At 43.4% G+C, this 72089-nt stretch overlaps 2 protein-coding genes and 1 non-coding gene across 3 annotated transcripts; 1 reads left to right on the plus strand and 2 right to left on the minus strand.

Moving 5' to 3' along the window:
- Positions 1-10648: 10648 nt before the first annotated feature.
- cct5 (chaperonin containing TCP1, subunit 5 (epsilon)) lies at positions 10649-15715 on the minus strand. Its single transcript, NM_001173839.1, is given in 11 exon segments — positions 10649-11057; positions 11243-11423; positions 11568-11705; positions 11894-12079; positions 12198-12317; positions 12569-12718; positions 13170-13362; positions 13630-13828; positions 14213-14377; positions 14809-14869; positions 15504-15715. Coding segments are annotated over 11 exon segments (1626 nt in total). The 5' UTR covers positions 15609-15715; the 3' UTR covers positions 10649-10929.
- Positions 12842-12975, minus strand: LOC123729062 (small nucleolar RNA SNORA49). The gene has a single exon (XR_006760845.1). It is a non-coding gene; the product is annotated as a small nucleolar RNA SNORA49 (small nucleolar RNA).
- Positions 15716-18502: 2787 nt separating the features above from the next.
- mtrr (5-methyltetrahydrofolate-homocysteine methyltransferase reductase) lies at positions 18503-59030 on the plus strand. Its single transcript, XM_014157213.3, has 15 exons — positions 18503-18551; positions 18938-19082; positions 19289-19442; positions 19945-20062; positions 20433-20970; positions 21079-21192; positions 21847-22000; positions 26986-27074; positions 27545-27725; positions 34594-34636; positions 36229-36409; positions 36482-36600; positions 49416-49508; positions 58237-58422; positions 58549-59030. Exons 2-15 carry the CDS (start codon positions 18939-18941, stop codon positions 58691-58693), a joined length of 2259 nt encoding a protein of 752 aa, XP_014012688.3. The 5' UTR covers positions 18503-18551; position 18938; the 3' UTR covers positions 58694-59030.
- Positions 59031-72089: the final 13059 nt, after the last annotated feature.

A 72089-nucleotide genomic window follows, 5' to 3' on the forward strand; every position in this document is an offset into this window, starting at 1 on the left:
AATGGCAAGCGTCATGTCTGGAGGAAACCTGGCACCATCCCTACGGTGAAGCATGGTGGTGGGAACATCATGCTGTAGGGATGTTTTTTAGCGGCAGGGACTGGGAGACTAGTCAGGATTGCAAAGATGAACGTAGCGAAGTATAGAGAGATCCTTGATGAAAACCTGCTCCAGAGCGCTCAGGACTTCAGACTGGGTGAAGGTTCACCTTCCAACAGGACAACAACTCTAAGCACACAGCCAAGACAACGCAGCAGTGGCTTTGGGACAAGTCTATGAATGTCCTTGAGTGGCCCAGCCAGAGCCCAGACTTGAACCCAATCGAATATCTCTGGAGAGACATGAAAATATCTGTGCAGCAACGCTCCCCATCCAACCTGACAGAGCTTGAGAGGATCTGCAGAGAAGAATGGGACAAACTCCTCAAATACAGGTGTGTCAAGCTTGTTGCGTCATACCCAAGTAGACTCGATGGTGCAATCGCTGCCAAAGGTGCTTCAACAAAGTACTGAGTAAAGGGTCTAAATACTAATGTAATTATTTATAAATTAGCAAAATTGTCTAAAACCCTGTTTTGGATTTGTCATTATGGGGTTTTGTTTGTAGATTGATGAGGGATAAAAAACAATTTAATCAATTTTAGAATAAGACAGTAACGTAACAAAAAAAGTCAAGGGGTCTGAATACTTTCCGAAGGCACTGTATAGACAGACATTCAGTCCAATATCTCCAATAAGTTGCAGTGACAATGTTGATCTCTCCCTGCTTCTCCTCTGATGCAGGTATTTTCACAGCACCAGTGAGAGGAGTCTACTACCACAGATAAAATACAGTGGATTGGCACAGCTATAATACAGGTGCAGTCCTTTTCCACAGTTATCAGAGGGTCATGGTAATATATGAACATCCTGACAATGGAAAACATGAGTCCTTGTCCAGTTTATTGTCTCTAGAGCTGGAGGAGGGGGATGTCATCTCTATTCAGGGTGTGGGCTCTAAGGTGACATAAATAACTACACCACCTTCATTGGTTTTCTACTCTTCCCTGTGTGATGGAGAATGCTGTATTGAGCTCAGGAGGTTAGGTGAAGAGTCAGTAGGTTAGGTGAAGTCCAGAGGTTAGGTGTAGAGTCAGGAGGTTAGGGCTTCCTAGACACCCAACTGTTCTTCTCGTAACCTTTAACAACCTCCTTATAAAGGATGTATAATTTAATTCCTACTCTTTGCTCTGCACACACTTACATACAGATAACCATATTTATTTGCACATACATATCTCCTCTAAAGGAAATACATGCTATATTACCTTGCTATATTACCATGTATGTCAGTGGGTGTATGTTTCAATGTGTTCCTGCTTTACTTTGGCTGACTAACCAATGAAGGCTGTCACTTTCACCAAACAACAACACAGACCAGAGCAGGAGGGGAGAGGCCTTCAACCAAAGAACAGGTTCACTTCTCCCACGGTCTTAAAGAACATCAGATATAAGAGACCTGCAATTACATCTTCTTTGGCAATTTTTTCAGAAACATTTGCACAATTCTTATGAAGCAGCACTGAGTATACAAAACATTAGGAACACCTGCTCTTTCCATGACATAGACTGACCAGGTGAATCCAGGTGAAAGCTATGATCCCTTGCTGATGTCACTTGTTAAATCCACTTCAATCAGTGTAGATGAAGGGGAGGAGACAGGTTAAAGAAGGAATTTCAAGCCTTAAGACAATTTAGACATGTATTGTGTACCATTCAGAGGGTGAATGGGCAAGACAAAATATTTAATTGCATTTGAATGGAGTATGGTAGTAGGTGCCAGGCACACCGGTTTGAGTGTGACAAGAATTGCAACGCTGCTGGGTTTTTCACGCTCAACAGTTTCCTGTGTGTATCAAGAATGGAACACCACCCAAAGGACATCCAGCCAACTTGACACTACTGTGGGAAGCATTGGAGTCAACATGGGCCAGCATCCCTGTGGAACTCTTTCGACACCTTGTAGAGTCCATGCTCTGATGAACTGAGGCTGTTCTGAGAGCAAAAGGGGGTACAACTCAGTATTAGGAAGGTGTTTCTAATGTTTTGTACAGTCTGTGTATATAAATAAGGGGACAGAGCCTCATAGACTATGTAATTTCTGAAGAGGTGCCATTTCAGAATCAGGGGTGCTTTAGCTCTGCTGGTGTTGCTGGTCTGTCTGTCTGGGGCATGGGCTCAGGGAGAGAGTGGAGGGGTCAGACAGGATGACATCACTCAACAGGGTCAGGGAAGGGAGGGAGAGCAGGGTGAGAGAGGTTCAGATCGAGAGCCAAATGACTGAAGCTACAGAGATGACTGACAAACAGACGACCGGACAGACCACCACCACCCTTGACATAAAGAAGAAATGTACATCTTCCCATTATTTCAGGGTAAACAGCTGAACTGTCAGCTATGAGGACCAGACGGAATCAGTCAGAGTGAGAAGGCAAGTAATGACCTGAAACTGAACAAGGTAACTCATTAAATGTGAATGTATTACAAAATAAAATGTTCTATTTGTTTAGGAAGATCAACAGTAATTTTGTCTCCATCTTTGTTTCCACGAAAACAAATTTGTTTTATGAGCCCTGCATATATTTTCTATGTGCAGTAGCCTATCTTCTCTTCAAAAAGAAATCCGTTGATTAATCAGCCAGCTGACTGCCCTGTGTTCACAGACAGGCCAAATGTGACCTCTGCAGGTTTGACTGATTCAGAAACTGTAGGACCTTTCAATACTGACACCACACTGGTCTACAGTAGAGTCATCACCAACACTGGTCTACAGTAGAGTCATCACCAACACTGGTCTACAGTTGAGTCATCACCAACACTGGTCTACAGTAGAGTCATCACCAACACTGGCAGGGCCTACAACCCAAAGGCTATTAAATATTAAATGTCATCTTCACAGCACCAGGCAACACTAATCAACACACACTGAACAGTTTACTGTAACATAGAGAAGTGGGCAGTGCTGGCCCCCTTGCTTCTCTGATGCAGGTATCTTCACAGCACCAGTGAGAGGAGTCTACTACCTCACATTCACTACTATAGAATATCTTGGACATAACATGGGTGTAAAGCTATATCACAATGACCTCAGAGTTATGTTTAATGAGAATATCAATATCGATTCACATGGCTAGAATGTGCATATTTCAAATGCATTCTCTAGAGCTGTAGGAGGGGGATGATAGTAATAACTCCAACACCTTCAGTGGTTTCCTGCTCACTCTTGTGTGACGGGGAAATGTTTCTATCTCAAGTGAAGTTAGATGAGGGCTTCTAATTACCACACATAACTGTTCTTCTCATTAGCATGAATAAACAGATAAAGGCTTTATGTCTCTCCTTGTACCTATGACTTCTTACTATTCTATACTGTGTTAGGGTTGAACTGGCTATTTGTATGCATAACTTATATAATATACTGGGGACGCTATGCTACAATATTAAGTATATGAACTACGGATAAATCAACTGTTGAAGACAAGAAGAACTACAACCGGCGACAGGAAGTGCGTCAATAGGCTGAGACCAGCCTGCACGCCAACGATAGGAGGAGCAAGTTTAAACCACGCTCCTCCTCCCTCTGACAGGCCAGTATTGAGCAGGAACTATCTCTGTCAGAGTATAAAAGCGAGAACAATAGGATGTGTCGCTCTCTTCTCTGTTTTACCCTGCGAGGCAAAACAGCGAGACCGTATATATACGAACCACACATATACCACGCACGTGTTTGCATTAATTAAAGTACAGCTAAATCAGAAGTTACTATGTGCTGACTATTTTGTTCTGTTACCAGAAACGAACTGTCGCAACATTAACAACTGTAAAACAAAGTAGTGAATAGATGAGGTGACCTGGGACAGTGAAACATTGTTTTGTACATAGTGCAGTGTTGGTTATTATTGAGGCTGTGCTCAACATCATCAATGAGAGGCTTCATCATTTCTTATGTCATGTGCTCAGAACCCGCAGTTCCAAACCACTAGAGGATAATCTTGTTCTGTATTCAGACTGGCTCTGAGTATTCTCTCCAGACATAGGTGTAGGCTAGAGGTGCATTGTGTACACATAGGGGGTTACTTTGGGACAAAGCACAGGTTCATTTCTCCCACAGTCTTAAAAAACATCAGATACAAGAGACATGCTATAACATCATCTTTGGCAAGGGTTTCTGTCCAATCAGCGAGTCAGAAACATGTTAAATTGTCATGCAGCGGCTCACTACGTTGTGAGTGTACATAAACAAGGGGACAGAGCCTCATAGACTACATCATTTCTGAAGAGGTGCCATTTCAGAATTAGGGGTGCTGTTCTCTGCTGGTATTGCTGTTCTGTCTGTCTTGGGCATGGAGTCAGGGAGAGAGTGGAGGGGTCAGAGAGAAAGACATCACTTAACAGGGTTAAACACAGTCTACCAGCCTTGCCGCTCAAAATGAGTGGAGCTGAGGAACATGGAGGCCAGACAGGGACAGTGAGGGGGAGAATGCAGGTAATTAGCTGATTTATAGGGCATTATGAGGTCATATCAGTGAAAGATTAACCATTTTTGAGAACTGATTGTCAAAATGACATAATTTCAGCACAAGCAGCTGAACTGCGAGCCATGTGGGCCAGAGTGACAGCCAGTGAAAATGAGGCGACGGCTCTCAGAGAGGAGCAGAGTGTCGCCAAGACTGAACTGCGGCTCCAGAAGAACAAGGTGGAGGAGCTGGAGAAACAGAATGCAGGTAAATGTCACAGAGATGTCATCAGTTAGAAATGATACATTTACTGTATTTGAGTATTGTTTGATATTATGGTTTAACTTTGTTCAGTAATCATATTTTCTTTCATGTTATGTCAGCCCTGGTGGCCAGTGACAGCCAGTGAGAGTGAAAACACAAGTGTAACAGTGTAGGTTCCGTCCCTCTCTTCGCCCCAACCTGGGCTCGAACCAGGGACCCTTGCACACATCAACAACTGACACCCACGAAGCATCGTTACCCATCGCGCCACAAAAGCCGCAGCTCTTGCAACGCAAGGGGAACAACCACTTCAGGTCTCAGAGCGAGTGACGTCACTGATTGAAACGCTATTAGCGCGCACCACCACTAACTAACTAGCCATTTCACATCGGTTACACAAGTACTAGGAGGACTTTAACATAATGAAACCATCACCTTAAAAATGGTCAGGATAACTAAATTCAAGTTCGCTTTTGCATATGTTTTCTGTTAAACCACAGCCTTGGATGCCAGAGTACCAGTGAGAGGGAGGTGGACGAGCTGAAGAGACAGAACGCAGGTAACAGATGCAGACAACCCTTTCCTCATGTTTATTCATTCACATTTGGATTTTAAAGTTATAGTTTGCTTTAGGATTTGGATAAAATGCATAAAAGACAACCAGAAAAAAACATAATTTATATTTAACTTTGATTACACTTAAGTAAATTATAATGTAAATGTATTTTTTTCACTCTCCTGTGTTTACAGACAGACCAAAGCTGGCCGTCTCTGTTGATTTAGGTGATGGACTGTTGGGACCCTTCAGTACTGAAATCCCGCTCATCTACAGTAGAGTCATCATTAACATCGGCACAGCCTACAACTCAGTTACTGGTATAGTAGTGCATACTACTACTACTTCAAAAAGTATTAGTTGTGCCATCAGATTGTAAAGAACAAGTATAGGTATACACACAGAAAACAAGAACAATGACTTGTGACCTCTCTGTATAGGAGTCAGTCGCGATTTTAGCATGTAAATCTTCGTGGGGCAAACTCAACAATAACAAACATTATGCATGCCAGCAAAGCTATTACAAAACACAACCCTCAACAATGCATGAATTGCACTATAACGGTGACAAACGGTGCCCACAAACTGTTAGGGCCTACATAAAGCTGTCCCAACAGCAGAGCTTTCTTTTCAGCATCATGGAGTGAATCCTTACCACTGTTACACATGGCTATCAGCGGAGCCTTGTCTGGCAGTGAAACAGTTCATTCAGCCTCATTTACTGCCTTTAATATGGCTGACTTGCATAAACAAATGTGGTTTCCTACTGACAATTGAGATGAACAAACTATGGCATAAGGAGATGAAGAGCGGATAAGAGGCAATTCGTAATTTCGAGCTAGTACGGATGTAGTCAATATAACTATTTGTTTAGCACTTTTGAAATGTACAGTGACAGAATTCAGAACAGTATTCTCCATGTACACCAAGTCAGAACCGTAGGATAAATAAAGGGGGCATATAAACAGACAATGAAAGGTCTTACAATATTTGATGATTACATTTCTCTAAAACAGGCTATAGGCTACATGTGCACCACCAAGTCAGAACAGTAGACAGTAAGTTATGAGGGGGAAAGGGACCAAATTATTAGGGTGAGGCACATGGGCTACTAACAGCTTACTACACAACATACACTTAGTATTACTTTCTTAGCCATGGTATACATATCTTCCTGGCATATTACATAAGTTATGCAGCAGCATACAATACATTTTTGGACATACCTTGTTGTGCTGTGCTCACTTGAACAGGAAGGTGGTGCGGCGCTCCTTGTGGCCAAATTTTGTCATCAAACTTTGTCATAAAAGTCTGGTATTCTCTGGATTTAGGGTACTTTAAAGACAACTGGGAACTCTGAAAAAAACAAGGTTGAATCATGACGTCAGTGATCTTCAGGTTGGAGCTCTACAAAGGTCAAGTCATGCGTCCTCCAAAACATGACCCACTAAACCACGCTTCTTAATACGGCCGTACCAATGTGTTGGAGGAAACAACGTTCACCTGACGGCCGAGGTCAGCCTGCAGGCACCCGGACCGCCACAAGGAGTCGCTAGAGAGCAATGAGCCAAGTAAAGCCCCCCTGCCAAACCCTCCCCTAACCCAGACAATGCTGGGCCAATTGTGCACCGCCCTATGGGACTCCCGATCATGGCTGGTTGTGATACAGCCCAGGTTCGAACCTGGGTCTATAGTGACCCCTCTAACACTGTGATGCAGTGCCTTAGACCGCTGCGCCACTCGGGGAGCCCGAAAGTTTATTCTTTTAAGCTTGGAAAAGAGACCCTTAAACCCAGACTTGGACCACACACCCACTCCACTGAATAGCAGACTAGTGATTACTTTGCAGCACTTGCAGTTAGCCACTGATTCCTTCCAAACCACTCATTGTTGAATTTGCAATTTCCAACTTGTTGTGTAATGTTTATGTCCAATGGCCGATGAGCACCGATACGTTTTATCCATAATTTCTCTTCATATGACAAGGATTGAAAAGGATTTACCAGTAGATTGTCGACGTGATTCATGAGTGCTTGTCTAGCTTGCTAGCTAAGATTTTGAAAGTATGATGTTGACATGATCAGTCCAAACAAAGCTACAGTAGATATAATGTGATTTGACGTCATTTTATCTGTGGCCAATGACCTTGAGCCTTCTTGGATGGGCACTTCAAATGTAACTCTATGGCAGCACCCAAGGAGCTTGAATTTTCGAATTCTCCCTGTAGATTTTGCGGTGACGTAAAAAAGCTCAGAAAGCACTAAGCTAGGCTGAAACATCTGCATTTTGGAGCTGCCTTACACAAGAAAGCAAAAAAAAGATCATGTTTGTATGCGGCTTTATTAACACGACTCTCTCTTTTTTTTTTTTACATTGTTTGCCAACTGATGTGACACGTATTAATGCCAAATAACATGCAAAACAAGCCCCACCAGTCCTGAATGATGGGTCGCCAATGATAGGAGTAAACAACCTCTACTGAGAGGTTCAAGCTTTAAAGTCATGATCGGCTGCTCTCTCTCATATTCATAGACAGAGTATGAATGCAATGACTAACAGTCCTGCAGTGTCTATCAGAAATGGACAATGTTGATGTCTCCCTGCTTCTCCTCTGATGCAGGTATCTTCACTGCACCAGTGAGAGGAGTCTACTACTTCAGATTCACTGCCATGGATCACCGTCATTTAGGAACCATGTGTGTGAAACTTCTAAGAACAGCCAGAGTATTATGTTTCCTCATGAGTACAATCATTATGAGGGCGATGAGTATACAGTTGAAGTCGGAAGTTTACATACACCTTAGCCAAATACATTTAAACTCAGATTTTCACATTTCCTGACATTTAATCCTGGTAAAAATTCCCTGTCTTAGGTCAGTTAGGATCACCACTTTATTTTAAGAATGTGAAATGTCAGAATAATATTAGAGAGAATGACTTATTTCAGCTTTTATTTCTTTCATCACATTCCCAGTGGGTCAGAAGTTTACATACACTCAATTAGTATTTGATAGCATTGCCTTTAAATTGTTTAACTTGGGTCAAACCTTTCGGAAACCTTCCACAAGCTTCCCACAATAAGTTGGGTGAATTTTGGCCCATTCCTCCTGACAGAGCTGGTGTAACTGAGTCAGGTTTGTAGGCCTTCTGGCTCGCACACACTTTTTCAGTTCTGCCCACACATTCTTATGGGATTGAGGTCAGGGCTTTGTGATGGCCACTCCAATACCTTGACTTCGTTGTCCTTAAGCCATTTTGTCACAACTTTGGAAGTATGCTTGGGGTCATTGTCCATTTGGAAGACCCATTTGCGACCAAGCTTTAACTTCCTGACTGATGTCTTGAGATGTTGCTTCAATATATCCACATAATCTTCTCCCTCATGATGCCATCTATTTTGTGAAGTGCACCAGTCCCTCCTGCAGCAAAGCACCCCCACAACATGATGCAGCCACCCCCGTGCTTCACGGTTGGGATGGTGTTCTTCGGCTTGCAAGACTCCCCCTCTTTCCTGCAAACATGACGATAGTCATTATGGCCAAACAGTTCAATTTTTGTTTCATCAGACCAGAGGACATTTCTCCAAAAGTACGATCTTTGTCCCCATGTGCAGTTGCAAACAGTAGTCTGGCTTTTTTATGGCAGGTTTGGAGCAGTGGCTTTTTCCTTGCTGAGTGGCCTTTCAGGTTGTGTCGATATAGGACTCGTTTTACTGTGGATATAGATACGTTTGTACCTGTTTCCTCCAGCATCTTCACAAGGTCCTTTGCTGTTGTTCTGGGATTGATTTGCAGTTTTCGCACCAAAGTACGTTCATCTCTAGGAGACAGAACGCGTCTCCTTCCTGAGCGATATGACGGCTGCATGGTCCCATGGTGTTTATACTTGCGTACTATTGTTTGTACAGATGAACGTGGTACCTTCAGGCGTTTGGAAATTGCTCCCAAGGATGAACCAGACCTGTGGAGGTCTACAATTGTTTTTCTGAGGTCTTGGCTGATTTCTTTTGATTTTCCCATGATGTCAAGCAAAGAGGCACTGAGTTTGAAGGTAGGCCTTGAAATACATACATCCACAGGTACACCTCAAATTATGTCAATTAGCTTATCGAAAGCTTCTAAAGCCATGCTATCGTTTTCTGGAATTTCCCAAGCTGTTTAAAGGCACAGTCAATTTAGTGTATGTAAACTTCTGACCCACTGGAATTGTGATACAGTGAATTATAAGTGAAATACTCTGTAAACAACTGTTGGAAAAATGACTTGTGTCATGCACAAAGTAGATGTCCTAACCGACTTGCCAAAACTATAGTTTGTTAACAAGAAATTTGTGGTGGTTGAAAAACGAGTTTTAATGACTCCAACCTAAGTGTATGTAAACTTCTAACTTCAACTGTACATCTAATGCATTGTCTCTAGAGCTGGAAGAGGGGGAGGTGGTCTACATGCGTCTCCCCAAAGAGCATGTGCTGGCTGGTTCTTCTTGGTTGTGCAACACCTTCAGTGGCTTCCTGCTCTTCCCTGTGTGGGAAATGTTATATTGAGCTCAACTGAGGAGTCAGGAGGCAACTGGCTGCTCCACTTTTGTGTTTAGAATAGATTAGCTTGAAAACTGCAACATTTTCTCTACGCCCAATGGCAAAATGTTTAGAATTGCAGGAAATTTAGTCTAAAACTGCTCTCCACTGTCTCGAGGGGGGCGCCAAAATGTTTAGGTCACAAGGTGGCAGGGGATCCCCCATCAGAATGTTGCTTAGGACCCCCAAAAGATTAGGGGCTCTGACTGCATGTGTAGGTATGGATGTGAGCGTAAGCAGACCCACAGCACCCAAGGTAACCCTCATGGTGAATTCAGAATGTTTGTGGCCCCCACCCCATCCAAGATCAAATGTTCTCATAACCATGAATAAAAGCATTAAGTATTTTTCCCCTCACCATTGACTTCAACTTAATTTGCTAGTGGGCTGGCCCACCTGTGGTGAACTGTAGGGAAAATACCACAGCTTTAAGGAAAATTGCTTTTAAACTAGGGATTGTGGCTAATTGAGGTAAGACAGTAATTACTTATTATGCATGTATGAACTACACGGACACATACAGCCCAAAGTGAGAGGTGTAAAATATTCAATAGTCAACATCAAATGTACCAGAGCATGTCTTTGAGAGCAAAGCTTCAATGTGCCTACCATCTCATATGAATTAAATGCGTTTGACACAGTGCATATAATTATTACCTACAAAGCAATAGTGACAAGTGTACTCAAATGAAACAATGAACAGTATTGCACAAGCATATTTGTATCATATTGGGTGAAAACCCACACAGAAGAGAAATTTCACAGACCAACATTTTATTGATGACTTCAGCTTGAAGGAGGGGGGGCGGCAGTTCAGTATCAAATGATAAATAACAGTACGCAGGGTTGGACACTGTGCTGGACAAGTGCCTAACCTAGGACACTTAACATTCTAGAACTTTGCAGAGTAGAGTTCTAGAACATTCTAAAGCGGTAATTCTAGAACACCTCCATTCCAGAATATTCTAGATTAGAAGTCTGCTGAGTCCTAGAAGACTGTAACGCGCTCAGTGGGGGTAGGTGGCTAGGTGGGGGTCCTTAGTCTTCAGACTCTCCCGGGCTTCTGATGTCATCGATCTTCAGGATCATCTTGACCACCTGGGTGGCCAGAGAGATCTGCTGCTTCTTCCCATGCAGTGTCTCAATTACATGCTGTTGCTTCATGTCTAGGACAGAGAAAATAATCCACATCAATAACAGCTATATTAAAGATATAACGCTTCACATTAAGTGTTTACCTGTAGCCCCTAGACAGGTGAATGAAAACATTTAACATTGTTAATATTGGATATACAAAAGATGGGTATAAACACAAAAATGTACAGCTGACAAGTTGTGAGTCTGTCATTACCATTGGTGTTGAGGTGCAGACAGTCGATGCCCAGGGCTGGGTTGTTCTCAGTGACCTGCCTGGCACGGACCTCTGTCATGGTCTGGATGGAGTTAAGCCCACTGTTCTCTGCCAGGGCCATGGGGATCACCTCCAGGGCATCAGCAAATGCACGCATGGCATACTGCTCCAGGGACGGGCACTGCAGAGAGAGATGGAGGTATGAGCACATTGCTTTGTTTCAGAATCATCATCAGGCTATTAGTGTTACTCCGAGGCACACTCTTGATGCCAGTCAAATACAAGGTTTTAATCTTTCACCTGATACTGTGTGTGTACACACTACCTTGTCAGCAGCCTGGTTGACAGCGAGGGCACAGGAAATCTCAGAGGCTCCGCCACCATACACAATGCGGTTGTCTCTGACCAGGTTACGGATGACACACAGTGCATCATGCAGCGCACGCTTAGCCTCCTCAATGATCTGACAGGGAAATGAAACAGTTAGTTCTGGGCTGCAATGAAAGCCTGTACACTTAGGTACAGGAAGTGCCCATCCGTGACCGAAAGATACAGCTGATGAGGAATCACAGCTGTCTACATTAACTGATTATCAGTTGCCTCAGCATAATCTCTTAACAGTCAACATTAGCAGACTACCAGTCCACCCACCATCTTGTTTCCTCCACGGATGAAGATGGTGACTGCCCTGGAGTTCTTGCACTCCTCGATGACCAGCATGCGGTCCTTGGTTGTGCCAAAGCAGATCTCCTTAACGACGCCGGCTGAGCCCAGCTTCTCAGCGGTCAGCTCAGAGAACCGAGGCACGATGCGGCCCCCTGTCGCTATGGCAATCAGCTGAGGGAGGAGAAAACAGTGAGGTTAGCGATGCAGAAATACTTTGGTGAACCCCCTCCCCCCCCCCGATAACTTTTTGTAGGTAGATGTAGTTTGTGTGTGACGGTGCGCGTATCACCTCGATCTCAGGCCCTCCGACCCAGCGGATGGCAGGCAGCTCATTCTGCAGCAGCAGGTGGTTGGCCTCGTCATCAAAGCCCCACTGGCAGATGGCCAGGTTAGCACCAGTATCCTTGATCTGAAAATATATATAAATAAAAAGTTAAAATATTACATATTTCACACCTTCATGTTATTTCACCAAATTACATTCAGGTAACTCCACTATCTGGTTTAAGATTTTTTAGTTTAGATCATATTCAATTAGATTCAAGGAGATAGGGGAACTTCATATACACATGTTTAAGTTGTCCAGACTGAATGGCTGGAATTAAAAGTATGCAGCTGTGCTATAGAGAAATATGAAGTCCTAAAGTTTCTGTGACTGACCTGTTTGATCATCTCCAGAAACTTGTCCTTCTCATACTTCTGCAGGGCCTTGTATTCCTCCACACAAGTCACGTCCAGCTTGTGCTTGGTCTTGGGCTTAGGGGGCTCAAACGGGCAGGTCAGGATGGCCATCTTTGTGTCTTTCAGGAGCTGAGGGGAAAAGAATACAGGCAATTACTGTACAAGATCATTTATCTGGCTAAATACAATTAAAAAAAGGGAGTGCTTCGGACTTGGATGGACAAAAAAAAGTACACCTCTAAATCTACAGAAATTGTCAGCTCTCTCACAAGCCTAATTTAAGGTGAATGTCTTAAATGAGAGAGGCGAGATAGCCGTGGTGCTCTATCCCATCAATGCCAGACCACTCCACTGGGGACAGAGTGACTGGAGTAAGGGAGGGGAAGAAGAGTTACTGATCCAGTCGGTCCTAGTTTACACTGGGTTGGATCTGAGGTGTGCTAACATGACCCACGTTTATATCAACTGTATGACTGGGTTTGTACCTTGGATAAGGTACCACTACCGTTGATGAAGGTCATGCTAGCCTAAATGTCAACGCTATTACATTAAACTATCCTGAGCTGTGTGTGGTGTGTACCTTGGGCATCTGAGGGTGGCTGAACTCCTTGTCTATGATGACTCCCTTGATGAGCTGGGTGTCCTCCAGCTTGCCTCCCACCTTGCCCTCCATCTTGATCAGCTCAAAGTCCACGTCCTTACGGTTCATGTCCGCCACCGTCAGGACGGCGTTCACTGCAATCTCCGCCATCTGTCTGTGGCAGCGGTTGATCCTGAGAAAGGGAAGATGGGGGAGAGAAATCTGTATGAGACCTTATGAAACCAATGACCAGGTTCGCAAATAATAACTTAATCCTACTTTCCATACGGGCCAAATCAATTTGTGTATCATTCATATTTGTGCAAAGACTGCATGGTTCCATTAAAATACAAGTAGACATGCAAACAATAAAAAGGCAACCGCTAGCTGGACCATTAATGAAATTCTTGAAAGTTGCCATGACGACCACAAAAAAACACTAACTGCCAGTGAGACTCACACTTTGGATCCCAGTGTGGTCATGGCGGTCTGGATGAGTGGCTCCGTGTTGCTGGGGTCGTATGGGTAGGTCTCGCTGATCTTGTCCAACTGCGCGATGGCGATCTTGGCGGCCTGGTCGTAACCGTCAGAGATACGGATGGGGTGGATGCCCCTGTCCAGCAGCTGTTCTGCCTCCTCCAGGAGAGCACCAGCCAGCACTGGAGAGGGGAGATGAGTAAGTTAGGATGAGTGTACCAATATGATTCTGCATTGAAGAACAATCTTATCATAGAAAGAATTGAGCATGGCTTTTAGAAATGATCAGCTGTCTCATAAGCCCCATGTAAGATTAAGTTCCTAGATGAGAGAAGTGAGAAAGCCATGCTGCTCTATCCCCGCCAATGCCAGAACCCTCACTGGGGACAGTGACTGGAGTAAGGGAGGGGAGGAGCAGCGTCGAGCAACATTAATCCAATGTCCAGATTAGCGCCAAAAAAAGGAACCAGGAGAAGAGTACAATCCAATTTTCATAATAATTTGTTTATCTTGTAAGCTAATGAGTCAGACCAATCACAGGGACTCAAATCTGTAGGGTCCCGTACCAACGACTCCGGTGGTCCCGTCTCCGATCTCGTCGTCCTGAGACTTGGAGAGCTCCACCATGAGCTTGGCGATCTGGTGGTCCACATCCATCATGCTGAGGATGGTGGCTCCGTCATTGGTGACGGTCACCTCTCCATCCCGGTCAACCATCATCTTGTCCAGACCTGTAGGAAGAGGAAAAATTAAGGGTGTGGGGGGGAAATCAAATGTACTACACGATGAATGTGTAGCTTTAGGTAGCCATTACTGTGTTGAGTAATCAGAGGGATTGGGCACACACCAATACTAGAAGTTCCTTTATAGCTCTGTTTACAAATGTGGCTCCCGAGTGGCACAGTCCTTTATAGCTCTGTTTACAAATGTGGCTCCCGAGTGGCACAGTAGTCTAAGGCACTGCATCTCAGTGCTAGAGGCGTCACTACAGACCCTGGTTCGATTCCAGGCTGTTTCACAACCGACCACGATTGGGAGTCCCATAGGGCAGCGAACAATTGGCCCAGTGTCGTTAGGGTTTGGCCGTCATTGTAAATATGGATGTTTTTAACTGACTTGCCTAGTTAAATAAAATCTAATAAATAAGCTTCAGTGGGCTTACCGTTTGGTCCTAGAGAGGTCCTCAGCGTCGAGGCAACTGCCTTTGCTGCCATGATGTGAGACTGCACAACACAAAAGGACATTAGTGAATTTCTTCACTGAGGCTGGGATTCTGCAGGAGTCAAACTATAACCAAATAAAATCAAGATATCTCTGGGACCCACTGACTAGATGGCCATGTCCGTGAAAATGAAATTGACGATCAAGCTTCCTCGTTAATCGCCAAAAAGCAACTGCCAAATCTTGTCAGTTGAGTTAGGCTATCCAACTAACTGTGTCGCTAAACTACTTTACCTAACTACGTCATGACTGCATGTGGCATGTTCCAAAAAATAACTAATGGACTTTATTCATCATAAGTGATAAACACAGAACTGTTGGTGGCATGTTATCTAGCGAATTCCATTGTTTATTTGACAACCAGCCGCGCCTCACTGTGGCGTCTTCAGAAAATAAGCACATGGGCAGACTAGCATGCAGTTGCTAGCTAGCCATAAAAATAACTTTCTAGTTAGCTAGCAAACTTTAACATGAACTAAACATATGCATTGGCCCGTAATGTTATAATGCAACTAGCTAGCCAACTGTCTAGCTAAGCAAGTGGGTGTGAAGTTGCAAGTGTTCTGCATTTGCCTTGACAAGATACTGACGCATGAATGAAGTGGCATGCTAGCTGACTTGCTAAATCCATTGTACCTTCAGTGCGTCAAGGCCCGATAAGCGAGTCTTCTTATCCTGATCTTTGATGATGATGAACGGCCGTCCATACTCATCGAATGCGAGTTGCCCCATAGCGGACATATTGCCCGAAAGACGGCGACACTTTAGAAGTGTCCACGGATGAAATTCAGACTATCACCGGTGAAAAAGTGGAGTGTTGGTAGGCACTTGGTCACACTGGTCTGCTGGCGACTTCTAGAAGGATCGCGGGGCGGGGAGGGCGAGACCAAGACCAAGTAGGAAAAGGGGGAAGTTGATAAATCATTCAATGATTCGATTTTTTAAAAACGATATTGTGAAGATATATTTCGTTTGCCTTTCATACAATGAACGTTTTGAGACAGATGATGTGAATAAACGGATTGAATTCATGAAATGTTTTAGAAATCACCAAAATTCCTCTCATCACGTCTTCCAGTCTCGCGATCTCACTCTTTTTACTCTTGTCTTGTTTTCTCGCGCTTTAGATACATCGTTTGGTGCTGAAGTTAAGAAACTAGGGGTGATGAAAATACTCAGCTAAAGAGATTTTAAAACTTCAATGTATTAGCTTGATAATGTGCGTTGGGGTGAATACATTCATTTGAGTGAACTGGTATTGTTTGGCTCATTGCATTGGCCATCCAGCCCAAATCGTCCAGAAAAGTGTTTAACATTTGACTTGTGAGTTAGCTAATGCCATTGTGTCAGCTCCACCAAATGTTATGGATATACTGGCAAGACACATGTCTCCCCGACCTAACAATTGTCTACAAAGTGGAATTGCAATGGCGGGTGTCTAGCTCCCGCTTATATATTTTTTGGATTGGTGGATACATCTCATTATTGTAATTTATTTTAATATTCAATGAGGGTTGTTGACGTCAAACGCCTGCATTCAATGGGAGAGATGCTATCAGTGGAGGCTCCTCAGAGAAGGAAGGGGAGGACCATCCTCCTCAGTGAATTTAATTTAAAAAAATAAAAAGGAAAACATTTTAAAAGTGATACTTTTTAGATAAAAAATATACTACATATATTCACATGTCACCAAATAATGAATTAAAATACACTGTTTTGCAATGAAGGTCTAAAGTAGCCTCAACAGCACTCTGTAGGGTAGCATCATGGTGTAGCCGGTGGACTGCTAGCTTCCATCCTCTGGGTATATTGACTTCAATACAAAACCTAGGAGGCTCATGTTCTCACTCTGTTCCATAGATTTACACAGTAATTATGACAACTTCCGGAGGATGTCCTCCAACCTATCAGCATGAACTGACATGTTGTCCACCCAATCAAATGATCAGAGAATGAATCTAGTAATGAAAGCATAAACAGCTAGCAAGCACCGCAGTGCATAAAATGAGGTGAGAAGTTGTCTCAAAGCGAGAGAAAGACAATAGTTGAACAGTTTTGAACAAATTAATTTCTTCCAAAAAAGAAGGAGAAGCGAGATAGAGATTTTGTCATTTTTTTCTTCACTTTCAGTTTAATTGACTTAGCTAGCAAATGCAGCTAGCTAGTTTAGCCTACTCAAACAGATGGATTCTATGTTAGCTAGAGTGCTATGACTATCCAACACAATACTGGAACTCTTCGAAGTCAAGGTAAGCTTTTGGTTTTACAAACGTATTGCCACCGGGGCCCACTGGTGTAAGCACTAAACTACTTACTGACTGTACACTGTAACATTACTGCATGATTGTGGCAGGTTTACTAACAGGTTAGTTCTATTAGCTATGTTGACTATAATGTTACTTTAGCCAATATGGTGACAATAATGTAGGCTGTGTGTAGCAGCTATGATATGGTTTGGCTTGGAAAGGTTTTTTCGGCTGGTCACATAGGGCTGATGTGTTGTTCATTGAAGTTCATAAGCGAAGGGATGAGGTGAGAGGAGGAGAGCACATAGATGCGAGAAGGAATACAACGTGGCTGCTATGAAAATGTACTGCGTTTACATGTGATCAGGGGTTTATTCATTCTGCCGATTCTGTTGAAAAACGTTTCTTAAACGGAAGCAAACGCAACTAAAGAGGGATAAGCATACCTGAATTTGTGCAATAGAAACTATTGTTTGCAACTGTTGGACTAATGATTAAATCCTAGACCAGCTAGATCCAGGAAAGAGTGTGCAAGGCAGTATTGAATGTGTCTGTCCATGTGTCACTGTCTCTCATCTCACATTTTTATCTCGACCTGTGTGCACCTACGTTGTTAACTTTAATTCATAGCCTAGGTTGTAGAAACCCCATGATGGATATAGGGAAAATCAGAGTATCGTGTAGTAGCCTAAACCTATTGTTATTACTGAGTGAATGGAATATGAATGACCAAAAAAAATTGTCCTCCCTCATCTTAAACGGCACCGACCGCCACTGGACGCTATACTACTAGCCTCATCATGTCATGAATAGGCCTATCCATAGCCATCTCAACAACTCTGATATAAAGTGTTTTTTCTCAAAGATGCCGGGATGTCACGTGTCCTACATATATCAGTACACTCGTAACAACTTAAGCATTACGAAACTTATTCGATTAAATAAACCTCACGTAGCAAACAAGCCATTAATTTTAGTTGTTGACCTTACAAAAAACTCATTGCTTGGCGGGCAAAACAACGAAAAAACGCCACCTGCTGGAGGGAGACAGATTTTCTGCAGAGTTGGGCCCTTCTCTCTTCCTCTCTGGCTCCACTTAATAAACGATCTCTAGCTCCGCTACTGAGTTTAGTTTCTGGCCACTGTCTAGTGCTGGAAGACTAGCACTCGGGAGTTTTACTAGCAGACCAGTTGGATGATAAGCGAATCTCATTGAGTTACAGAGAGCTGTTCCCCAAAAGCATTTTCATATCAGAGAGAATAAATTCGTGTTATGTTATAAGTTTGATAAATACATGGGCACAAATCCAAGTACATACACATAGTTCTGTATATTCACGCATAGGGACAGGTTGTTCCTTGCTGGGGCGACAACGTGCCGTGCGTCAAACGTGACGTAACTTCCGGGTAAGTTTTGTAAGGCGTTGAACGTGTTCAGGTATGTATTTTCTACAACGTTAGAAAATGAGTTGCACGGGGATCTGCAACTAACTTTTCAAATTTCCGATTGTGTATGTACGATAATGACATGCAGTCAGTCGTGGACCTTTAGAGAATGATGATATTTTCTGAATTCACAGTTTTATTTGGTTGGTGTGTAGTCTGTTGAGATGGAAGGATCAGTGTCATGGATGATGTTTCTCAGTTTTCAATCCAGCATGTCGATGTCTGCAGAATGTTTTGTTGTTGATAGCGGTGACAATGTTGCCACAACAGTTATATATATATATATATATATATATATATATATATGATACACTCTCTGTAACAGCTTGCTGTAACGTGAAGTTACACTGACTTATTGTATTTCCACTTGTCCAGCAGAATGCCTTGTGAGGTGAAGCCCCGGTTCCTGGTTCTGTACGGGTCTCAGAAAGGCCAGGCACAGTCCATAGCCGAGGGGATAGCTGACGAGGCTGAGGAGAGGGGACTGGTTGCTGACATCTACTGCTTGAGTGAAGGAGGGAAGGTAAAGTTGACAAAATAGTGTTAACCTGCCCTGGCTTGTATTCCAATGCGGGCACAACACTGATTATTACAACACTGGCAAACTACTATCAAGCTGCTAAGGAACAAAACTAAGTCCGTATCATTGCATTTGTGGCAGAGTTGTTGTTACCACTGGTCTTTTCTGCTCTGGTATGAATACTGAGCCTGTTTTGTGTCTCCCCTCAGTTTAACTTGGAGAAGGAGAGTGCACCTGTGGTGTTTGTTGTGTCTACCACTGGGGATGGGGACCCACCAGACACGGCCCTGAAGTTTGTGAAGAACATAAAAAAAAAGACCCTGCCCAGCGACCACTATTCACACCTCTGCTATGCTCTTATAGGTAAGGAAGGAGTGTGTGCCTAATCTTGGTTAACCCAGAACTAAATTCTTGCGTAATTGGTCAGGTGCTCGATTAAGTTCCAGGTCCATACATGTTGAGAAAATAGATAAAGAGATGCTAGAATGTGGAGCAGAACTGGAACGCGGAGCTCCACCCTCTCTCTTTGCAAGTTAGGGGCAAGTGTATGGGACAAATGTCCTGTCCCCTTTTGAAATTCGAAAGATGCCAACACCTTTGAAATTGCGATTTGTCCAAAAAACCAGTGATGAAAAACCCTGCTCGTTCTCAATTGGTGCAGCCATAGTATAAAGACAGTTCTACTGTACCATTTGTGTTTAAATAGTCTGTCCACAGCAGATTAGGGTGTGCCTAAGACTAAATGCCTAGTGCTGAGATTAATTGCTACTACCTTCATCTTTATCTTATTTGATGGCTTTAAAATAACATATTCATTGATCCATTATGTGTGATGATCAATATCTTGTTTTTGTCTGTGCTCCAGCTCTGGGTGATACAAACTATGAAAATTTCTGCAACTGTGGGAAGACTATTGATGGCCGTCTACAGGAACTTGGTGCTAAACATTTCTACGCAACAGGACATGCAGATGATGGTGTAGGGTAAGGCCCAAGGTCTTTTAATAGGGAAAATAATACTTCTTTTTTTTACATGTTGATGTATGAGAAACACTCATCAAGTCCTGGCACTCACCTAAGGAGCTTTAAAGTAGGGGAACAATGTCTTCTTGAATCAGTAGCAGTAAAAGTGGTAACAATACAGACACACTTTGAATGTACTTTCCCCATTTACCTCGTGTCACCTCATTTGTGGTATGTGGCACATTACCTTTTGGATCCTTCACACTGCTTATCTCTGAGTCTGAGTGGACTTTGCTTTCTGTCCAGGCTTCAGTTGGTGGTGGTCTCTTAGTGGGTTTCCCATGTTAATACTTTAACTCTTAATCCAAACTGTGTGTGTGTGTGTGTCTAGGCTTGAGTTGGTGTTGGACCCCTGGCTTGAAGGACTGTGGGAGGCCATCAGAGGAGCGTTATCCAAGATGGCCACCCTTCAGCCTGAGAGCGATGGCCATGTAAGGGACCTGAGAGCATCGTTGAACGAAACACCCGAATCGTCAGCGACAGATGTCAAACTCCACCTCATGAGTCTTAACGAATCAGAACCTCAGAGCTCTGACTCACTCAGAACAGCAGCAGAGTCAGAGAGTACTAGGACTGAGCCCAAATCAGCTTCTCTAAATGTTACAGAAGCAGCCTCTGAGACAGGGAGTGCAGTTACTGATGTTAGACCAGTGTCATTGACCAGCAACAATAGGACTGCTCCTAAACTAGATGGTGTTGTCACTGATCCCAAGTCAGTGTCAGAGACACAGAGTGGAGCACCCTCTGCTGTTGTAGAGGCCTCTCTGACACGCTGCTTGCCCCCGCTGTCTGAGTCCGTCCTCAATGTCCCTGCTTTGCCTCCACCCTACCTGGATGTCACGCTCCAGGAAGCCACCATAGAAGAAGAGGTGGGTTGTGGTAATACTGGGTTCTTTTGGCCCAATGACATTGTTTACATCTCATTCATATTTGTTTGAATTCTAACATCACCAGCCACACTTTCCATACCCCCCCAGACCAGTGCTCCGGTCAGTAAGGAAACCCTACACGAGGTTCCGATCTCCAGGGCAGTCCAGCTGACCAGAGATGACTCGGATAAAACAGCCCTTCTGATAGAGCTGGACATCTCAGTGAGTGGCAGGCCTTTCTTACTATATACACTGAGTGTACAAAACATTAAGGACACCTTCCTAATATTGAGTTGCACCCCCCACTTTTTCCCAAAGCAGTCTCAATTTGTCAGGGCATGGACAGGGCGTTGAAAGCGTTCCACAGGGACGCTGGTCTATGTTGACTCCAATGCTTCCCACAGTTGTGTCAAGTTGGTTGGATGCCCTTTTTGGGTGGTGGACCATTCTTGATACACGGAAAACTGAGAGTGGAAAACCCAGCAGCATTGCAGTTCTTGACACAAACTGGTGCGCCTGTCACTTACTACCATACCCTGTTCAAAGCCACTTAAATCTTTTATCTTTCCCATTGACTCTCTGAATGGCACACATACACAATCCATATCTCAATTATCTCAAGGCTTAAAATCCTTCTCTAAGCTGTCTCCTCCCCTTCATCTATAGAGATTGAAGTGGATTTAACAAGTGACATCAATAAGGGATCATAGCTTTTACCTGGATTTACCTGGTCAGTCTATGTCATGGAAAGAGCAGGTGTCCTTAATATTTTGTACACTTAGTGTAGTTTCATGCAGAGACCAAATATATTGGTCAGTAGTTCAAAATTATGGTTAAACTAGTTTCTTTACTCAGTCCTTTCCTCTGTGTACCTAGGCCCATCCGATGGCCTACCAGCCTGGGGACTCGCTTGACGTGCTCTGCCCAAACAGAGCCTCCGAGGTGGGGGAGCTTCTCCAGAGACTGTGCCTGCAGGACCAGAGGAGCCACCGTGTCCAGCTCTCATTGCGCAAAGACACCAAGAAGAAAGGTATGCTGTTCTCTCTTGTCATACACATGACAGGGACATCGTGTGTTTATAGTCTCGCATTCAGTACCAGTCAAAAGTTTGGACACCTAACTTTTTCTTTATTTTTACTATTTTCTACATTGTAGAATAATAGTGAAGACATAAAAACTACATATGTAATCATGTAGTAACCAAAAAAGTGTTAAACAAATGAAAATGGATTTTAGATTCTTCAAAGTAGCCACCCTTTGCCTTGATGACAGCTTTGCACACTCTTGGTATTCTCTCAACCAGCTTCACCTGGAATGCTTTTCCAACAGTCTTGAGGGAGCACATATGCTAAGTACTTGTTGGCTGCTTTTCCTTCACTCTGGGGTCCAACTCGGGTTTGGGATGAGGTGAGGTCGGGTGATTGTGGAGGCAAGGTCATCTGATGCAGCATTCCATCACTCTCCTTCTTGGTCAAATAGCCCTTACACAGCCTGGAGGTATGTTGGGTCATTGTCCTGTTGAAAAACAAATGATAGTCCCACTAAGCGCAAACCAGATGGGATGGCGTATCGCTGCAGAATGCTGTGGTAGCCATGCTGGTTAAGTGTGCCTTGAATTTTAAATACATCACAGACAGTTTCACCAGCAAAGCACCCCAACGCCATCACACCACCACCTCCATGCTTCACGGTGGGAACCACACATGTGGAGATCATCCTTTCACCTACTCTGTGTCTCACAAAGACTTGGCGGTTGAACCAAAAATCTCAAATTTGGACTCATCAGACCAAAGGACAGATTTCCACCGGTCTAATGTCCATTGCTCGTGTTTCTTGGCCCAAGCAAGTCTCTTCTTCTTATTGGTGTTCTTTAGTAGTGGTTTCTGTGCAGCAATTCGACCATGAAGGCCAGATTCACGCAGTCTCCTCTGAACAGTTGATGTTGAGATGTGTCTGTTACTTGAACTCTGTGAAGCATTTATATGGGCTGTAATTTCTGAGGCTGGTAACTCAATGAACTTATCCTCTGCAGCCGAGGTACCTCTGGGCCTTCCTTTCTTGTGGCGGTCCTCATGAGAGCCAGTTTCATCATAGCGCTTGATGGTTTTTGCGACTGCACTTGAAGAAACGTTCTTGAAATGTTCCGCATTGACTGACCTTCATGTCTTAAAGTAATGATAGACTGTCATTTCTCTTTGCTTATTTGAGCTGTTCTTGCCATTAATATAGACTTGGTCTTTTACCAAATAGGGCTATCTTCTGTATAACACCCTTACCTTGTCACAACACAACTGATTGGCTCAAACGCATTAAGAAGGAAAGAAATTCCACAAATTAACTTTTTAACAAGGCACACCTGTTAATTGAAATGCATTCCAGGTGACTACCTCATGAGGCTGGTTGAGTGAATACCAAGTGTGCAAAGCTGTCATCAAGGTATTTGAAAAATCTCAAATATATGTTTGATTTGTTTAACAATTGTTTTTGGTTACTACATGATTCTATATGTGTCATTTCATAGTTTTGATGTCTTCACTATTATTCTACAGTGTAGAAAATAGTAAAATAAAGGAAAAACCCTGGAATGAGTAGGTGTGTCCAAACTTTTGACTGGTAATGTTTGTGTGTGTGTACAGTCGTGGCAAAAAGTTTTGAGAATGACACAAATATAAATTTTCACAAAGTCTGCTGCCTCAGTGTCTTTAGATATTTTTGTCAGATGTTCTATGGAATACTGAAGTATAATTACAAGCATTTCATAAGTGTCAAAGGCTTTAATTCACAATTACATGAAGTTGATGCAAAGAGTCAATATTTGTGGTGTTGACCCTTCTTTTTCAAGACCTCTGCAATTCGCCCTGGCATGCTGTCAATTAACTTCTGGGCCACATCCTGACTGATGGCAGCCCATTCTTGCATAATCAATGCTTGGAGTTTGTCAGAATTTGTGGGTTTCTGTTTGTCCAACCGCCTCTTGAGGATTGGCCACAAGTTGTCAATGGGATTAAGGTCTGGGGAGTTTCCTGGCCATGGACCCAAAATATCGATGTTTTGTTCCCCGAGCCACTTAGTTATCACTTTTCCCTTATGGCAAGGTGCTCCATCATGCTGGAAAAGGCATTGTTCATCACCAAACTGTTCCTGGATGGTTGGGAGAAGTTGCTCTCGGAGGATGTGTTGGTACCATTCTTTATTCATGGATGTTTTCTTAGGCAAAATTGTGAGTGAGCCCACTCTCTTGGCTGAGAAGCAACCCCACACAAGAATGGGCTCAGGATGCTTTACTGTTGGCATGACACAGGACTGATGGTAGCGCTCACCTTGTCTTCTCCGGACAAGCTTTTTTCCGGATGGCCCAAACAATCGGAAAGGAGATTCACCAGAGAAAATGACTTTACCCCAGTCCTCAGCAGTCCAATCCGTGTACCTTTTAAAGAATATCAGTCTGTCCCTGATGTTTTTTCTGTAGAGAAGTGGCTTCTTTGCTGCCGTTCTTGACACCAGGCCATCCTCCAAAAGTCTTCGCCTCACTGTGCATGCAGATGCACTCACACCTGCCTGCCGCCATTCCTGAGCAAGCTCTGTACTGGTGGTGCTACGATCCCGCAGCTGAATCAACTTTAGGAGACGGTCCTGGCGCTTGCTGGACTTTCTTGGGCACCCTGAAGCCTTCTTCACAACAATTGAACCGCTCTCCTTGAAGTTCTTGGTGATCCGATAAATGGTTCATTTAGGTGCAATCTTACTGGCAGCAATATCCTTGCATGTGAAGCCCTTTTTGTGCAAAGCAATGATGACGGTACGTGTTTCCTTGCAGGTAACCGTGGTTGACAACACAAAGGAAGAACAATGATTCCAAGCACCACCCTCCTTTCGATGCTTCCAGTCTGTTATTCGAACTCAATCAGCATGACAGAGTGATCTCCAGCCTTGTCCTCGTCAACACTCATACCTGTGTTAACGAGAGAATCACTGACATGTCAGCTGGTCCTTTTGTGGCAGGGCTGAAATGCAGTCGGAGTGTTTTTTTGGGGGATTCAATTCATTTGCATGGCAATGAGGGACTTGCAATTAATTGCAATTCATCTGATCACTCTTCATAATATTCTGGAGTATATACAATTCGCCATCATACAAACTGAGGCAGCAGACTTTGTGAACATTAATATTTGTGTCATTCTCAAAACTTTTGGCCATGACATGTATGTACATACATACATGCATACATACATGTGTATGTAGGTCGGTACGTACAGTTGAAGTTGGAAGTTTACATACACCTTAGGTAAATACATTTAAACTCAGTTTTTCACAATTCCTGACCTTTAATCCTAGTAAGAATTCCCTGTCTTAGGCCAGTTAGGATCTCCACTTTAATTTAAGAATGTGAAATGTCAGAATAATAGTAGAGAGAATTATTTCTTTCAGCTTTTATTTCTTTCATCACATTCCCAGTGGGTCAGACGTTTACATACACTCAATTAGTATTTTGTAGCATTGCCTTAAAATTGTTTAACTTGGGTCAAACGTTTCAGGTAGCCTTCCACAAGCTTCCCACAATAAGTTGGGTGAATTTTGGCCCATTCCTCCTGACAGAGCTGGTGTAAGTGAGTCAGGTTTGTAGGCCTCCTTGCTCGCACACGCCTTTTCAGTTCTGCCCACACATTTTCTATAGGATTGGGGTCAGGGCTTTGTGTTGGCCACTCCAATACCTTGACTTTGTTGTCCTTAAGCCATTTTGTCACAACTTTGGAAGTATACTTGGGGTCATTGTCCATTTGGAAGACCCATTTGCGACCAAGCTTTAACTTCCTGACTGATGTCTTGAGATTTTGCTTCAATATATCCACGTAATTTTCCATTGTCATGATGCCATCTATTTTGTGAAGTGCACCAGTCCCTCCTGCAGCAAAGTACCCCCACAACATGATGCTGCCACCCCCGTGCTTCACGGTTGGGATGATGTTCTTCGGCTTGCAAGCCTCTCCCTTTTTTCCTCCAAACATAACGATGGTCATTATGGCCAAACAGTTCCATTTTTGTTTCATCAGACCAGAGGACATTTCTCCAAAAGTAGGATCTTTGTCCCCATGTGCAGTTGCAAACAGTAGTCTGGCTTTTTTTATGGAGGTTTTGGAGCAGGGGCTTCTTCCTTGCTGAGAGGCCTTTCAGGTTATGTCAATATAGGACTCGTTTTACTGTGGATTTAGATACTTTTGTACCTGTTTCCTCCAGCATCTTCACAAGGTCCTTTGCTGTTGTTCTGGGATTGATTTGCACTTTTCGCACCAAAGTACGTTCATCTCTAGGAGACAGAACGCGTCTCCTTCCTGAGCGGTATGATGGCTGCATGGTCCCATGGTGTTTATACTTGCGTACTATTGTTTGTACAGATGAACGTGGTACCTTCAGGCATTTGGAAATTGCTCCCAAGGATGAACCAGACTTGTGGAGGTCTACAATGTTTTTTCTGAGGTCTTGGCTGATTTCTTTTGATTTTCCCATGATGTCAAGCAAAGTGGCACTGAGTTTGAAGGTAGGCCTTGAAATACATCCACAGGTACACTTCCAATTGACTCAAATGATGTCAATTAGCCTATCAGAAACTTCTAAAGACGTCATTTTCTGAACATTTCCAAGCTGTTTAAAGGCACAGTCAACTTAGTGTATGTAAACTTCTGACCCACTGGAATTTTGATACAATGAATTATAAGTGAAATAATCTGTTTGTGAACGATTGGAAAAATTACTTGTGTCATGCACAAAGTAGATATCCTAACCGACTTGCCAAAACTATAGTTTGTTAACAAGAAATTTGTGGAGTGGTTGAAAAACGAGTTTTAATGACTCCAACCTAAGTGTATGTAAACTTCCGACTTCAACTGTGTGTGTGTGTGTGTGTGTATATATGTATGTTATTGCGATTTTTGTCATGACATTTAAACTCTATAAAACGGCATGTAACTACTCACATCTGTAATGGATGTAAAGTTGATTGTGTTGTTTCCCCTCCAGCTGCTCATCTCCCCTCCTACATCCCAGAGAACAGCACTCTAACCTACATGCTCACCTGGAGTCTGGAGCTCAGGACTGTCCCTAAGAAGGTCCCTTCTGCTTTCACGCTCTATACCTGAACTTCCCAGTTGAGAACCCAAACCTGACTGTGAAAGGTTACTGCACTGCAGTAGGACAAAGACTCTCTTTAGTCTAGCTTCTACTGAGCATGTTTGGCAGACACCTAAGGTAGCAGGGTTGGCAGGTACAGTAGGATGCAGGAATGTAGCCTGGGTGCCAGCCTGCCTCTGCCAACTTTTCATTGTCTTGTTTGGCAAGGTGACATTGTTGAATGCAGAAACAACCTGACTAGTAGGCCAGATGTAACTGTGTGAAATCTCTGTTTTGTATTGTGTGTAAGGAGCGCTTTTCCGGACACAGATTAAGCGAAATCCTGGACTGAAAAGCATTTTTTTTAAAAAGTATATTATTTTTAGTCTAGAATTAGGCTTAATCTATCTGATACTATTCTTTTATTTCTTTCTTTCATTCTTTCTTTCTTTCTTTCATCCCCCTCCAGGCATTTCTTCGTTCCCTGGTAGAGTGTACAGAAGACAGTGGCGAGAGGAGGAGACTACAGGAGCTGTGTAGTAAACAGGGATCAGTCGACTACAACCTCTATGTCAGAGACCCCAGCCTCGGACTATTGGATCTGCTCAGGGCTTTTCCTGCCTGCCAACCCCCTCTCAGTCTTCTCATAGGTCAGAACTCACTCCCTCTCCTGTCAGTCATAATGTTTGAGCTAATCAGAGTGCGTTGATTTACATGTCACAAAACATGGCTCTAGTTTCTAATGATCACCAATACAGGCAGGTACTGCTATTTCTCTATCCAGCAGAGGGCAGTATAGCCTCAGTAAATGCAGGTTCAGTCAAATTGTACATAGTGTTTTCCCCTACTTCACTCTCTTTTCCTTCTTTGAATTTTTTTTTTTTTTTACTCCACTTGGGTTTTTCATACATTTTACTGAATCCCAAATTACCAAACCAATGTTCCTGCATTGCTTCAATCAAGTTGTTATCTGTGACTTCAAAAAGGACATTTTTAAATGGAATATTCTTATTCTTGTGACCCACCAGTGCTTCTTGACTCACAATTTGGTCGCCCCTGACATGGAGAACTGTTGGTTGCAGACAGTCTGGCATTATAGTCTCTCATGGCATAAGGCCTAGAATTTCTCTGATGATGACTTGTGTAGATTTAGTTTTATGCTATGGGAAAGGGCATTTATATCAGATGAATACATACAAGTAATCTAAGCAATCTAATATTCATAAAAAATGCTTTGACTGGAACTGTTATTTGTCCTATTTGCACTTGTACTTTGCAGTGTCCTCCCTCAAAAGAGCTGTGTCACAGCTTAATATCCAATGTCAAAGTTATTTTGGGCCCTTTTGCTAACTGCAGCACCTTTCCAGTAGTGGAACCGAGCAATGCAGAAATCTGGCCATTTGTTAATGGGGACATTAGTACGGCTGGTGAAGAATGTGCTGGTGGAAGCGTTTTGGGGCCACCAGCTGTTGCTGGGGTCCTGTCATTGACTGTCCTACATTTGACAGGGACAGCGCTGTGGAGGGCAGGGCAGGCCAGGGGTTAACGATTACTACTGCTCTGACAGTGTCTCTGTGTTAACACATTTACTGGCCACTCCCCATTTAGCTTCACTGAGTGAGTTTAAAAGCTCTGCGCCTAATCATTCGCTAGCTACAGATGCTGTGGAATGTAAAGGTTGGATAAATAGGTGATTTGTAATAGTTATCCACTTTGGGGTTATGCTTTCTCATCATGACTCCTGTGCAATGGCCAAAAACCTGAAGGAACAGATTTTTTTATTTTTTTACAACAAAAAATGAGCTGTCACTCATGGCGTGAAAAATCTCACACTACCACAAAATATGAAAGGAATATCTTGTGATATGCATGAGATTCCTTCTCCCAGTGATGTATAAATTGTCCCCCAGTTGTGACATGTTGTCATAGTCAGTGATCGAAAGTCAGCTGTCAACTCTGAGGTATGGCTGAGCTGTAGACAAACGGAAAGGGAACGAGACTGTGAATGGGCATGTTAAACCTGTCACTGAGGAAATGGGATGGCAGGGAGTGATATAATTCCAGCGGTGCCTGGGGGTGCTGGGTACCACATTTCTCAGTGATACACCCGGAGTTGTTTACTGTAGAAGAGAGAAGGGCTTAGTTAGTCCAGCTGTTTTGATTCTTTCTCTCTCTGCGTCTCTCTGACACTGTCTCTCTTGCACACTCTACAGGCTGTAGTATACAATTTAACTCAAACTATTTTCCTGCACTATATTCCTCAGAGGCCTCATGGCCAGACACCAAATTACCCCAAAAGAGGGCACCTTTACAGCTGACATTGAAATAAGGTGGACATTAACTAGCTCCATCCCACAGGCACCAGATCTGCACTCTAGGGATCTCACAAGTGTATAACTTTTAGATTTAATGAATACAGAAGTATGCCCTAAAATAAACCTGTGTGTGTGCTGAGAAAATAGGACTTAGTAGCTTCCTCCTCCCATTCCTCCATTCTTAGTGATCTAGATGGAAACATCAGACAGGGATAGTGATATACACTACCGGTCAAAAGTTTTAGAACACCTACTCATTCAACGGTTTTTCTTTATTTTTACTATTTTCTAGGTTGTAGAATAGTAGTAAAGACATCACAACTATGAAATAACACGTATGCAATCATGTAGTAACCAAAAAAGTGTTAAACAAATCAAAATATATTTTATATTTGAGATTCTTCAAATAGTCACCCTTTGCCATTGACAGCTTTGCACACTCTTGGCAGTCTCTCAACCAGCTTCATGAGTTAGTCACCTGGAATGCATTTCAATTAACAGGTGTGCCTTGTTAATTTGTGGAATTTCTTTCTTAGTGCATTTGAGCCAATCAGTTGTTTTGTGACAAGGTAGGGGGGTTTACAGAAGATAGCCCTATTTGGTAAAATACCAAGTCCATATTATGGCAAGAACAGCTCAAATAAGCAAAGTGTAAGATGGCGCCAGAGAAGAAGGCAGACATTTTACGTGCCCCCAGCCGATTGTTTTTTTTTGTTTGTTTATTTGCATTGTTTGTAACTTATTTTTTTACTTATTTTGTACATAATGTTTCCGCTACCGTCTCTTATGACCGAAAAGATCTTCTAGACATCAAGACTGAGATTACTCACCACGGACAGGCAGAATCTGGTTTTTCCTTTCACAACTCTGACGAGCCCGACGTGAAGGATATACTGCTTCCTCGGGAACCGGCCCCGATCCCTGTGATCTGCGTGAATAGGAGTCGGAGAAAGAGGGGCCGAAGGGCGGGCTGCCTTCTGAGAATTCGTAGGCCATCGAATAAACCCCCACTTCCCTCCATTCTGCTAGCAAACGTGCAATCTTTGGAGAATAAAATCGCCGAGTTACGAGGAAGATTAAACTACCAATGGGACATTAAAACTATAACATCTTATGCTTCACGGAGTCGTGGCTGAACGATGACAGTATCAACATACAGTTGGCTGGTTATATGATGTACCGGCAGGATAGAACAGCGGCGACTGGTAAGGCAAGGGGCGGCGGACTATGTATTTTTGTACACAACAGCTGGTCTTCGATATCTAAGGAAGTCTCAAACTATTGTTCACCTGAGGTTGTGTGGTCTACAGCTTATCATGAGTTTTCATTTTTATTTTTCGTAGCTGTTTACATATCACCACAGTCAGAGGCTGGCACTAAACAGCACTGAATGAGCTGTATTCCGCCATAAGCAAACAGGAAAATGCTCACCCAGAGGCGACACTCCTAGTAGCCAGGGACTTTAATGCAGGGTAACTTAAAGAAATTTAGTAAAACGGATATCAGCATGTTACATGTGCAACCGACAATGACGAGACAGCCTATCGGGAGGAGGTCAGAGACCTGGCTGTGGGGTGCCAGGACAACAACCTCTCCCTCAACGTGATCAAGACAAAGGAGATGATTGTGGACTACAAGAAAAGGAGGACCGAGAACGCTCCCATTCTTATCAATGGGGCTGCAGTGGAGCAGGTTGCGAGCTTCAAGTTCCTTGGTGTCCACATCACCAACAAACTAACATGGTCCAAGCAAACCAAGACAGTCGTGAAGAGGGTACGACAAAACCTATTCCCCCTCAGGAGACCGAAAAGATTTGGCATGGGTCCTCAGATCCTCAAAAGGTTCTACAGCTGCACCATCGAGAGCATCCTGACTGATTGCATCACTGCCTGGTATGGCAACTGCTCGGCCTCCGACCGCAAGGCACTACAGAGGGTAGTGTGTACAGCCCAGTACATCACTGGGGCCAAGCTTCCTGCCATCCAGGACCTCTATACCAGGCGGTGTCAGAGGAAGGCCCTAAAAATTGTCAAAGACTCCAGCTACCCTAGTCATAGACTGTTCTCTCTGCTACCGCACAGCAAGCAGTACCGGAGCGCCAAGTCTAGGTCCAAGAGGCTTCTAACCCCAAGCCATAAGACACCTGAACATCTAGTCAAATGGCTACCCAGACTATTTGCATAGTCTGCACCACGCACCTGTTGTCATCTATGCATAGTCACTTTAATAACTCTACCTACATGTACATACTACCTCAACTCACCGTTGCCTCTGTATCATTGACTCTGTATCAGTACACCCCTGTATATAGTCTCGCTATTGTTATTTGACTGCTACTCTTTAATTACTTGTTACTTTTGTCTCTTATTCTTTCCAAATTTTTTTGAAACTGCATTGTTGGTTAAGGTCTCGTAAGTAAGCATTTCACTGTAATATTCACTGTTGTATTCGGCGCATGTGACTAATAAAATTTGATTTGAAACGACAGTCTATCATTACTTTAAGACATGAAGGTCAGTCAATATGGAAGATTTCAAAAACGTTGAAAGTTTCAAGTGCAGTCGCAAAACCCATCAAGCGCTATGATGAAACTGGCTCTCATGAGGACCGCCACAGGAAAGGAAGACCCAGAGTTACCTCTGCTGCAGAAGATAAGTTCATTAGAGTTACCAGCCTCAGAAATTGCAGCCCAAATAAATACTTCATAGAGTTCAAGTAACAGACACATCTCAACATCATCTGTTCAGGGGAAACTGTGTGAATCAGGCCTTCATGGTCGAATTGCTGCAAAGAAACCACTACTAAAGGACAACAATAAGAAGAAGAGACTTTCTTGGGCCAAGAAACATGAGCAATGGACATTAGACCGGTGGAAATATGTCCTTTGATCTGGAGTCCAAATTGGAAATGTTTGGTTCAACCGCTATGTCTTTGTGAGATGCAGTGTGGGTGAACGGATGATCTCTGCATGTGTTTTTCCCACCGTAAAGTATGGAGGAGGAGGTGTTATGGTGTGGGGGTGCTTTGCTGATGACACTGTCTGTGATTTATTTAGAATTCAAGGCACACTTAAACAACATGGCAACCACAGCATTCTGCAGCGATAAGCCATCCCATCTGGTTTGTGCTTAGTAGGACTGTCATTTGTTTTTCAACAGGACAACGACCCAACACACCTCCAAGCTGTGTAAGGGCTATTTGACCAAGAAGGAGAGTGATGGAGTGCTGCGTCAGATGACCTGGCCTCCACCAAATTGAGATGGTTTGGGATGAGTTGGACCGCAGAGAGAAGGAAAAGCAGCCAACAAGTGCTCAGCTTATGTGGGAACTACTTTTGGAAAAACATTCCAGGTGAAGATGGTTGAGAGAATTCCACGAGTGTGCAAAGCTATCATCAAGGCAAAGGGTGGCAATTTGAAGAATCTCAAATATAACATATATTATATAATACGTTTTTGTTAGTTACTACATGATTCCATATGTGTTATTTCAGAATTTTGATGTCTTCACTATTATTCTACAATGTAGAAAATAGTAAAAATAAAGAAATCATAGAATGAGTAGGTGTTCTAAAACTTTTGACCTTTAGTGTAGATAGAAACATCCAACAGGGTTAGTGATCTAGATGGAAACATCAGACAGGGATAGTGATATGAAGGAAACAACAGACAGGGATAGTGATATGAAGGAAACATCAGACAGGGGATAGGGATATAGATGGAAACATCAGACAGGGATAGTGATATGAAGGAAACATCAGACAGGGTAGTGCAGTGGCATCGCGGGTAGGATGGAAACATCGCGGGGGGAGGCACAGCGGGATAGTGATATGAAGGAAACATCAGACAGGGATAGTGATGGCCGCGGGGGATGAAGGAAACATCAGACAGGGGATAGGGTGGGCATCGCGGGGGATGAAGGAAACATCAGACAGGGGGACTAGGGCATCGCGGGATAGGATAGGGAAACATCAGACAGGGGGATGAGGCTCGCGGGATAGTGAAGGGAAACATCAGACAGGGGATAGGGATATAGATGGAAACATCAGACAGGGATAGTGATATGAAGGAAACATCAGACAGGGATAGTGATATGAAGGAAACATCAGACAGGGGATAGGGATATAGATGGAAACATCAGACAGGGATAGTGATATGAAGGAAACATCAGACAGGGATAGTGATATGAAGGAAACATCAGACAGGGATAGTGATATGAAGGAAACATCAGACAGGGATAGTGATATGAAGGAAACATCAGACAGGGATAGGATATATCAGACAGGGATAGTGATATGAAGGAAACATCAGACAGGGGATAGGGATATAGATGGAAACATCAGACAGGGATAGTGATATGAAGGAAACATCAGACAGGGATAGTGATATGAAGGAAACATCAGACAGGGGATAGGGATATAGATGGAAACATCAGACAGGGATAGTGATATGAAGGAAACATCAGACAGGGATAGTGATATGAAGGAAACATCAGACAGGGATAGTGATATGAAGGAAACATCAGACAGGGATAGTGATATGAAGGAAACATCAGACAGGGGATAGGGATATAGATGGAAACATCAGACAGGGATAGTGATATGAAGGAAACATCAGACAGGGATAGTGATATGAAGGAAACATCAGACAGGGATAGTGATATGAAGGAAACATCAGACAGGGATAGTGATATGAAGGAAACATCAGACAGGGATAGTGATATGAAGGAAACATCAGACAGGGGATAGGGATATAGATGGAAACATCAGACAGGGATAGTGATATGAAGGAAACATCAGACAGGGATAGTGATATGAAGGAAACATCAGACAGGGATAGTGATATGAAGGAAACATCAGACAGGGATAGTGATATGAAGGAAACATCAGACAGGGATAGTGATATGAAGGAAACATCAGACAGGGATAGTGATATGAAGGAAACATCAGACAGGGGATAGGGATATAGATGGAAACATCAGACAGGGATAGTGATATGAAGGAAACATCAGACAGGGGATAGGGATATAGATGGAAACATCAGACAGGGATAGTGATATGAAGGAAACATCAGACAGGGATAGTGATATGAAGGAAACATCAGACAGGGATAGTGATATGAAGGAAACATCAGACAGGGATAGTGATATGAAGGAAACATCAGAGGGAATATGCTTCCACCAATTGTTTTCCTTTTTCTTTCAGAACATTTGCCTAAACTGCAACCAAGACCGTACTCAGCGGCAAGGTAAGCTTGTCTCCTAGTTCCGACAGTGTTTCATAGTTTTCCTAATGTTTAACCCAGGCACATACTTTGCTTCTTCATTTTGTGACCCAAATCAAAAAACCTAAAATGGGTGAATGCACACTGACTGTAGTCATGTGGATGTTGGTCTGTTGTGAAGGCAAACCAATGTTCACAGTAGAGGTTCAGGTCAATAGCAGAATGTTTATCCTATGACCGCGACGATGCCCGTATTGCAATATAAAAACACGAAGTAGACTCTTTGGTCTTTTACAAACCTGCTATATGTAAAATATGATGTGCTATAGCTTGGAAAATAAATAAATGTGACTCTGGATGACAACATGATGATGTTTTCTTTTCCAACATTAGGGCTGTTAAATCGGAAGTTAAATCGGCTTTGTGTTTTGTTTCCTTGCCACGAGACTAACAAGTATTCAGATTAAAAACTAACACATAACAAATGAGAGTGGGAAACCGTTACATTATCACTTACATTACTGTCCATTAGTGCCATTTTAAACATGTCAACACTGGTTTCTTATGCTCATTAGTTGTGTGTGTGTCTGAAGCTGTGTGTTTTTTGTTTTGTTTTGTTTTTACGGTGTGTGCGTGCTTTGGTGGGAGGACTGTAGTCGAGCAAATGCAGCTGGAGCATTAGGAGGCTGCATCATTGATGCTGTGGTCAATAGAGGTCCCCAGAGACCTGCAGAATGGGAAGACTGAAAATCAGAGAGGGGGAAGAAAGATAGAGGGAGGAAGAGAAATCAAAATGTGAAATAAGGAGAAAGAGGTGAATATTACAGAAAGAGAGAGGGTACAGTTAGTGTTTGTGGATGAGAACCAAAGGCTTTTTTACTCTGTGCAATGTAGAGTATAGCATCCCCTATTTCATCTACCTATTGTAGCACATCTACAGTATCTAATGATGTATCACATTAACTTTCACACTTATTTCCATAGCCTAATGAGTGGTGCACCAGCAGGACTCTTACTTCCTTGCTATGGTATACAGTCAGCCACAGCGTCTGCTAAATTACTAAAATGCACTTATAGTTGCTGTGAAAAATTTCTAAATTTTTGCGAAATATGCAAAAATAGAGTAAATCAGAAAGGGGGCAAATACATTTTCACTTTGTTACAACAAGATTGTACACGAAAGTGAAAGACTCACCAAAAGGGGGCGGGCGAAGCAAGCGGAGCCAGGCGGGTGGAAAGGGCAGGCAGAGCAGTAACTGTATGCTAGCAGGATATTTCCAATCATATTTGCTGCTAGCGATGTTTATGTAAGTGGATGAATTGGTCTAATTTAGCATGTATGGTAAAGCCTCAACCCTTAAGCTACATCTTCCAATTTAAATGAGCTTGGGAAAAAATGAATAATGACATTTTTATAGTTTTGTGTGCCAGTGATAAAATGCAAAAATAGAGACACGTTCTAATTGAGCGAGGCGTCAAAGCGGACAACCCGCCCGGCTTCGGTTGGGTCATTATAATTCAAAACAATGCATTCTAAAATAAATCACACTCGCCTTGCTATAACCCCTCTCACTTTGCCTTCCGTTCTCTCCCCTTTCCCCCCCTCTCTCCTCCAGCTCCAGTATGAGACACCCAGGTCGGCTGCAGTTTGTGTTCAACGTCATAGAGTTTCCAGCATGCACTTGGAGACCCACGGGGAGGCAGGGCCTGTGTACTGGTTGGCTCTCTGACCTCGTCAACCCCATTCTGTTGCACCCTAGGAAGGCTCAGCCCTCCAGCACCCCAGCCCTCCCTAAGGTGAGTAGAGGAGTAACCTGTGTGTGTGTGCACGTGTGACATGCCGTAACACTTTTTTACGTTTGACCCCAGGTCCATGTGAGTCTGCGTGAGAACTGCTCCTTCCGCCTGCCCTCTGACCTCTCAAAACCCCTCATCATGATTGGCCCAGGCACCGGCGTCGCGCCCTTCATTGGTTTCCTACAACAAAGGTACAGCCCTCAAAGATGGAGGATTCATACTAACCCTCCCAGGCTACTATTCTGTTATAAGTGATGCTTGTTTGTCTGATTAGTGGAACTGGTGTGTTGTTTATGTTATGACGACAAACTTATTGTGAAGCTTACTCTCTGAGTGTGCACTGGTCAAGAACATAAATATGTTAATCACCAGGTTGCTATAACAACCATGACGCAACAGGAAGTGTTTCAGCTTTGATGAGTGTGTCACCAAATCAAGTGTTAACTGTGATGTCGAGTGGTAGTTAATCAAGTTTTTGCATTAATCTCCATAATCATTTACAATAGATCCCATCAAAGATTCACAACACTCTCTTTCCAATATGTCTTGGATGGTGGTTTAATGGTGGTAGTAATATTGCAGACATGGCTGTGATTTAACACTTCTACTTCACTTAAACTACCTGTAGGAGGAAATTGCCTGGCCTCTAAATGCTGATCGAAGGTCAGCTTTGCATTCTACCCCTAAAGGTTAAGGTCAGGATTTGGAGAAGGTAAACTGATCCTAGATCTGTGCCTAAGGGCAACATCCCACTGAGGTAATAAGTCAAGCCATTCCAGAGCTGCAGTCTGTCTGTCTGGTGTTTATGACTCTAATGAACAGTTATGGGTTAGTTATGGGTCAAACTGGCCGATGGAGACGTATTGATTTGAATGTAAAGAGACCAGTAGACCGTCTGTGTGTCATTAATGTAAATCATAGCTGGTGATTACTGTGGAGGTGTAAAAGCAATATTGACCTGTGTGTGTGTGTGTGTTCGCACACGCGTGTGCCTTGTAAAAGACCAGCTGTTAACAATGATGGAATACATAAATAATGGCTTGTAAAAGGTGCTGCTTGGTGTAATTTGACAAGATTAACTTTGTGAGTCATTTGGGGTAGCTAAGCTTACTGACATCACCAAAAGCCTACTAAAATCATCTTACACCTAGGGCTGTTGCCGTGACTGTATTACCGCCACACCGGCAGTCACTGCAGTAAAATTCCACATGATCATTGAGTCACGGTAACCTCCTAGTATGCACTCTGGACATGCGTTGTTAGTACCCAACTCACTAACGACCATCAGGTCCTAATGGCCTGGTACTCAGTGCTCTGTTGTCCATCGAACCCCTCTGACAGCAATGCAATGGAAAATCACATCAAACACTTATCATCAAAACAGTATCGTCCTTTTAAAACTCACCTCACTGTGATTGATCAAGTTGAAGAAAGAAGTTCAACAACAGGTTGAAACTGAGTGTAAAACATGGTCGTTGTGGATGTTGTTTCAAAGCCTAACACAATGAAATGGGCAGGGCTTTCTAAGGTGATGATTCATTCAAAACATACTTAGTGTATTTGATTTTGAATAGCCTAGTAATAGGGGATTTTTAAAATATATTTTCATAATTAATAGGCTGACACATGACCTTTTAGCTACATAATATCTCACCACCATGTGTTTCCATCTCCTCTCTCTCCTTTATGCAGAAAGAGGGGCTGTCAACAGTTTAATGAAATAGGTTTAGTTGTGAATACATGTTACTATTGATGTTCCCAAACAGATTTCACTAGGTTTTCCAAATTAATCTAGCGTATTTAGACCTGTTTCAAATGGTCACTTTTACACTCAACATAGCCACTTTATATTTGCACTCGCTCCGGAATGGGAAAAATATAATTTCTATTTTATTCAGTTCAATTGTCATCGTCTTACTATAAAATCATATAATGGCACGGGACTTCTAAGCATATCTTGTCTGCTAAATGAACAAGCCTACAGCTTTTTTAGACCTGCCTAAAATAAATAATAGATTTATTGCGATGGTGTATATTAAATTGATTTATTCAACTTTTTGAAATGTCGATGTTCCAAAGGCACACCTCTGCGGCTTGTGTGTGTTAATGTTAATTAGGGGTCAATTACAATGAGACCGGCAGTGTTTTGCATGACAATAACCGGCTGACAAAATGTCATGACCCCCATAGACCTACTTACACCAACATCCTACTAACATCTTACACCATGTTATTATGACTCTGTCTAAATAAAGTTATGTCCGGTCTGATTCTTTTTATCCACCTAGAATACCCAGTATCACTCGTCATTGTGACAGTACGAATAAAGTTGTTTCCATATTGAAACACTTTGCTGGCCTGAATGTTTCATCCAGACTGTTCTTTTATACCTCAATGATTCAGACAGTGACTTGACAGCTCCTGACAACCCAGCTGTTTACCAGTCAGCTCCAGTTGTCTTGTTTTTCTGATGTCTTCCGACGTGACACTGTTTGGTATTCACTGGTGTGTATGTGTGTGCGTGTGTGCCAGTATGCTGAGGTGATGCTGTTTGGTGGTTAATCATGTGTGTGTGGGTGTATTAAGGTGACCCTGTGTTGGTGGTTAATGGCTGGTGTGTTTGTGTTGGGACTGCATTGTGATGAATGATCTAGAAGGTAACTGATGTTTCTCAGTGGGGAGAGCTGTCTGTTGTCTGCACCTGTAGGACACCATCTCCACAGGACTGATGAATGTCTAACACCTACCATGACATGGTCACATGCCACCCGCCAACTACGCCAACGTGTGTGTGGTTGATGAATGACTTTAATGTTGCTAGTCCGACTACCCCAAATGTCAAGGTCGTGATAGGGAGTGTTCTCTCGTACAACGTTCAGTGACATCACTTCCTGCTGTTCAGTGCATTAGTTCACGTTAAAGCTTTTCCATTTTCTTGTCACCAACTAAAGAAATCATTGTTTCTTGGCACATCCCAGGCTTTAGCCTTGACCAAGAAGAAACTAGCAATGTCCCATCTGGAGAAAAGATGCTCTCCAGTGTGTGTTTCTCTATTTTTGTTAGTAGGCTTCTTTAGTGTAGTATGGGACTGCAAATTCAATGTTGGTTTTGTATGGAATGTCATTGTTTATTTATTGAACCCTTATTGTACCAGGTAAGTGGACTGAACACATTCTCATTAACAGCAATGACCTGGTGAATAGTTACAGGGGAGAGGAGGGAGGATGAATGAGCCAATTTGGAAGTTGGGGATGATTAGGTGGCTATGATGGTATGAGGAACAGATAGGGAATTTAGCCAGGACACCAAGGTTAACACCCCTACTCTTACGATAAGTGCCATGGGATCCTTAGTGACCACAGAGAGTCAGGACATCCATTCCGTTTAACTTTCCGACTGGAAGACGGCACCCTACACAGGGCAATGTCCCCAATCACTGCCCTGGGGCATTGGGATCTTTTTTAGACCGGAGGAAAGAGTGTCTTCTACTGGCCCTCCAACACCATTTCCAGCAGTATCTGGTCTCTCATCCATGGACCGACCAGGACCAATCCTGCTTAACTTCAGAGGCAAGCCATCAGTGGGATCTGTTCATATGCCCAAGGAATCTTACATTAAGCATCCTCTTACATGTGAAAGGTTTTTCAGATTACATAGCTATCAAGTTGCATGATGAACCTTCTTTCAACCCTGATTGTTATAACTGGGACATTCCACTCTATAGCATTCTGAAAATGTTTAATGTCTACAATAACACCAATCAGTAACATACATGGTAGTGATGGTACATAGCAACCTTAAGTAAGCCCTGATGGTTTGCTGTAGAAAGGCGGCTTCTCGCCTCTTAAGTGCAGTCTGACAGCGCTTTTCTCTCCTTTGTGCTCCTCCATAGACAGTCCTTTTCTCTATATAAAGCTTTTCACTGCTGGAAGGCGAGGAAGACGCTGGGGCAAACCGATGTATCAGTGTACCTGTCTCTCTTCTCTCTCTTTTTTATTTTCTCTCCCTCTTCATGCCCCCACCCCCCTCTGCCTGTCTCGCTCTCTTTCTCTAGTAGTCTGCTTGTCTTTCTCTGCTCTCTCTCCTTCACTCTTTCTCCTTCTTCACCTCTATGTCCCCTGCCATAGTTCTGGCAGATTGTAAAACCTGTCACGAGGAAAGCTTTGTACAGTACCCGAATTAAGATTCCAAACAAGGCGTTTACCCCAGATGCTGTGCTTTGATAAGAGATAACAACGTTCATTTTGACAGCAGGATGCTTTATCACCAACAAAACCTGAAGGTGCCTCCTTTTAAGCAACAAAAACAGCATGGGGATCCTTCAATTCTTCCTCTTTTCTCCGTCGCTCCCTCTCCCCTCCCCCTTCCCTCATTCTGTCTGCTTCTGTCAGTCAATGGAGGTTTTGAAAAGTACTTTGTGCCACTTTGTAACAACGGAAGCAAAAGAGAGAGGGAGCGGTTGAAGGGTCATAACTGTCTCAGTGGGATCTGTAGACCTCTGGCTGTCTGATATTGATTAGCCATGTCTGAGCTTAAGGATGAGTAATGGAGCAGGATGACCTTACCTGAGGATCAGGCTGGGTTGTTACACATCTTAAACAGTCAGGGTAGCATGCTGTTTTCATTCATCAGTGCAACAAGAGGTCTGATTGACATTATTAATTGAGGTTGTTCATCAGATGACAGGTAGAGTTTTTGTTATTGTAAACTGCTCTCCATAGGTTTGCCATATTCAGCTGAATGCATTCAAAATAGGGCATGTTAAACATCAGTAATCATAGCTCAGTGGCACTTCCTGGAATCATCGCGTACAGGCACATTTTATTACAGTCTCGTAAATCTCTCACAACGCCTTCTTACGCAGAGCATCAAACCCCATTGAACATGAAAAAGGGCAGAGGAGACCTTGCTCCTGCTGAATCACAGTTTCCCCTGCTTCCTGTTCATCTGAGAGGCAACTGCCTTGGAACCAAAATGGAGTATCTGGCTGTAATATTGTGATGCTGCTTCCCTCGGGGCCTGTGTTCTGGGCAGAGATGTGATCGAATTGGAAGCCATGTTTTTCCTATTGATTTTGCTCCTTGTGGGGAAGGGTGAGTGAGGCGAGGCCTAGAGGGAAGAGAAGACGAGCCCAGTTAAATTAGTTTACTGACTTTTACTCAGAAATTGCAGATTGACAATATGGGATGATGTCACTTGTTTGGTCTGCTTACCCAAGGGAGGCTTCATGAGACTTATTGGAATGCTCAGAATCGGAGCATTCAGAAACCTTGTCCAGTCGAGGTTCTCCACATCTCTAAATCAAATCAAATTTTATTGGTTACATACACATGGTTAGCAGATGTTAATGCGAGTGTAGCGAAATGTTTGTGCTTCCAGTTCCGACCGTGCAGTAATATCTAACAAGTAATCTAACAATCACAACAACTACCTTATACACACAAGTGTAAAGGAATGAATAAGAATATGTACATATAAATATATGGATGAGCGATGGCCGTGCGGCATAGGCAAGATTCAGTAGATGGTATAGAGTACAGTATATACATATGAGATGAATAATGTAGGGTATGTATGCATTATATAAAGTGGCATTGTTTAAAGTGACTTGTGATACATGTATTACATCCAATTTTTAATTATTAAAGTGGCTTGAGATTTGAGTCAGTATGTTGGCAGCAGCCACTCAATGTTAGTGATGGCTGTTTAACAGTCTGATGGCCTTGAGAAGCTGTTTTTCAGTCTCTCGGTCCCAGCTTTAATGCACTTGTACTGACCTCACCTTCTGGATGATAGCGGGGTGAACAGGCAGTGGCTTGCTTGGGTGGTTGTTGTCCTTGATGATCTTTTTGACCTTCCTGTGACATCGGGTGGTGTAGGTGTCCTGGAGGGCAGGTAGTTTGCCCCCGGTGATGCGTTGTGCAGACCTCACTACCCTCTGGAGAGCCTTGCGGTTGTGGGCGGAGCAGTTGCTGTACCAGGCGGTGATACAGCCCGACAGGATGCTCTCAATTGTGCATCGTAAAAGTTTTTGGTGACAAGACAAATTTCTTCAGCCTCCTAAGGTTGAAGAGGCGCTGTTGCACCTTCTTCACCATGCTGTCTGTGTGGGTGGACCATTTCAGTTTGTCCGTGATGTGTTCGCCAAGGAACTTAACTTTCCACCTTCTCCACTACTGTCCCGTCGATGTGGATAGGGGGGGTGCTCCCTCTGCTGTTTCCTGAATCCACGATCATCTCCTTTTGTTGACGTTGAGTGTGAGGTTATTTTCCTGACACCACACTCAGAGGGCCCTCACCTCCTCCCTGTAGGCTGTCTCGTCATTGTTGGTAATCAAGCCTACCACTGTAGTGTCGTCTGCAAACTTAATGATTGAGTTGGAGGCGTGCATGGCCACGTAGTCATGGGTGAACAGGGAGTACAGGAGAGTGCTGAGAACGCACCCTTGTCGGGGCCCCAGTGTTGAGGATCAGCGGGGTGGAGATGTTGTTTCCTACCTTCACCACCTGGGGACGTCCCGTCAAAGTCCAGGACCCAGTTGCACAGGGCGGGGTTGAGACCCAGGGTCGAGCTTAATGACGTGTTTGGAGGGTACTATGGCGTTAATTGCTGAGCTGTAGTCAATGAACAGCATTTTTACATAGGTATTCCTCTTGTCCAGATGGGTTAGGGCAGTGTGATTGCGATTGCGTCGTCTGTGGACTTATAGGGAAGGTAAGCAAATTGGAGTGGGTCTCGGGTGTCTGGTAGAGTGGAGGTGATATGATCCTTGACTAGTCTCTCAAAGCACTTCATGATGACGGAAGTGAGTGTTACGGGGCGATAGTCGTTAAGCTCAGTTACCTTAGCTTTCTTGGGAACAGGGACAATGGTGGCCCTCTTGAAGCATGTGGGAACAGAAGACTGGGATAGGGATTGATTGAATGTCCGTAAACACACCACACCTGGTCTGCGCATGCTCTGAGGACGTGGCTAGGGATGCCGTCTGGGCCGGCAGCCTTGCGAGGGTTAACACGTTTAAATGTTGTACTCACGTTGGCTGCGGTGAAGGAGAGCCCGCAGGTTTTGGTAGCGGGCCGTGGCACTGTATTGTCCTCAAAGCGAGCAAAGAAGTTGTTTAGTTTCTCTGGGAGCAAGACATCTGTGTCTACGACGGGGCTGGTTTTCTTTTTGTAATCCGTGATTTGACTGTAGACCCTGCCACATACGTCTCATGTCTGAGCCGTTGAATTGCGACTCTACTTTGTCTCTATACTGACGCTTAGATTGTTGGATTGCCTTGCAGAGGGAATAGCTACACTGTTTGTATTCGGTCATGTTTCCGGTCGCCTTGCCATGATTTAAAGCGGTGGTTCGTGCTTTCAGTTTTGCGCGAATGCTGCCATCAATCCACGGTTTCTGGTTGGGGAAGGTTTTAATAGTCACCGTGGGTACAACATCACCGATGCACTTGCTAATAAACTCGCTCACCGAATCAGCATATACATCAATGTTGTTGTCTGAGGCCATCCGGAACATATCCCAGTCCACGTGATCGAAGCAATCTTGAAGCGTGGAATCAGATTGGTCGATCAGCGTTGAGCAGACCTGAGCACGGGCGTTTCCTGTTTTAGTTCCTGTCTATAGGCTGGGAGCAACAAAATGGAGTCGTGGTCAGATTTGTCGAAAGGAGGGCAAGAGAGGGCTTTGTATGCGTCGCAGAAGTTAGAGTAGCAATGATCCAGAATGTGGCCAGCCCGGGTTGCGCATTTGATATGCTGATAAAATTTAGGGAGCCTTGCTTTCAGATTAGCTTTGTTAAAATCCCCAGCTACAATAAATGCAGCCTCAGGATATGTGATTTCCAGTTTACATAGAGTCCAATGAAGTTCTTTCAGGGCCGTCGAGGTGTCTGCTTGGGGGGGATATACACGGCTGTGGTTCTAATCGAAGAGAATTCTTATGGTAGATAATGCGGTCGGCAATTGATTGTAAGGAATTCTAGGTCAGGTGAACAAAAGGACTTGAGTTCCTGTATGTTATGATCACACCACGACTCGTTCATCATAAGGCATACACCCCCGCCCTTCTTACCGGAGAGATGTTTGTTTCTGTCGGCGCGATGCGTGAAGAAACCGGGTGGCTGTACCGACTCTGATAACGTATCCCGAGTGAGCCATGTTTCCGTGAAACAGAGAATGTCACAATCTCTGATGTCTCTCTGGAAGGCAACCCTTGCTCGAATTCTGTCTACCTTGTTGTCAAGAGACTGGACATTGGCGAGTAGTATACTCGGGAGCGGTGAGCGATGTGCCCGTCTACGGAGCCTTCCCAGAAGCCCGCTCCATCTGCCCCTTCTGCGGCGCCGTTGTTTTGGGTCTCCTACTGGGATCCGATCCATTGTCCTGGGTGGTGGTCCAAACAGAGGATCCGCTTCGGGAAAGTTGTATTCCTGGTCGTAATGTTGGTAAGCTGACGTTGCTCTTATATCCAGTAGTGCTTCGCGGCTGTATGTAATAAGACTTAAGATTTAAGATAACAATATAAGAAATAATACATAAAACAAAATACTGCGTAGTTTCCTAAGAACGCGAAGCGACCATCTCTGTCGGCGCCATCGGCACAATGTGAAAATTCCCTCTTGAACCAGACTCAGGAGTCCGAATTCTATGACAGAGAAAAGGCCTATGTCATATCCAGGGGTCTTGTGAAAAGCTATCGACTGTACTTTGCTTGTGAATTACCAGTCCTTTTCCTACAAAACATTGTCATTGTCATCCGTAGCGAGTTTCAATTCACAACGCTTTAGGAAATGGGAAATGTGACGTCAGTCAGTCCCCCTCATAATGACTCATTCTGTGGATGTGAATGGGTTAGGTGTTAAACCCAGGAAGTAACATCTTATCCTTGAGGGCCTCTGACTACTGCAGCTCTCCACAAAGAACTCCATCCATCCTTCTTCCAGCTTTTCTTCTCTAGTTCTTTCTGAATGTTGTTCTCTTGTCACCTCTCTCTGCCTAGATGGGGGATGGTGATGACGCTTGACCTTTTTAGATGGCCAGATGACTGATGCGTTAGTAAAGGTTTGTGTGTGTGTGTGCCCAGCAGGTGTGCAGTGTAGATAGTATCACACCGCCTCAGTGTTTTGTGTCTTTGTGCCAACTCGGTGCAAAGGATTCTGGAAGCCCTGCCAGACTCGTTGGCCGCAGGAGTAATCACTTTTATAGAAGCGGGGCTTACGTGCAGGGGGGGAGATTTAAACACACACACATCAGTTTTTTCCATTCACGCCGGCCGTCGGCTAATCAGATGGTTGCAATCATTTTCAGACTGTTATTTTTTCCACCTCATATTAGCTAGCCTTCCTTTTATTTAAAAGTTTAAATTCGCTAGTCCATAGTGCCCTCTCCCGCTAGAATGAACGATATGCATCTTCTAGCGATCTATTGATAGGAAAGGCTGCCTGTCAGTCACAAAGCGAGCGATGATAGGGAAACAGTCTGCTGCAGTCCAAAAAATGTACACGGAAGAGGGAGAAAGCATGATGCTCGTCAATGTCCCATGTAATGTAAGTGGTAACGATGAGTCGTAATCCACAACTTAGCCTAATTATTGTTGTTTTCTGGCACATTCATTTCTTCACGTAGCCAGCCACATGAAGTCATGGCACATAGTAGGCTATTTTACTGTGCTTTGACACCTAAACAGTAAGTTGACTAGTTTATAAAAGGTGTCGAACTGACTACACAAAGTTGATCTCCTATATCCCTTTCACGGCTGGACTACTGCATTTGGGTCCCTGAGACACCAACTTCCAGGGGGCCCACAACTCAAAAAATAAAAAACAATTGGTTAGGAGGCCCCCTGGAGGTCGAGAGCCCCGGGATACGTGCCCTGTCTGCCCGTTCGGTAATCCGGCCCTGATCGCTTTGCCATTCATAAATCATGCAACTTGCTTATATGTCTATTATATCTTATCGGGACAAGTAAACCAAAGGATTTCCTCTTAAAAGAGTAATGTGCAAGTATTGTACAATCCAGGTGTACAAAGCTCTTAAGAGACTTACCCAGAACAACTCACAGCTGAATTCACTGCCAAAGGTAATTTTAACATGTATTCACTTGGGTGAGAATACTGATGTAAATGAGTGTCTGTATTTAATTTTCAATACATTTGCAAACATTTCTAAAAACATGTTTTCACTTTGTCATTATGGGTACTGTGTGTAGATGGTTGAGAAATATCTATGTAATCTATTTTGAAATCAGGTTGTAACACAACAATGTGGAATTAGTCAAGGGGTATGAATACTTTCTGAAGGCACTGTATAATCAAGATGTTTATTAGTTTCACTGTGACCGCCGATAACTTGGGAACGAAGTTCACTACAAATACAAAGTTACCAATGTCTTTGCATTTGAAGCGAAGGATCAAATTAAAAACCGAGATGACTGCATAACAATATGAATACAGTACGCCTATAGGCTACATAGGCCTATATATACTGCTCAAAAAAATAAAGGGAACACTTAAACAACACATCCTAGATCTGAATGAAAGAAATAATCTTATTAAATACTTTTTTCTTTACATAGTTGAATGTGCTGACAACAAAACCACACAAAAATAATCAATGGAAATCCAATTTATCAACCCATGGAGGTCTGGATTTGGAGTCACACACAAAATTAAAGTGGAAAACCACACTACAGGCTGATCCAACTTTGATGTAATGTCCTTAAAACAAGTCAAAATGAGGCTCAGTAGTGTGTGTGGCCTCCAACTGCCTGTATGACCTCCCTACAACACCTGGGCATGGCATGCTCCTGATGAGGTGGCGGATGGTCTCCTGAGGGATCTCCTCCCAGACCTGGACTAAAGCATCCGCCAACTCCTGGACAGTCTGTGGTGCAACGTGACGTTGGTGGATGGAGCGAGACATGAAATCCCAGATGTGCTCAATTGGATTCAGGTCTGGGGAACGGGCGGGCCAGTCCATAGCATCAATGCCTTCCTCTTGCAGGAACTGCTGACACTCTCCAGCCACATGAGGTCTAGCATTGTCTTGCATTAGGAGGAACCCAGGGCCATCCGCACCAGCATATGGTCTCACAAGGGGTCTGAGGATCTCATCTCGGTACCTAATGGCAGTCAGGCTACCTCTGGCGAGCACATGGGGGGGTGTGCGGCCCCCCAAAGAAATGCCAACCCACACCATGACTGACCCACCGCCAAACCGGTCATGCTGGAGGATGTTGCAGGCAGCAGAACGTTCTCCACGGCGTCTCCAGACTCTGTCACGTCTGTCACGTGCTCAGTGTGAACATGCTTTCATCTGTGAAGAGCACAGGGCGCCAGTGGCGAATTTGCCAATCTTGGTGTTCTCTGGCAAATGCCAAACGTCCTGCACGGTGTTGGGCTGAAAGCACAACCCCCACCTGTGGACGTCGGGCCCTCATACCACCCTCATGGAGTCTGTTTCTGACTGTTTGCGCAGACACATGCACATTTGTGGCCTGCTGGAGGTCATTTTGCAGGGCTCTGGCAGTGCTTCTCCTGCTCCTCCTTGCACAAAGGCGGAGGTAGCGGTCCTGCTGCTGGGTTGTTGCCCTCCTACGGCCTCCTCCATGTCTCCTGATGTACTGGCCTGTCTCCTGGTAGCGCCTCCATGCTCTGGACACTACGCTGACAGACACAGCAAACCTTTTTGCCACAGCTCGCATTGATGTGCCATCCTGGATGAGCTGCACTACCTGAGCCACTTGTGTGGGTTGTAGACTCCGTCTCATGCTACCACTAGAGTGAAAGCACCGCCAGCATTCAAAAGTGACCAAAACATCAGCCAGGAAGCATAGGAACTGAGAAGTGGTCTGTGGTCCCCACCTGCAGAACCACTCCTTTATTGGGGGTGTCTTGCTAATTGCCTATAATTTCCATCTGTTGTCTATTCCATTTGCACAACAGCATGTGAAATTTATTGTCAATCAGTGTTGCTTCCTAAGTGGACAGTTTGATTTCACAGAAGTGTGATTGACTTGGAGTTACATTGTGTTGTTTAAGTGTTCCCTTTATTTTTTTGAGCAGTGTATTTCAATTATATTGTAATACATGTAATGTTTTATTTGTAGGCTACACTCTGTAATTTTTGCTTCAATATATTTAATGATGTTTAACAACGTGCGCAGTCATGTGCCAAATAAATCTGTGATTGAGTGCATTATTATAGGTTATAATTCTAATGTTAAGGTAAGATTTGAATGGAGAAATCTGGTCAGAGAGCAGCGCTGTATCTGTATCGACACATGCTTTCTGCGTGGCGTTTAGGGAAACGGATGTTGCATCTTCTACCGTTGTAGGAAAGCTGCATCATTAAACACTAGTAAACCTTTCATCGCTATCGGGAAACCAGGCCCTGAGCATATAGGCCTTGACCTAGACGATATCCAAAACATCTAACAATAAACTGAATTCATACATTTTCAGTGATTTTAAATTGTAAAGTCATGTCTTCCTACACAATACTGCAACAAATTGTTCCAATCTGTGAGGTAAACTCAATAAAGGATTCAATAATTTCATTGTGTTTTGGATGGAATCAAGCCATTTAAATGTACCAGGTGACACCAAAATGGAGCTCCTTAGGCAGAAAATGTAGTCACCTGGCTGGCAATTTTTTTTGTATTTTGCTGGATACTCTATGTACTTGTGGAAAACACTGACACATACGGACGCCGGCCTACACAAGTTCTTGTTTTCATTTTTCATGCATTGTGGAGTGTGATCCATCTTTTTTTTAGCGTGTACTTTTCGTGTCCCGTCTGTACTGCGTCATTCCCATCCATGCATTAGGTAATTGTGGCACTCAACTCTATTGGTGTTGTAGAGAGAGAGATACAGCAGTGTCACTGCTCCATTTAACCTCTGTTGTGAGCAAGGACTGTCCCGTTTTCTCTCTCTGCGTTTTTATTGATTGGGCTTTGAGCTCTCCTGTGTATTTATTTATTTTCTCCTTTTTTGTCTTTCAGGGAGAAGGAGAGGGAGGAAAACCCGGAGGCGGAGTTTGGTGAGACCTGGCTGTTCTTCGGTTGTCGCCATAGAGATCGAGACTTCCTGTTTAGGTGAGTGTCATTCTGACAAACATTGGGTCTTTCCCAAATGGCACCCTATTCCCTATGGGCCCTGGTCAAAAGTAGTGCACTATATAAGGAGTGTGATCCCATTTCGGACGCACCCATGCATCCCCAAAGTCTAGCACCCACCTTGGTGACCTTGGACTTTTCCTACAACCAGAGTGCAGATCATCATGTAAACAAACTGTCTGAGTCAGGCTGTTCTGTGACAGCGTGGTTCCCTGGAACGTGTCACTTCCTCTGTGTCCTTGACGGCTGTGGCGTGATTGAGAAGGCGGTAAGATTGGACCTTGGAGGACAAGACTTTAAACTTCATATGACAGGATTATGGTCTGGCTGCCACATAGGACCACAGAGATACATTATGTCTCACTAGAACTACACTGTATGGCAGGGATAGGCAACTAAATTCACCCTCGGAACAATGGGCTACTGAGCAACACTGGTACGTACACAGGGACGGGGAGCTTTTAGCTGGGATGGGGCATATCGTTGGATGGAGGGTATATTTTACACTAGTATTACAAAGCTCACAAACGATAGAGAGATATACAGTAGATATTACACTAGATCAAATAAAATGTTATTGGTCACATACATATACAGTTGAAGTCGGAAGTTTACATACACCTTAGCCAAATACATTTAAACTCAGTTTTTCACAATTCCCCTGTCTTAGGTCAGTTAGGATCACCACTTTATTTTTAGAATGTGAATTGTCAGAATAATAGTAGAGAGAAGGATTTATTTCAGCTGTTATTTCTTTCATCACATTCCCAGTGGGTCAGAAGTTTATACACTCAATTAGTATTTGGTAGCATTGCCTTAAAATTGTTTAACGTGGGTCAAACGTTTCGGGTAGCCTTCCACATTTTGGCCCTTTCCTCCTGACAGAGCTGGTGTAACTGAGTCAGGTTTGTAGGCCTCCTTGCTCGCACACGCTTTTTCAGTTCAGTTTCAGTTGGAAGTATGCTTGGGGTCATTGTCCATTTGGAAGACCCATTTGCGACCAAGCTTTAACTTCCTGACTGATGTCTTGACATGTTGCTTCAGTATATCCACATAATTTTCCATCCTCATGATGCATCTATTTTGTGAAGTACACCAGTCCCTCCTGCAGCAAAGCACCCCCACAACATGATGTTGCCACCCCCGTGCTTCATGGATGGTGTTTTTCGGCTTGCAAGCTTCCCCCTTTTTCCTCCAAACATAATGATGGTCATTATGGCCAAACAGTTCTATATTTGTTTCATCAGACCAAAGGACATTTCTCCAGAAAGTATGATCTTTGTCCCCATGTGCAGTTGCAAACTGTAGTCTGGCTTTTTTATAGCGGTTTTGGAGCAGTGGCTTCTTCCTTGCTGAGCGGCCTTTCAGGTTATGTCTATATAGGACTCGTTTTACTGTGGATATAGATACTTTTGTACCTGTTTCCTCCAGCATCTTCACAAGGTCCTTTGCTGTTGTTCTGGGATTGATTTGCACTTTTCGCACCAAAGTACGTCATCTCTAGGAGACAGAACGCGTCTCCTTCCTGAGCGGTATGATGGCTGCATGGTCCCATGGTGTTTATACTTGCAAACTATTGTTTGTACAGATGAACGTGGTACCTTCAGGCGTTTGGAAATTGCTCCCAAGGATGAACCAGACTTGTGGAGGTCTACAATGTTTTTTCTGAGGTCTTGGCAGATTTCTTTTGATTTTCCCATGATGTCAAACAAAGGCACTGAGTTTGAAGGTAGGCCTTGAAATACATCCACAGGTACACCTCCAATTGACTCAAATGATGTCAATTAGACTATCAGAAGCTTCTAAAGCCATGACATTTTCTGGAATTTTCCAAGCTGTTTAAAGGCACAGTCAACTTAGTGTATGTAAACTTCTGACCCACTGGAATTGTGATACAGTGAATTATAAGTGATATAATCTGTCTGTAAACAATTGTTGGAAAAATTACTTGTGTCATGCACAAAGTAGATGTCCTAACCGACTTAACAAGAAATATGTTGAGTGGTTGAAAAACTAGTTTTAATGACTCCAACCTATGTGTATGTAAACCTCTGACTTCAACTGTATTTAGCAGATCTTATTGCGGGTGTAGCGAAATCCTTATGTTCCTAGCTCCAACAGTGCAGTAGTATCTAAAACAATTTACAACAATACACACACATCTAAAAGTAAAATAATTGAATTAAGAAATATATAAATATTAGATTGCGCAATGTCAGTGGCATTGAATAAAATACAGTAGAATAGAATACTGTATATACATATGAGGTATGTAAACCTTATTTATACATTATTATTAAAGTGACCAGTGAATCCATGTCTATGTACATAGGGCAGCAGCCTCTAAGGTGCAGGGTTGCGTAACCGGGTGGAATCCGGCTAGTGATGGCCGTTTAACAGTCTGATGGCCTTGAGATAGAAGCTGTTTTTCAGTCTCTCGGTTCTCGCTTTGATGCACCTATACTGACCTCGGCTTCTGGATGATAGGGGAGTGAACAGGCCGTGGCTCGGGTGGTTGATGTCTTTGATCTTTTTGGCCTTCCTGTAACATCGGGTGCTTTAGGTGTCCTGGAGGGCAGGTAATTTGCCCCCGGTAATGCGTTGGACAGACTGCACCACCCTCTGGAGAGCCCTGCGGTTGCGGGTGGTGCAGTTGTCGTACCAGGCAGTGATACAGCTTGACAGGTTGCTCTCAATTGTGCATCTGTAAAGGTTTGTGTGTCTTTGGGGCCAAGCCAAATTTCTTCGGCCTTCTTCACCACACTGTCTGTGTGGGTGGACCATTTCAGATCGTCAGTGATGTGTACGCCGAGGAACTTGAAGCTTTCCACCTTCTCCACTCTGGTCCCGTCGATGTGGATATGGGCGTGCTCCCTCCCTCCCTCCGTTTCCTGAAGTCCACAATCAGCTCCTTTTGTTTTGTTGACGTTGAGTGAGAGGTTATTTTCCTGGCGCCACTCTCCTAGGGCCCTCACCTCCTCCCTGTAGGCTGTCTCGTCATTGCTGGTAATCAGGGCTACTACTGTTGTGTCATATGCAAACTTGATGATTGAGTTGGAGGCATGCGTGGGTGAACAGAGAGTACAGGAGGGGGCTGAGCATCCACCCTTGTGGGGCCCCTGTGTTGAGGATCAGCGAAGTGGTGGTGTTGGTTCCTACCTTCAGGACCTAGTTGCACAGTGCGAGGTTCAGACCCAGGGCCCCGAGCTTGGAGGGTACTATGGTGTTGAATGTTGAGCTATAGTCAGTGAGGTATTCCTTTTGTCCAGATGGGATAGGGCAGTGTGCAGTGCGATGGCGATTGCATTGTCTGTGGATCTATGAGGGTGGTAAGCAAATTGAAGAGGGTCTAGGTTGTCAGGTATGGTAGAGGTGATATGCTCCTTGACTAGTCTCTCAAAGCACTTCATGATGATAGAAGTGCTATGGTGCGATAGTCATTTAGTTCAGTTACCTTCACTTTCTTGGGTACAGGAACAATGGTGGACATCTTGAAGCAAGTGGGGACAGCAGACTGGGATAGGGAAAGAATGAATATGTCCGTAAACATTCTAGCCAGCTGGTCTGCGCATGCTCTGAGGTTCCGGCTAGGGATGCCGTCTGGGCCGGCAACCTTGCGAGGGTTAACACGTTTTAAATGTCTTACTCACGTCAGCCACGGAGAAGGAGAGCCCACAGTCTTTGGTAGCGGGCCGCGTCGGTGGCACTGTTATCCTCAAAGCGGGCAAAGAAGGTGTTTGGCTTGTCTCGAAGCAAGACGTCAGTTTCCGGGACGTGGCTGGTTTTCCCTTTTTAATCCGTGATTGTCTGTAGACCCTGCCACACACGTCTCATGACTGAACCGTTGAATTGCAACTCCACTTTGTCTCTGTACTGTGACTATAACCAAAGAGAATTATCTTGGGAGGTAATACGGTCGGCATTTGATCGTGAGGTATTCTAGTTCCTTGTCTAATTTGAGTTTCTGTTTGTTATTACAATCACACCATGAGTAGTTAATCATGAAACATACACCCCCGCCTTTCTTCTTCCCGGAGAGTTCTTTATTCCTGTCTGCGCGATGTACTGAGAATCCAGATGGCTGTATAGATGGGGACAGTATATCCCGAGAGAGCCATGTTTCCGTGAAACAGAGTATGTTACACTCCCTGATGTCTTTCTGGAAGGAGATCCTCGCCCTGAGCTCGTCTACTTTATTATCCAGAGACTGAATGTTAGCGAGTAACATACTCTGGAGCAGTGCATGGTGTGCACGCCTCCTGAGTCGGACTAGAAGTCCACTCAGAATACCTCTTCTCTGCCGGTGGTGTTTTGGAGCAGCCTCTGGAATAAGTTAAATTGCCCTGGGGGGTACGAACAAGGATCCAATTCGGGAAAGTCGTAATGCTGGTGAGTCACCGCTGCTCTGATATCCAAAAGTTCTTTCCGGCTGTATGTAATAACACAAAAAATTTGGGCTAATAATGTGAGAAATAACAAAAAAAAAATATATACTACAAAGTTGCTTAGGAGCTAGAAACAGACCTGCCGTATCTGTCGATGCCATCTTACTTTAAATCGATTCAGTTGCAGTTCCAGTTCAGAAGGCTTGAAACCATTTTTATTTCAAACCAAACTTACTTTAACAGTGAATGCAAATCTACCAAGCTTTCCTCAAATGACTCATAACACTACCAACACAAGGCCATGTGAAGGTCAGTGCACCAACCAAAGCTGTCTTCTGACTAGATCACAAAACGGTGCATTGGTCGCAGAAATCATGAAAGAACAGATCAAAGAAAAATCTGTGTATATTCGTATATTGCCCTCTATCTCTTTGTTAAATACGTCCTCACAGCCAGGTATCCTGGGCTGATGGGTTTGTTCACAACGTGGGTCTCTCTATCTGGGGTAATTCAAAATGGAGGCCCCCCTGTGAAGATTGAATTGATTTAACATGTGCTAATGAGCATGAAACAGCTGTATCAATCAAAACCAAATGCTGCATTTTCGGGAAGACGTAAGCAAGATTTTTCTTGCACTGTAGGAAGGCACATTTGGATTCATGTTATGTATGAAACTGTATGTTTACTGTGTAAATGACCCATGTCAGAATCATATTTCAAACATGTTCTCTTGCAGCATGATAAAATCATTATATTAAACTTTACTCATAGAAAAAAAACTGCCTGCAATGTTTCACATGTTCATTATTATTATTATTACCTAACCCGACTATCCATCAGTGGGGGTCTGAAATGTGAACTGATAGAAAAAATGAAGTGTTCCCTTTTGATGCTAAATATATCTGGGGGTCTGAAATGTGAACTGATAGAAAAAATGAAGTGTTCCCTTTTGATGCTAAATATATCCTGTGGTCTTAGGCTAAACCCTGACATCTTCGGTGTGACATTTATAGAGTAAAGTTAATTCCAGAATGTTCTTTTAAAAGCAAACAGGCTCTGGGATCAGCCTAATCAACCCCAACATTTAAAAATCTCTGTTAGAGGTTGACACCAATCTGACCTCCAGTCTGTTACGCAACCAGACACTCGGACCCCCTGCAGTTTGCACTCATTTTCTCCCTTTCCCTCCCACCCTCCCTCTCTCGTTCCCTCCTCGTACCCTCCCTCCCTCTTCATGGATTGTGATTTCACTGCTGAGAGATATGGGTTACTGGGCTCTTGTTCAGGGCCATTAAGGGCCAGAGTCCCACAACCGGACCAGGGTTGTTTTCTCTGTCAATACACACCAGGGTTTGACTGAGGCCAAAGAGAAGAGCATGGCACAGTGGGGTGTGGGTGGGACCCCTGGTACCAGGATGTTAACCTTTCAAACAGAAATTAAAGTTGCATGATATTGCCTGACATTCAACTGAATAGAGGGGTAAGGAGAGAGAGAGAGGGAGAAATTGGAAATGGCAATGCTGTATGTCTCTCATGAAAGTCTTATACAGTCAGGTCCAAAAACTGTTGGCACCCTTGGTAAAGATGAGCAAAAAAAGACTGTATAAAATAAATACAAATACTGAGCTATATTGTATGCTTAAAAAAAGGAGGAAATTATATTTTATACTAATACAATTGCTCAGAGAAAGAGATTTTGTATCACAAGTACTTTTTTTTCTCAAAAAGATAGTTGTCAAAATCATTGGCACCCCTAAAGATTCTTATAAATATAAACAAACAATTAAATCTCCATTAACATTCTACTTTTTTAAGTTGACCTCAGTTGACCTTCCATGGCTTCCTGTTTCACTGGGGTATAATATAATAAGGTAATCCGCATGTAAAATCTTTGTCATCAAAGATGGAACAGTGGTAAACTTTCTTGGTATTGGACCCATGTGGATCTTGTCCCCACGCTCAATGAGGAAGATATTTTGTGAGGCAAAGTAAATTAGAATGGCCAAAGTTGGAGAATTACAGAACTTAGTCGTATCTTCAGATCTACAATTAGACACCTCCATGCTAATAGGGTTGCCAGAAAAAAACATGTTGAGAGCAACAAACAAATGTAAACACCTGGAGTTTGCTAAATTGGATTGGAACCGGTTGTATGTTCAGATGACATGAAAATTGACTCTTTGGCCATGCACACCAGTAGTGGGTTTAGCATTGAAAGAAGGATGCATATGCAGAAAATAACCTCATACCTACTGTAAAATGAACTTTACCAAGTACCAGGACCTTTTTTAGCCAAAAACCTGCTTCCTTCTGCCAGGAGGCTAAAACTTTACAGCAAGTGGATCTTCCAGCAAGACAATAACCCCAGGCACACATCAACATCCACAAAGAAATTGTTAATTGATCACTAAGTCCACATTTTGCAATGTCCATCTCAGTCTCCGGACATGAACCCCATTGAAAACCTGTGATTTGAATTGAAGAGGGCAGTCCATAAGCGCAGAACGAAGGATATAAAGGATCTAGAAAGATTCTGTATGGAGGAATGGTCTAAAATCCATCCCAATGTGTTCTCTAATCTCATATAACATTTTAGAAATAGACTCAGTTATCCTCGCAAGGGTAGGGTGCCGGAGTATTGAAAACAGGTGGCAACAATCTTTACACCCATCTTTCTTTTAGAGTTTTTATTTGTTAAACAAAATCTTTCTCTGAGCAATTGTATTTGTATAAAATAATATAAATTCCCAATTTTGGGGGGCATACAATACAGCTCAGTATTTGTATTTTATACAGTCTTTTTTTGCTCATCTTTATCAAGGGTGCCAATCATTTTGGACCTGACTGTATATCTGCAGAGAATATGTTGTCATGCTTTCCCCCCTAGACTTTTCTGTTAGTCAATGCCTCACGTTAAAGGTTCAGTATTCATTGTTTTTATTTGAAAACCAGGAAGTGAACCCTCATCACTGCTCAGTTGATACCTTAGGTGACACGCGGGGCCGTCTAGGACACACGTCCTCTTCTTTCTCTTTTGTTCTTCCCTCTCCTGTTTTTTCTCTTGTTATTCTAGTGCAGCAATTATCAACTAGATTCAGCCTCGGTACGATTTTTTTCTTGAGAGGATGGTCGAGGGGCCGGTACATAATTACAAATAATTTGTAGACTGCAAATTGACACCAAGAAGCCCAAACAGATATAATATTTGACTAAAACTTTATCATTCAAACCTTGCTTACATTTGGATATGATCACGTCTCTCTATTATGCATGGGAAATACTTGAGAACAAATTTCCTAAACTAAAATCACTTGGAGCTGATTTCCTGGTGTTTTAACTTTTTTTTATGTCCATTAATGAAAATTCCCCCTCAAAAAATCTCTCTATATAATTTTTTTTGCAAAGAAAACTTGGGGAGCCAAATAAAACCATCGCGGGCCAAATTCAGCTAGCGGGCCGCCAGTTAAAGAACCCTGTTCTAGCGTTTAACATACTTGGTATTCTAGGGATTTAGTTGTCAGAGGTAAAGAAATAAATAATAATAATTGTTTGTAATGAGTCATCCAGATAAACATGGTAATGGTGTTGCAGCAACAATACATAACATTTAACTCAATGAAGGTGAACGAGAAAGAAGGAAAGAGCAAAATGGAAAATAACAACAATACCAGGACAATCCTTTGCTCTACTCTCCTGCAGTATTTACTGCATTTTTACTCATTCTAGTCATGGTCTCCTTATTTTATTAAAACTAGCTTTTAAAAGTCTCCCGGCTACTGCAAAACGATCTTCACCAGACTTCCTTTAACCAGACCACATATGTTGTCCAGTCTGCCTGTCTGTCTACTCTCTATCCTCTCAACCTTGCTAAGGTTCTTCACTGGCTCAGAAAACTCAGTAGACCTTACTGTTGCTACCTACCCAAGGCCCTATTAAAAAAACATATTGAGATGGAACACACACAGTGTTGTGGCAAGGATTGGTGGATTGATTGTAAAAATATGCTTATAAGAGGGCCTCGACCTTGCTTATGAAATCCATATTTGACCATTTATCTTCCATTAAATAAGACGTATCGGTGGCCTGTGTTTTTATACGTAGGCTTGTACACACGGCTGGGTTGGAACTTTATTGAGCTTGACTGTTTTTTGTCTATTTTGGAAATGAAAACTGTTTTCATGCCCTGAACTAACTCTCTCTTTCTTCTCCTCTAGCGCTTCTCTTATTCTTCTCTGTTCTCTTGCTCTCTCCTCTTTCTCTCTCTTTTCTCCTCTTTCTTCTCTCCTTGCTCTCACTCACACTTTTCTTTTTCTTTTCTCCAGAGAGGAGCTGCAGGGGTTTGTGGGTAAAGGAACCCTGACCCATCTGAAAGTGTGTTTCTCGCGAGACACTCAGATGGGGACAGAGACCAAGACAGGACCTAGATACGTCCAACACAACCTGCTCCTCCATGCCAAAGACATCACCAACCTCCTCTTCAAGGAGAATGGATACCTCTACGTCTGCGGGTGAGCTTAACTTTGATGGTGGCGATGATGATGATGATGTCAATAGGAAAACCATGGAATAGTTTGGTTCATTATTTTAGTGGCTGTGGATCTGGATTTACTGACTTAATTACTTTGCTCCCACAGTGATGCTAAGAACATGGCTAAAGACGTGAACAATACCCTGATAGAGATGGTATCAGCAGAGCTTCAGCTGGATAAACTAGATGCCATGAAGAGATTGGCTGGACTCAGGGAGGAGAAACGCTATTTACAGGACATATGGTGCTGAGTGGATGAATCTTCAACATATCTTATGTCACAGACCGAAAAGGTCCATGTATAATTTTAGTGGGCCATTCATTTCCTTTAAGCAACACAAACTGACCATATGGATTGGGTTGCATGTTGTTCCTCTTGCCTCATAGCACCTGACCATAAACTTCATAAACTGACCATAGAAGATTGAGTTTCAAGGACTGTAGTTGTTTTATAGGGGAATTATGCAAGACTAACACACTGCCTGTTCAGCTTACTCCTCATCCTACTTCACATTCTTGTCTTCCAATACTTTTTTGCTGTGTGCAAAATTGTGTCCAAAATACAAAAGGTGTGTTTGCTTGAAAAGGTTTAAAGGTCTCTGATGTATTTCTTATGCTCACTGTATGATGATAATGAGTGATATGGTGGGTGAAACTTATCTTGGCACGCGTACAAGACGAGATGAAACCCATTCAGAGATAACGATCAAAGGTAATGAATTTTGATTGATATGGGATGATTGTGTTTTAATTTGAGAATAATTCAATTGTTCAAGGTGACTTTCCTCACTAGATGAAGCTGGAGTCGGCGGTTAGTTAATTGAAGGATTTTCGCTATGGGCCTTCCACCGTACCCTAGAGAGACTTCTCAGAATTAAATCTTCAGACACTGCTAGTCTTTTTATATCAGCAGGTCTCTCGTCAAGATGTTGACCGTCTCCACAGCTGGGCTAGACTGGGCTTGTGCTCTGTATGAGAATGGATGACAACATCACACTCAATAAAGCTTCGCCAAGTAAACAAATCAACTTCTGCTTGTCTGTCAGAGGAAAGTATAGGCCTGTCCATGAGGTCAGACCGGGGTGGAGAATTGTGTTACGGACTGGAGGAATTTCAAACACAGTTCAATGAATACCAGAGCAGATTGGACGTTATCAATAAGTCTCGGCCACATTCTCCTGCTGCTCCACTTTGTCAGAGGATCATCAAATCAGTAGTGGTGGTTTGAAACCGTTGTCCCTGCAGCCTGGATGCCTGTCTCATTGTCTGCTTTAGCCAACTCCCTTTGTTGCCATGACAACATGAGACCCGAGGGTCATATGGAATGAGTTATGAGTCACCGAGGTCATCGTACTGTATAGACGTCACTAAACAGTGATGAGATTTAATTTGTATTTTCATGCACAAAATGTCTTTGGACAAAAGATTTGGTTGAAGCAGAGACAAGCTGGCATCCAGGCTGAGTGTCAGGGAGGAATTACAGGCTGCAAGTCACCAAGGCTGTTTTCTAAACATCACTGAATAAGGTGGAAAGGAGTTGGGTATTGAATGTGATGAATGGTCTTTTCATTGATCCACAATCCACAAACGTTATCATGCAGCTATCATTCTTAACCCAAGGCTGAAATAAAAAAAAATTGGGGTGGGGGGCAAAAATCAGTAGGCCTTGGTAGCTAGAGAACAATTTATCATCCCCTGCTAAAGGACAAAAGAGAAGTTAAGCAATCGCTTAGATGTCTGCTAAAAGGTGAGAAAAGTTTTGTTTTAGTGAGAGAAGGAAGTAGGGTTCAGGCTCTTCTCCACACGCATGCTTGACGAACACACACAACACATACACATGCTTAAGCTTGATTAATGGCACCACGCTCACCCAGTGTGTAATAAACAAGAGGGGAAACTTTAATCAAGTTTGGCCTCGTCTTTGACAAAGCAACACCCCCTGAACATCGTCGCTGCTGAGTGGTTTTTTGGGGAAGGCGCATCACTCTTCGCCCACTCCTTATTTACCTAGCCTATTCGCATCCTTTCACCCCCACCTGAAAAATCACCCTCTCGTCTGAAGACAGAGAGCCCCGCGGATCCTCCGGCCCCGTCATGGCCACCGCGCAGTAAGGACTGATGAAGTTTTAAATTACAGTTTCTTAATTAAAAAGGTTCAAGGTGCCTTTTCCGTCTGCAGTGAGAGGCGAGACGCAAAGAGGTAATCGAAATAAATCAGACAAAGAGAGAGCTAGGCGCTAGTGAGGACTGGAGGATAATGCTATGATAGATCTGTGTAGTTAAGAATGGCGTAAATGAAGCAGAAAGATGTATATGGAAGGTAATGACTCATTAGGTGGAAGTAGAGAGTGAAGTAGCGTGGGGGATGTAGTTGGGATCTCAGGTTGTTCGGGGGTACAAGAAATGTGTTACCGTACAAACAAACTTCAACCCAATACAGTGGGTGCAGATGGGGGATATTGAATGTTAGAGTGCCAATCTTTCCCATTGATTTGGTGATTGAGGCCTGCAGTAATCTTCTGATGCTCATCCCCTGGCCTTATGCCCGTAAAGGTCCAATGCAGCTGTTTTTAGCTCAATATCAAATCATTTCTGGGTAACCATTAAGCACTGTGATAGTTTTCAATGAACTGGTAAAAAAAAAAAAGCTTCTTAGCAAAGGGCAATTTCTCGAGCAAGAATTTTGCTAGTACTGTATGGGAGTAGTCTAGGTGGAGAAAAATTACACACAAAAAAACTGATTATTGGAAGAGAGGTTTTGAACTCTTTTATTGGTCTATTAACTAATTTGCCAAATGGTGATGTCACCATGGAAGGCCAAAACTCAGGCAGTCTTTTCAAACAGCTCTTACACTAAAAGGGCATTATCCTAATTTTTACAATTTCACAGTATTGTTCCAACCTCATAGTGTGGAAATATATATACTGCTCAAAAAAATAAAGGGAACACTTAAACAAAACAATGTAACTTCAAGTCAATCACACTTCTGTGAAATCAAACTGTCCACTTAGGAAGCAACACTGATTGACAATACATTTCACATGCTGTTGTGCAAATGGTATAGACAACAGGTGGAAATTATAGGCAATTAGCAAAACACCCCCAATAAAGGAGTGGTTCTGCAGGTGGTAACCACAGACCACTTCTCAGTTCCTATACTTCCTGGCAGATGTTTTGGTCACTTTTGAATGCTGGCGGTGCTTTCACTCTAGTGGTAGCATGAGACGGAGTCTACAACCCACACAAGTGGCTCAGGTAGTGCAGCTCTTCCAGGATGGCATATCAATGCGAGCTGTGGCAAGAAGGTTTGCTGTGTCTGTCAGCGTAGTGTCCAGAGCATGGAGGCGCTACCAGGAGACAGGCCAGTACATCAGGAGACGTGGAGGAGGCCGTAGGAGGGCAACAACCCAGCAGCAGGACCGCTACCTCCGCCTTTGTGCAAGGAGGAGCAGTGCAAGAGCCCTGCAAAATGACCTCCAGCAGGCCACAAATGTGCATGTGTCTGCTCAAATGGTCAGAAACAGACTCCATGAGGGTGGTATGAGGGCTCGACGTCCACAGGTGGGGGTTGTGCTTACAGCCCAACACCGTGCAGGACGTTTGGCATTTGCCAGAGAACACCAAGATTGGCAAATTCGCCACTGGCGCCCTGTGCTCTTCACAGATGAAAGCAGCTTCACACTGAGCACATGTGACAGACGTGACAGTCTGGAGACGCCGTGGAGAACGTTCTGCTGCCTGCAACATCCTCCAGCATGACCGGTTTGGCGGTGGGTCAGTCATGGTGTGGGGTGGCATTTCTTTGGGGGGCCGCACAGCCCTCCTTGTGCTCACCAGAGGTAGCCTGACTGCCATTAGGTACCGAGATGAGATCCTCAGACCCCTTGTGAGACTATATGCTGGTGCGGTTGGCCCTGGGTTCCTCCTAATGCAAGACAATGCTAGACCTCATGTGGCTGGAGTGTGTCAGCAGTTCCTGCAAGAGGAAGGCATTGATGCTATGGACTGGCCCGCCCGTTCCCCAGACCTGAATCCAATTGAGCACATCTGGGACATCATGTCTCGCTCCATCCACCAACGCCACGTTGCACCACAGACTGTCCAGGAGTTGGCGGATGCTTTTGTCCAGGTCTGGGAGGAAATCCCTCAGGAGACCATCCGCCACCTCATCAGGAGCATGCCCAGGCATTGTAGGGAGGTCATACAGGCACGTGGAGGCCACACACACTACTGAGCCTCATTTTGACTTGTTTTAAGGACATTACATCAAAGTTGGATCAGCCTGTAGTGTGGTTTTCCACTTTAATTTTGAGTGTGACTCCAAATCCAGACCTCCATCGGTTGATAAATTGGATGTCCATTGGTTATTTTTGTGTGATTTTGTTGTCAGCACATTCAACTATGAAAAGATAAAACTATTTAATAAGATTATTTCATTCATTCAGATCTAGGATGTGTTATTTTAGTGTTCCCTTTATTTTTTTGAGCAGTGTATAATACACAGGTAAATCATGTATTTGTCTGCACTGGGCCTTTAAACTTCTAGGACCGAGGAGGACACACTCGGTTGTCAGACTGAAGTGCATGGGGAAATGTTGTCTACTCTGTGGTCTGCTCCATCATTTAAAACAAACATACAAATACTGCTAGATCCAGCTTGACTCTAGAGAGAGAGCCAACTGTACACACACTGATGTTCACTCCAGCATCTGTCAAGAAAGACCAGAGGCGACAAAAAAAAGGCTGTTGTGATATTGCGTTTCCTGCGCCGATCTGATTTCGCTGTGGAAACTGGAAAATGTATGTTTTCTATTCCAGGGCTTTCTGTTAATCAACGGCAGATACCTCCAGTCCACAAAGAATAGAGTAAACATTTGCTGTAATTGAGGCTGGTAGATTGAGGATGAATTCAATAACAAGTCACATCTCCGAAGCTTTTAAAGATTGTTTTCATTTATGAAGTTACTTTACTATGGTAATAGACAAATACAGTATGTGACAACCATCGTAATATGATGTGGTCTTAACATACTGCACTGAGGTATATACTATATACAACTCCTCACAACGAAGTAGGATTTATCTCTTGATATACAGTGCTATAGGCAGTCGTAAAACACCTGGCGTGAACATTCATCTTCTATATTCTAGTCGCACGCATGTATTTGTCCCAAATGATGGCGCAAGGAACTGAATATGGATGTATCTTTGAAACAAACACCTCTCATTGCTTCATAATTCTACCCAATAGCAAAGTAAAAACACTAAACTCAGCAAACCCCAAAAACAACAACTCGCATTGCCCCAATTATATTTTCAGCTAGGAACACTCTCAATCATCATTAGTCAAAGACAAAACCCAAATTAAACATAAATCGTTTTAGCGTGTATAAACTTTGGGCAGCGAGTGGCGGTCGAATGTGTGTTTCCCAAGATTGACGACATCCTGCGTCCTGACAGACATAATGACTTATGCAAATGAGTGATTAATTGGATTTCAGAGAGATTAGTGTGTTGGGCAGTGAGGGACGTGCTAAGACTGAGGGATGGACAGTGTGTGTGTGTGTGTGTGTGTGTGTGTGTGTGTGTGTGTGTGTGTGTGTGTGTGTGTGTGTGTGTGTGTGTGTGTGTGTGTGTCTGAAAAAGAGAGAGAAAGTGTAATTATGTTCTATCTTTTACCAGTTATATTTTGATGAAAATCTGTTCCTATTTCCCCTCAATAAACTGCTTTCCCCTCCTAGTATGTTCAGATGAACTCTATTCTAAAATCCTACCAGCAGGACTATGTGCTCTTTAGCCCATCATCACCACACATATTGGCATTTAAACAGAAAGCTTTAGAGCAGTCTCTCTCGCTCTTTGTTTCTCTCTCCCCTGCTCTCTCTCTCTCTCTGTTGCTCTCTTTGTTGCTCTCTTTATTGCTCTCTTTCTCTCTGTTGCTCTTTCTCTGTTGCTCTCTCCCATGCTCTCTTTCTCTTTGTTGCTCTCTCCCCTGCTCTCTTTCTCTCTGTTGCTCTCTCTCTCTCTCTCTCTGTTGCTCTCTCCCCTGCTCTCTTTCTCTGTTGCTCTCTTTGTTGCTTTCTTTCTCTCTGTTGCTCTCTCCCATGCTCTCTTTCTCTTTGTTGCTCTCTTTCTCTCTGTTGCTCTCTCCCCTGCTTTCTCTCTGTTGCTCTTTCTCTGTTGCTCTCTCCCATGCTCTCTTTCTCTTTGTTGCTCTCTCCCCTGCTCTCTTTCTCTCTGTTGCTCTCTCTCTCTCTCTCTCTCTCTGTTGCTCTCTCCCCTGCTCTCTTTCTCTCTGTTGCTCTCTCTCTCTCTCTCTCTGTTGCTCTCTCCCCTGCTCTCTTTCTCTGTTGCTCTCTTTGTTGCTTTCTTTCTCTCTGTTGCTCTCTCCCATGCTCTCTTTCTCTTTGTTGCTCTCTTTCTCTCTGTTGCTCTCTCCCCTGCTTTCTCTCTCTGTTGCTCTCCCCTGCTCTCTCTCTCTGTTGCTCTCCCCTGCTCTCTCTCTCTCTCTGTTGCTCTCTCTCCTGCTCTCTTTCTCTTTGTTGCTCTCTCCCCTGCTCTCTTTCTCTCTGTTGCTCTCTCCCCTGCTCTCTCTCTCTCTCTCTGTTGCTCGCTCCCCTGCTCTCTTTCTCTTTTTTGCTCTTTCTCTCTGTTACTCTCTCCCCTGCTCTCTTTCTCTCTGTTGCTCTCTCCCTTGCTCTCTTTCTCTTTGTTGCTCTCTCCCCTGCTTTATTTCTCTTTGTTGCTCTCTCCCCGGCTCTCTTTCTCTCTGTTGCTCTCTCCCCTGCTTTATTTCTCTCTGTTGCTCTCTCCTCTGCTCTCTTTCTCTGTTGCTCTCTCCCTCTCTACCTCTCCCCCCTCTCGCTCCCCTCTCTCTCCCTCTCTATCTCTCTACCGCTCTTGCATTCTCTCTCTCTCTCTCTCTCTCTCTCTCTCAATTCAATTAGATTCGATTCAAAGGGGCTTTATTATATTTGATTTTTTTGTCATTTAGCAGATGCTCTTATCCAGAGCGACTTACAGTAGTGAGGGCATACATTTTTGTACTTTTTTGTTCTTGGCATGGGAAGCATACAGTGCATTCAGAAAGTATTTAGACAGCCTTATTCTAAAATGGTTGGAATCCAAAACTGTCCTCATCAATCTACACACAGTACCCCATAATGACAAAACAAAAACAGGTTTTGAGAAATATTCAGACCCTTTGCTATGAGTCTTGAAATTGAGATCTGGGGCATCCTGTTTCCATTGATCATCTTTGAGATGTTTCTACAACTTGATTGGAGTCCACCTGTGGTAAATTCAATTGATTGGACATGATTTGGAAAGGCACACACCTGTCTTTGTATGGTCCCACAGGTGACAGTACATGTCAGAGCAAAAACCAAGCCATGAGGTTGAAGAAATTTGTCCGTAGATCTCTGAGACAGGATTGTGTCGAGGCGCAGATCTGGGGAAGGGTACCAAAAAATGTCTGCAGCCTCTCAATAGCAAGGCTATGGTCACTGAGTCTGTACATAGTCAAAGCTTTTCTTAATTTTGGGTCAGTCACAGTGGTCAGGTACTCTGTTTTTTGGTTAATTCTTTCCAGTGTGTCAAGTAATTATCTTTTTGTTTTCTCATGATTTGGTTGGGTCTAATCATGTTGCTCTCATGGGGCTCTGTGGGTACTGTTTGTGAATAGAGCCCCAAAACCAACTGGCTGAGGGGTCTCTTCTCTAGGTTCATCTCTCTGGAGGTGTTGGCTTTGTTATGGCTGGTTTGGGAGTCACTTCCTTTTAGATGGTTGTAGAATTGAACATCTCTTTTCTGGATGTTGATAATTAGTGGGTATCATACTAATTCTGCTTTGCATGCATTATTTGGGTTTTTACGTTGTATACGGAAGATGTTTTTGCAGAATTCTGCATGCAGAGTCTCAATTTGGTGTTTGACACATTTTGTGAATTCTTGGTTGCTGAGTGGACCCCAGACCTCATAACCATGGAGGACAATGGGTTCTATAACTGATTAAAGTATTTTTTTAGCCAGATCCTAATAGGGATGTCAAATATAATGTTATTTTGATGGCGTAGATGGCCCTTCTTGCCTTGTCTCTCAGATCGTTCACAGCTTTGTGGAAGTTACTTGTGGTGCTGATGTTTAGGCCGAGGTAGGTATAGGTCTTTGTGTGTTCTAAGGCAACGATGTCTAGATGAAATTTGTAGCCCTGGCAACTGGACCTTTTTTGGAACACCATTATTTTTGTCTTACTGAGAGGTCCCAGGTCTGACAGAATCTTTGCGGAAAATCTAGGTGCTGCTGTAGGCCCTTGGTTGGGGACAGACGCACCAGATCATCCACAAACAGTAGACATTTGACTTCAAAGTCTAATAGGGTGAGGCCGGGTGCTGCAGACTGTTCTAGTGCCCTCGCCAATTCATTGATATATATATGTTGAAGAGGGTGGGGCTTAAGCTGCATCCCTTTTTCACCCCACGGCCCTGAAGAAAGAAACTTGTGTGTTGTTTTGCCAATTTTGTGTTTGTGTACATTGATTTTATTATGTTATGTTTTTCCCACAACACCCCTTTCCATCAATTTATACAGCAGACCATCATCCCAAATTGAGTCAAAAGCTCTTTGCCTTGGTTTTGGCTTATTTGTTTGTCAATTGGGGTGTGCAGGGTGAATACGTGGTCTGTCGCATGGGAATTTGGTAAAAAGCCAATTTGACATTTGCTGATGACATTGTTTGATAATGCAGAGTATTTTCCCTAGGTTGACGGAAGTAGCCGGGGTCGAATTTGTCAACATTTTTGTGGATTGGGATGATCAGTCCTTGGTTCCAAGCATTGGGGAAGATGCCATAGTTGAGGATGATAAAGAGTTTAAGTATAGCCAGTTGGAATTTGTTGTCTGTATGTTTTATTATTTCATTTAGGAGACCATCAACACCACAGGCTTTTTTTGGTTGTAGGGTTTGTATTTTGTCCTGTAGTTCATTCAATGTAATTGGATAATCCAGTGGGTTCTGGTAGTCTTTAATGGCTGTTTCTAAGATTTGTAATTCATCATGTACTGTATATGTTTTTGCTATTTGTTCTTTGTTATAGGGCAAAAAGGAGAAGTGGTTTCCGTTTTGGATAGATATTGTAGCTCATCGTGTTGTTGGTTTAATGTGTTCCAATTTTCCCAGAAGTGGTTAGATTCTATGGATTCTTCAATTACATAGAGATGATTTCTGGCATGGCGTTCCTTCTTTTTTGTTAGTGTATTTCTGTACTGTTTTAGTGTTTCACTATAGTGAAGGCGTATGTTCAGGTTTTATGGGTCTGTTTTTGGTTGGATAGGTTTCTCAACTTCTTTCATAGGCTTTGCATTGTTCATCAAACCATTTGTCATTGTTGTTAATTTTCTTACGTTGTCTGATTGAAATGTTATGATTTTATAGGGAAGCTGAAAGGTTAAATATGCGGTTTCGGCTTCCTACTGCCAGGTTTACACCTTCACAATTGCAGTGAAACATTTTGCCCAGGAAGTTGTCTAAAAGGGATTGAATTGGTTGTTGCCAAATAGTTTTTGGGTAGGTTTCTACACTCATTTCCTTAATCTATAGCATTTCTTAATAGTATGCAGTTTATTTGTCTTTGATGCCTCATGATTGATTATTGCTTTGTTCAAGTAGACTGATTTTGCTGTAATCTGATAGGGGTGTCAGTTGACTGACTGTAAACGCCCTGAGAGACTCTGGGTTGAGGTCGGTGATAAAGTAGTCTACAGTACTACTCAAATCAAATGTTATTGGTCGCATACACATGTTTAGCAGATGTTATTGCAGGTGTAGCGAAATGCGTGTGTTCCTAGCTTCAACAGTGCAGTAATATCAAACATTACACACATCTAAAAGAATGGAATTAAGAAATAGAAATATTAGGATGAGCAATGTCAGTCCGGAGTATATATAAATATGTCGGTGTGTGTTTATGTATGTGTGTGTGTGTGTATATATATATTTATACTGTCGTGTCTTTGGCATCATTAAAGGTGAAGACTTATTTTATCAAATAAATTCTCTGTAATTATTATTACATGATTAAACTAATCATGTAAATTTCATTTACTAGGAACTTGGGGTACCATGAAAAATCTTCAGATTACAAAGTTATAATTTTCCGCAAATTGTTAATATCTGATCAATTAGTCTTCTATTAATGAATTATTCTTTACCTCATGTCAGTCTAATCTGAATGTCGTAAATTGTTGGTTCTTTTTATTTTTTATTTCACCTTTTATTTAACCTGGTAGACCAGTTGAGAACAAATTGTCATTTACAACTGCGACCTGGCTAAGATAAAGCAACGCAGTGCGACAAAAACAACAACACGGAGTTACACATGGGATAAACAAACGTACAGTCAATAACACAGTAGAAAAATCTGTATACAGTGTGTGCAAATGAAGTAAGGAGGTAAGGCAATATATAGGCCATAGTGGCGAAGTAATTACAATTTAGCAGTTAACACTGGAGTGATAGAATGTGCAGATGAGGATGTGCAAGTAGAAATACTGGTGTGCAAAAGAGCAGAAAAACTAAAACAAATATGGGGATGAGGTAGGTAGTTGGATGGGCTATTTACAGATGGGCTGTGTACAGCTGCAGTGATCTGTAAGCTGCTCTGACAGCTGACGCTTAAAGTTAGTGAGAGAGATGTAAGTCTCCAGCTTCAGTGATTTTCTTGCAATTCGTTCCAGTCATTGGCAGCAGAGATCTGTAAGGAAAGGCGGCCAAAGGGGGTGTTGGCTTTGGGGATGACCAGTGAAATATACCTGCTGGAACGCGTGCTACGGGTGGGTGTTGCTATTGTGACCAGTGAGCTGAGATAAGGCCTGGAGCCAGTGGGTTTGGTGACGAATATGTAGCGAGGACCAGCCAACGAGATCATACAGGTCGCAGTGGTGGGTAGTATATGGGGCTTTGGTGACAAAACGGATGGCACTGTGATAGACTGCATCCAATTTGCTGAGTAGAGTGTTGGAGGCTATTTTGTAAATGACATTGCCGAAGTCAAGGCTCGGTAGGATAGTCAGTTTTACAAGGGTATGTTTGGCAGCATGAGTGAAGGAGGCTTTGTTGCGAAATAGGAAGTCAATTCTAGATTTAATTTTGGATTGGAGATGCTTAATATGAGTCTGGAAGGAGAATTTACAGTCTAGCTAGACACCTGGGTATTTATAGTTGTCCACATATTCTAAGTCAGAACCGTCCAGAGTAGTGATGCTAGGCGGGCGGGCGCGGGCAGCGATCGGTTGAAAAGCATGCATTTAGTTTTATTAGCATTTAAGAGCAGTTGGAGGCCACTGAAGGAGTGTTGTATGGCATTGAGGCTCGTTTGGAGGTTTGCTAACACAGTGTCCAAGGGCCAGATGTATACAGAATGGTGTCGTCTGCGTAGAGGTGGATCAAAGAATCATCCGTAGCAAGAGCGGGTATATATCATTGATATATACAGAGAAAAGAGTCGGCACGAGAATTGAATCCTGTGGCACCCCCATAGAGACTGCCAGAGGTCCAGACAACAGGCCCTTTGATTTGACACACTGAACTCTATCTGAGAAGTAGTTAGTGAACCAGGCGAGGCAGTCATTGGAGAAACCAAGGCTGTTGAGTCTGCCGATAAGAATACGGTGATTGACAGAGACAAAAGCCTTGGCCAGGTCGATGAAGATGGCTGCACAGTACTGTCTTTTATCGATGGCGGTTATGATTTTGTTTAGGACCTTGAGCGTGGCTGAGGTGCACCCGTGACCAGCTTGGAAACCGGATTACATAGTGGAGAAGGTACGGTGGGATTTGAAATGGTCGGTGATCTGTTTGTTAATTTGGCTTTTGAAGTCCTTAGAAAGGCAGGGCAGGATGGATATAGGTCTGTAACAGTTTGGGTCTAGAGTGTCTCCCCCTTTGAAGAGGGGATGATCACAGCCGCATTCCAATCTTTAGGAATCTCAGTCGATACGAAAGAGAGGTTGAACAGACTAGGAATAGGGGTTGCAACAATGGTGGCGGATAATTTTAGGAAGAGAGGATCCAAATTGTCTAGCCCAGCTGATTTGTCGGGATCCAGATTTTGCAGCTCTTTCAGAACATCAGCTGTCTGGATTTGGGTGAAGGAGAAGCGGAGGGGGGCTTGGGCCAGTTGCTGCGGGGAGTGCAGAGCTGTTGGCCGGGGTTGGGGTTGGGGTAGCCAGGTGGATAGCATGGCCAGCCATAGAGAAATGCTTATTGAAATTCTCGATTATCCTGGATTTATCGGTGGTTACAGTGTTTCCTAGTCTCAGTGCAGTGGGCAGCTGGGAGGAAGTGCTCTTATTCTCCATAGACTTTACAGTGTCTCAAAACGTTTTGGAATTAGTGCTGCAGGATGCAAATTTCTGTTTGAAAAAGCTAGACTTTGCTTTCCTAACTGACTGTGTATATTGGTTCCTGACTTCCCTGAAAAGTTGCATATCGTGGGGAGTCTTCGATTCTCGTGTAGTACACCACAGGATGTTTTTGTGCTGGTCAAGGGCAGTCAAGTCTGGAGTGAACTAAGGGCTATATCTGTTCTTAGTTCTACATTTTTTGAAAGGGGCATGCTTATTTAAGATGGTGAGGAAAACACTTTTAAAGAACAACCAGGCATCCTCTACTGACGGGATGAGGTCAATATCCTTCCAGGATACCCAGGCCAGGTCGATTAGAAAGGCCTGCTCGCAGAAGTGTTTTAGGGAGCGTTTGACAGTCCGTGGTAGTTTGACCGCGGACCCATAACGGACGCAGGCAATTAGGCAGTGATCGCTGAGATCCTGGTTGAAAACAGCAGAGGTGTATTTAGAGGGCAAGTTGGTCAGGATGATATCTATGAGGGTGCCCATGTTTACGGATTTGGGGTTGTACCTGGTAGGTTCCTTGATAATTTGTGTGAGATTGAGGGCATCTACCTTAGATTGTAGGGACGGCCGGGGTGGTAAGCATATCCCGGTTTAGGTCACCTAACAGTACGAACTCTGAAGATAGATGGGTGGCAATCAATTCACATATGGTGTCCAGGGCACAGCTGGGAGCTGAGAGGGGTCTATAACAAGCGGCAAACAGTGAGAGACTTATTTCTGGAGAGATGGATTTTTAAAAGTAGAAGCTTGAACTGTTTGGCCATAGACCTGGATAGTATGACAGAACTCTGCAGGCTATCTCTTTAGTAGATTGCAACTCTGGCCCCTTTAGCAGTTCTATCTTGATGGAAAATGTTGTAGTTGGGGAGGGAAATTTCAGAATCCTAAGCCAGGATTCAGACACGGATAGGACATCAGGGTTGGCGAGTGTGTTAAAGCAGTGAATAAAGCAAACTTAGGGAGGAGGCTTCTGATGGTAACATGCCTGAACCCAAGGCTTTTACGGTTACAGAAGTCAACAAATGAGAGCGCCTGGGGACACACAGGGCCTGGGTTAACCTCTACATCACCAGAGGAACAGAAGAGGAGTAGGATGAGGGTACGGCTAAAGGCTATAAGAACTGGTCATCTAGTGCGTTGGGAACTGAGAATAAAAGGAACAGATTTCTGGGCGTGGTAGGATAGATTCAGGGCATAATGTACAGACACGGGTATGGTAGGGTGCGAATACAGTG

This window comes from Salmo salar, chromosome 19, assembly GCF_965601325.2.
Source record: "Salmo salar chromosome 19, fSalSal1, whole genome shotgun sequence".
In the NCBI taxonomy this organism is placed as follows: Eukaryota; Metazoa; Chordata; class Actinopteri; order Salmoniformes; family Salmonidae; genus Salmo; species Salmo salar.

Coding starts and splice junctions, on each gene's coding strand:
- mtrr (XM_014157213.3), top strand. CDS start 18,939: ATGCCTTGTGAGGTGAAGCCCCGGTTCCTGGTTCTGTACGGGTCTCAG. Junction 27,726..34,593: donor CCCTCTCAGTCTTCTCATAG/GTCAGAACTCAC, acceptor TTTTTCTTTCAG/AACATTTGCCTAAACTGCAA. Junction 36,601..49,415: donor ATTGGTTTCCTACAACAAAG/GTACAGCCCTCA, acceptor TTTGTCTTTCAG/GGAGAAGGAGAGGGAGGAAA.